This window comes from Musca autumnalis, unplaced genomic scaffold, assembly GCF_047663935.1.
Source record: "Musca autumnalis isolate F117 unplaced genomic scaffold, ASM4766393v1 scaffold_3, whole genome shotgun sequence".
Lineage (NCBI taxonomy): Eukaryota > Metazoa > Arthropoda > Insecta > Diptera > Muscidae > Musca > Musca autumnalis.
The window spans coordinates 184892127-184964215 of NW_027411866.1; the positions used below are offsets into that span (position 1 = coordinate 184892127).

Below are 72089 nucleotides of genomic sequence, written 5' to 3' on the forward strand. Positions count from 1 at the left end.
GGATGTATTACCGCCTATTGCGATATCTCCGTTATTTGGATACCTACGCCAACCTGCTTTACATCATTGTAATGATGGGATTTTTTACTTTCATTGTCAGACTTTGCTTTTGGAAGGTCCCGAACCAAAGCTGTGATATTCGTCATTATTATTCAAATCGCAAAAATGAAAAGTTGTGTTCTATTAGCGGCTTTTGCGATATATTCGTTGTTTGACCACCTACGACAACCTACGTAACATCGTTGCAAAGGTGATATTTTCTACTTTCATCAGCTTTGACTTTTTCTCCAAATAAGTTTTTTTGATATTATTAAAATCGCAAATGTAAAAAGTTGGATTCTATTAGCGTCTATTGCGATATATTCGTTGTTTGATCACCTACGAGAACCCACTTTACATCATTAGAAAGCCGATATTTTCTACTTTCATGGCCAGGTTCTGCTTTTGGTATACCCCATATTGAAGCTGAGATATTCGCTTAGGAAAAAAACGTTGTCTTTTTCTCCAAATAAGTTTTTTGCCCATTACGACCCCTAAATATTATCCGACCATCACCAAAATCAATAGGCTTCTTCATCTGTGTGACCCCCATTAACTCTCAAAATTTCGTGACGATCCGATCAAAACTGAGACCTGTAGCGTGATTTCCAAAAAAAGTGGAAAAATGGGATGGATTAACTACTATTGAGATATCTCCGTTATTTGGTCACCTACGCCGACCTAGTTTACATCATTGTAAAGATGGGATCTTCTACTTTCGTAGCCAGGTTTTGCTTTCGGAAAGTCCCCAACCAAAGCTGTGATATTTGTCATTATAATTAAAATCCCAAAAATTAAAATTTGGGTTTTATTTGCGACTATTGTGATATCTTCGTTGTTTGATCACCTACGTGAACCTACTTTACATCATTAGAAAGGTGATATTTTCTACTTTTATCGTCAGGTTTTGCTTTTGGTATACCCCGTATAGAAGCTGAGATATTCGCTTTGGAAGAAAACGTTGTCTTTTTATCCACATAAGTTTTTTCGCCCATTCCGACCGCTAAATATTATCCGACCATCGCCAAAATCAATAGGCTTCTTCCCCTCCGGGACCCAAACCAACTTATAATACCCTCCTCACATAGTGGTGTAGGGTATAAATATTACTATTTTTTGAAACCGGTTAACCGACACAATTAATCGGTTTTTTCGGTTAACCGAAAATGACGTATTTGGCGAAAACCGGTTTCGGTTTTGTAACTCAAAACCGGGTAACCGGTTTCGGTTTTGGACACCCTAATTGTGCCACTTCTTTTGACGTTTGCCTCTCGTATAACATTTTCCAGCAGGATGTTAAAGAGATCACACGAAAGGCTGTCTCCTTGTCTGAAACCTCTTTTGGTACTAAACTCTTCGGAGAGGTTCTTTCCTATTTTAACTGAGGACCTCGTGTCAGTTAAAGTAATTTTACAAAGCCGGATGAGCTTTGCGTGGATACCAAATTCAGACATGGCTTGGAATACCTTTGAACGCAGCGGGCTGTCGAAGGCTGCTTTATACCGACGAATTTCATATGGAAAGTTCTATATGCCAAATATTGGGGCCACAATACGAAGGGGTGGCCTATACCGACAAAATTCGGGAAGCCATCGTTCTATGGGGGCTATATGGAGGCGTGGAACCATTCTGATAAACTTCATACGGAAAGTTTAATACCCTAAATGAAGACTAAATACCAAAAATCCAAGCATTTCGGTGAAATATTGAGACCACAACCTTCAAAATACCGAAAATCGGTAGGTTCCGTTCAATGGGGGCAATATGAAGGTGGGGACCTTACTTACTTAATTAGTTGGCCCATTACAGAACATTTGTTCCATAGACCGTACTACTCACCTGTATACTTATGCCGTTATTTTGTTCATTAAACTGACTGATGATCGAGTGCAGATTTAGGGTTATAAATTTGATCTAAAAAAGGAAACAAGAAGAACATTTTAGAAATGTAGAAAGATAAAGTACTCAAATATCTTATTCTCACCACATGCATGCAATTTTTCGAAATAATAAGAAATGCTGGAATTTGTATAAGCGAAGGTATAAGCATAACAGATACTAAAATAAAAACAATCGACAATTTAAGATATGATCCCAGGAACCCATTTTACAACCAAATCTCTTACCAAACACATAACGATTCACATAAATATTATAATAACTAAAATACGAATCGATCACGATGCGAACGTAAACCATTAGCAGAACACCAAAAATCGAAAATCCAAATGAATTTTGAAAATCTTCATACATTTGATAGATTAATTGAAAATGTATTTGTTTTTTTACAATCTGAGAACGAAGATACTCTTGAAATCCCCTAAAGCCCGTGCCATAAGCTTGATAACGTGAATAGTCCACCAAGAGGCCTAAATCATCCCGAAGTCTTTGCAACTCCTGTCGTATTAATTCAATGTGAAATATAAATTGCATATTTCTCATGTGAACGCTTATGGAAAAGGGCAAAAAGATGCCCCAAAAGAGTATTAAATGGTGGTCCAGGGATTGCAACTTAAAGAACAGTATGGTGGCTAGAATTTCGACAACCGCATTTACATAAAATATCCAAATAAATCGACGATTTATTAATAAGTCCTTCAGAGGTCCTTTGGGTTCATTGCAATTTTCCGTCTTCGTCGTGGTGTTGTGAAACTCTTGTAGTTTTGAATATGTTATCCAAAAATTTTGAAAATTCGTATGTCGAAAAAAATCTTCCAAGTATGAACATGTCATGGAAAAATCGGCACTGACAATTTTTAAGACATCATTGAAATAACCAAACTTATCATCTTTATGGAGATATGCATCATGACCAAACAGAGCTGTAAAAGCAGCCGTGTTAAAAGCCACCAAAAGTAGAAAAGACCACAACTGAAGATATCGTTTTGTAATAAGAGCTTCCTCGTTGTTTTCCTTAAAGGTTAAGACACCAAAGCCAAACACTTGAAATATTTTAATATGTACTTGTAGTAGAGGAGATATTTGCCACTTCATGGTTGAACGCAAACTAATAAAATATTGAGCGCATTAATTACTGCGTTGAATTTAGAAGATAATGTGATTAATTGCTCACAGACTTCGTAGTAATATTAATGAATTGCATAAGGTGAACTTAATAATGACAATCCAATAAAGCGTGGCATAAGTTTTCGCACAAGATAACTGAAGGAAGGACATATTTTATTGGAAGTCAATATAAACAATTGAGACAGTCAGTTTTGCCTTCAGCTAAATACGCTCAGCCTGTGACAGTAAAAACAAATAATAATAACTCCACTTCCGGTATGTCAATTTCGAATCGACGGCTTTACTTTTTCACTTGCAAAAAATCTTCGGTCATTAAGCTCAACTCGAACGAGAAAATTCATAAAAACAGGTAAGAACCGCATTGAGTTCGGCCAGGCCGAACTTGTTATACTCTCCACCACGAGTTATATTGAAGTAAAATGGAACAATTAGTTTCCTTTCGTTTATGAAGAAAACTAAATACCAAATTTCAGCAAGTTCAATAAAACAATGTGGCTAACCTTCAAAATACCGAAATTGGGGACTATATCAAAACATCGTTTTACACTCAAAGAAGACTAAATACGAAATTTCCGATATTTGGATAAAACCTTCAAAATACCGAAAATCAAGAGGTACGCTTCTATGGGGTATATAGGAACCCGCGGACCTATACTGATAATTCTCTTTTTATAAACCCATGGAAGACTAAATAAAAAAAAATTAGTCTTTCAGTGGGATATTGACGTCACAACCTTCAGAATTACGAAAATCGGGAGGTACCGCCGCTCTATGGGGGCTATACCGACGAATTTCAGTCAGAGGAAAACGTTCAAAATACCGAAAACCTTGAGGTATCGTTCTATGGGGGCTACATAAAGGCGTGGACCTAAACCGACAAATTTCATATGAAAAGTTCTATACCCCAAATGAAGACTATATACCAAATTTCAGCAATTTCGGTGGCAAATACCGAAAATTGGGAGATACCGTTCCATGGATATATGAAGGAGTCGACCTATACCGACGAATTTCATAGGGAACGTTCTATACCCCAAATGAAGATTAAATACTAAATTTCAACAATTTTGATGGAATATTGAGGGAGGTACCATTTTATGGGGGCTATACGAAGGCGTGGGCCTATACCGACAAAATTGGGGAAGGAATCGTTCTATGGGGGCTATATGAAGGCGTGGACCTATACCGACAAATACCAAATACCAAATTTCGGTCGTTTCGGTGAGATATTGAGGCCAAAACCTTCATGGAAAGTTTTACAGCCCCCACGAAAACTAAATGCCAAATTTCAGGCATTTTGGTTGGATATGAAGGCACAACCTTCAAAATCAAGAGATATCGTTCTATGGAGGCTATATAGAGACGTGGGCCTGTACTAACAAATTTCAGGTGGAAAATTGTATACCCCCAACGAAAACTTAAGACTTCGGAGAGAGAATGTGACCAAAGCCTTTAAAATACAGAACATCGGGCGGTACCTTTCTATGGGGGCTATATAAAATCGTGTATCTGTACTGACAAAGTTCTTTGGGTGGTGTTTTTAGCCTCAAAGAAGACTAAATTCCAAATATCAGACAATTGGCTAAATATCGAAAATATCGAAAATTGGGAAGTACGATTCAAATTGCGGGTACATCAAAACATGGACTTATATAACTCATTTTCAATACCAAATATCGTAGAAGTAATAGAAACTTCTATCTTCATTATTGCAAGTGGATGGACAGACGCACACGGTTATATCGAATTGGAATTTTATGCTGATCAAAAAAATATATATGCTTTATAGCGTCTCCGACGAATATGTCGATGTGTTACAAACGATATGAGAAAAAAAAATGTTGTGTGGCCTAAAACATGTACCCACAACTTATAAGGGTTACAAAGTAGATTTCGAGTGTTTAAATGCTAAATATCGAATTAAAGACGACGATTTTTCTACTGTGCTTATACCCCGGTTACACTTAACCGGATTAACCCAGTGGGTTTTGATTTCATATGTCAATTCCATAGTTAGGTTAGGTTGAAAAGAGGGGTGAATATAAGAATCGCCATATGCCCGTATGGACATACACTTAAGCCAGTATAGGCCTGTTGTGCGCTCTAATTGCGGAAGCCTAAGGGGAATAAATTTTTTATTGCTTAATTTATTAAAAGAAAATCAATTTATCAGTTAAGAAATTCTGTGCCATTGACATAATCTCTTAAGTTTTTGAACTCGCTTGCCCTAATTTGGTGGAGTTCTAGTATAGTATTATTTCCTAGAAATTGGTTTCTTAGCGTCGCAAAGAGTGGGCAATGACAGGGATAGTGTTCCAACGTTTCGCCGTCCTCTCCGCATGCTCTGCATTCGCTGCTTTCTGCACAACCAATTTTGTGCAGGTGTGCTTGTGGCCCTAGGTGTCCTATAAGGATGCTACTAGTGTCCTTTTTACTCATTCGAAGGAGTTCCTTTGTTTTATTCTCGTCTGGGTTTCCCCAGAGGATTTTTTGTATTTTTCCCTTTCTCTTCAGTATTCCAGAGGGATGTATGGGCGTTTTATGCCCATGCCTTTAACGCTAGACGCGCTGCTTTTAAAGGCTAAGCATTATCTAGGCTTATCGTAGTTTGCTCTCTGGCTTGCCTTGCCAGGGAGTTAGCTGTCTCGTTACCCCTAATCCCTTTATGTCCTGGTACCCATATAATGTTAACAGAACCATGGTGGGAGTAGTCGTTGATTGATTTTTTACACTGCAGGACAGTTTTTGATTTCACCGTCTTGCTTGTTATTGCTTTATTGTCCGTTAGGATGTTTACAGTGATTGGCCTTGTGTTAGCTTTAAACCAGTTCAGACACTCTGTGATCGCTCGGATTTCGGCCTGTAGGATCGTATTATGATCCGGCAGTCGAAGGGAGATTCTAGTTTCCTGGTCTTCGATATATAGACCCAGACCCGTTCTCCCCCCTAGAACGGCCCCATCTGTGAAACCACAGCTTCCAGTTGGCATCCGTTCCAGGCGGATTCAATTGTTTCAGGTATACGGTCTGATACAATATGATCTATTGACTAACCCGTTGTAACCTGTAATATGCTTTGGTGGTATGTTTGGTGGTCTCTTACGATCCACTCGCTCATCGACTTGAGTCTTATAGCTGTGATGGCTGCCTCATAACTTACCTGAATTTCTATTGGGTGGACAAATAAAATTGTCTCTAAAGCCCTAGTTGGTGTAGTCCACATTGCCCCGCTAATACTTAAGCATCACGTTCTTTGGACTTTTTGCAGTACTTTTACGTTGCATTTCTTGTCCGTAGCTGTCCACCATACCACAGAAGCGTAAGTTAGAATCGGTCTAATTACGCTTCTGTATAACCAGTGTGTCATCCTAGGATTGAAACCCCATTTTGAGCCTATAGCCCTTCTGCAGGTTGACCAACATCTGCGGGCTTTATTAGCCCTTTCCTGAATATGGTCTCTCCATTTAAGTTTCCTGTCTAGAATTACTCCCAGGTACTTAATTGTTGGAGAAATGTTTATCATCTTATCTAGGAAAACGGGTTCTTCGTAAGTTCCTATTTTCGTTTTCCTAGTGAATAGACATAATTCTGTTTTTTTTTACGTATGCATGTTGTTTGTACTTGAGCATATCGTTAGAGATGTTACTCTATATCATCCATTCCATTGTTTTCAGTAAGAATGAAGTTAAACTTACGATACGATAAGATTTTGGTATTGCATAACTTGACTTGCCGGGCTTGGGAATGAATACTACCCTTGCCTCTTGCCAGGCCAATGGAGTATACGCAAAGTTTCCGTTTGGCGTTTCTTGTCATTTTGTTGTATTCCTTTAGTTTTGTTTGGTAGTTGTCCCAGAATACAGCTGCTTTTTTACGTTATGCCCTATTTTAAAGTCTTCGGACCTCTTTGCCTTTGTTACGAATTTCCCCTGTCATCCAGGGTTTTTCATAGGCAGATTTCCTCTCTCGAAGTGGACAACTTTCTTCGAAAAACCTTACTAGAGCCTCTGTTAGTTTATTGACATTTCTATCTATATCTTCATTGCTTAGGCAAACCACAACTTCTTGCCCTAGTCTATCTTTAACTTGTTTTCCGAATTTAGTCCAATTAGTTTTGGATTTATTTCGGAAAGTTATCGGATTCGGCGGTGGCCTTGATATTTTAAACCTAATATACCTATGGTCAGAGACGGAGTGTTCCTTTGGAACCCTCCACTCATGTACCTCGTGTATTAGATTTTCTGAACATACATATTGTTACATCTAATACTTCCTCCCTAACTCTGTTAACAAAGGTTGGTGTATTTCCTATGTTAAGGGTTATCAGGTCGTTAGTATTAAAAAATTCTAGAAGGGCTTGACCCCTCTTGTTAGTATTAGTACTACCCCACGAAATGTGGTGAGAGTTAGCAACGCTACCTACTAGTACTTCGTTACCTGTTTGCTTGATTTTCCTAACCAGTTGCTACAGCTCCGACGAAGGTGGTAATGTCGGCGAGTCGAACGGGAGGTAAATTGATTCTAGGTATATATTACCATTCCCTTGCTTCAACACTGTGGCGTCCGAGGTTGACAAATCTGGGGAGAAAAGAAAGCATAAGTTTTTATGGCATATAATACAGGTCCTCGGTCGGTTTCCTGTATTAGCGTAAAAGAGTTGGTAATTAATGTGGTTTAGTCCGGAGACTTTGTTCTTTACGGTCCAAGGTTCCTGGATTAAACCGATGTGTATATTACCTTTGTTTATTTTATCCATCAGGGTTTGAGTTGCCGTTTCGCTCCGATGGAGGTTTATCTGGATGACCTCAATCATGAGTCATCCAGTAAGCGGGCTTCTTGAGAGTCGCTGATGGCTTCGACCCCCTCTTCGGTATTGCTCGGTGGTTTGTCCTCCTTGCTGGATTGGTGGGCACCCTCTTCTTCTTCCCCGACTCGTGCCCTTCCAACTTTAAAGGTGACTGCATTACAGATGTAATACGCCTTGCCCTTTGTCTTTCTAAGACTGGCTAGTGAGAGGTCGTCAATTCCAACCACAAGGAGAGTGCCATTCCTGTGGAAGACTTCGCACCTCTTCACTTCCTAGGTCTCATTTTGCTTGCCAAAGACCTCAAGCATGCGTTCGGTCTCGAACTTGCAGCCATACCCTTTGACGTAAACCGTCACTTTAGTCAGATGAGGTATATCGTCCTTCCTCACCAGCTTCAATTTGCCGCCTTCACAAGGAGTTGCCACACTGTTGATCACTTCCTCGAGAGCGGCCGGGTTCGCGTGCGGTCCCAAGTGGTATACTAAGAAGTCCCCATTGAGCTCGCTGCTGACAATTTTTATTGGCCCACTCTTTAGAATGCCGGACCCTCTACTGGTATCGATCACTGCATAGCACCTCTCGTCCCTGTAGTTCTTCCTGGCCACCTTGGCGTAATTAGATGGCGGCTCCGAACCAGTCTCTGCGCCCATCTTCCTCTTCTGGAAGGCCCTGGGCTTCTTATCAGAGCCCTTGGAACTTCCAGAGGATTCCGCGGTCGCGCTCACCTTCTTCGTGCCCGAGCACTCATTTTCGCCCTCCGTCGAAGGGTTCTTTGGGCAGTCTCCTTCGCGTGGGTTTTGAGAGGAATTGCTAAGGGCATTTGATGGTGGGAAGCTCATTTTCTTCTTACTTGGTTTGGCGGTATTTTCTTCCTCTGGAGATCTGATCCTCTTCGCCGCTTCCGAAGAAGTGGAGGGATTGTTGATCTCTTTTGGGGCGGCCCGCTGTTCTTTATTTAGCTGTACCTGGATCCTCCTGTACCTACGTCTCTGGGCTCCAGTCCACCGAACTTTTTTCTCCGTTGTAAGTTTAGATATGCTTTCGCTTACCTCTTCTACCATCTTGTGGACCTCCTCGTTAACGGGCCTCTCCACAACGGTGGTGTTGATTTTGCAACTGCTGTCTGATTCGGAGTCAGGGTCGCTCCCATCCTCGGATGACTGGGTCCAGATTAAACTCTCCCTTCGCTTCCCCGTCACCTCATCTTTTTTACCTTTCGGTTGCGTGCTTGTAGCAGTACCGTCGACCACAAGGCACCCACATCTGTGGGAGATGTTTGCTCACGATCGCTTGATGACGACGAGGTGTGACTCGCAGGCAGATCACTATTCCCCGCCGGTACTGGGTTATTTAGGCCCTGCACCGTAACTTTTATTCCTTCTTTGTCCTCCACTCGTGCCACTCCACCCTAGACGGGTCATGTCACAAGTGATTTCCCTCGTAATTGATAGAGTAGCACGACCATCCACCTACCCCTATCCGCCGGTGGGGACGCGCCTGGTAGGAGAATTGACAAACACCCTCGGGTGTCAATTCCATAGCGCAAACGTCAAATAAATCCTCTCGAAGTGGGTTAACCCGGCAAAAAACTGTAGTGTAACCGTACTATAAGAAAGTAAACTATTAAGTCCGTCTATACCTTCAAATATTTTGAACTAATTTTTTACGTTACCTTAGTATTGGTGCTTCCTACTGATATCTATTATTAAACATAAGTTTTGTCGTCATTGCAGGTGTAAGTTTTGCTCGGCAGATGTTAAAAAATGTATAAAAGTTGCCTTCCAAATTTGAGTGCCCAACATTTTTTGAAACTTTCTTGAGGTTTTTAATTTGAATTTATCGCATTTTTAATTCTTTTGTAAAGTATGACCTAAAAAATATTTAAAGCTATTATTGTCGAAATAAAGAGTTCCCGAAATGCGGTTTTTAATTTTTTTAGACAAACCACTGTGATTGGTGATGTTTCGATAGCAACATAACAAGCTTTATCATAGACAGATAACATGTGTGCAAGAACACAACATTCTCCAAAATATAAACAAAGGTCAGCAACAATTAACAAAAAAATCAAAATTTTCTCATGTAATCTTTATATTAGCGTGACAAGTTAAATTAAAGATAAACGGTACCATGTTGAATTTTTGTGGGACAGCGATATAAACCGACCTTTTTAGGAAGTTTTGATAAATATTCCGATTACAAAGTATGGACAAAATCGTGCACTCACTTCAACAGTCTGTAGGGTTATTGGTGAATTTCGGGCAAATTTCTTAGAAAGCGTGAAATTCTGCACAACAAAAATTATATTTATTGTACTGTTTACCTACAGTACAATTAAAAAATGATGTGCGATTAAACTTAAAAATATATTTAGGTAAAATGGTTTAACATTTGTAGAGGAGACAACAGAATTAACCCACCAATATTGTCACCACCGAATTCAAACCATGTTTGGAAAAAAAAAATAAAGTTGGGCAATCTCGTTCAATTGAACGATCCGGATCTCTGTTTTCGTTCAAAGACGAATGAGTAACATCATAAAAACCAACGTGTGAAATTAAGTATACGCAGTTTTGTCAAAGAAATTACCGGTGTCCATTGAACGAGATAGTGATCCGGATCGTTCAATTGAACGAGATTGCCCAACTCTAGAAAAAATATTAGGTTTTACAAAGTTTGGACGATATGATAGGCGGACGGACAAGGTTGATTTGATCTTAATATATGTGCAGGTCTAAAACCATTATGTTCTGAAGACACGGTTTGGATCCATTAATGTTGCAAAACAAACATATTAATACAAAATATTTCAAAACAAAATAAGATGTTCCGGACACGTGGCAGAAGGAAACACTGCCAAAATGAACCTTTTGATTCTTAAATTAAAACTACATGGTAGATAGATACTTAGATGTCCGACACAACAGAAAGCATTATTCAAGAGAACAATCTTTTTGGCACGAACACCCTTAGCACCCCGGACAACATTGAAATCCGTTGAAATAATTGAAATTTATTTAATTTATCTATTTTCCTTTGTTCATTTAAATCATTATATTGTTATGTCAGACATTTGACAATTGTAATTGTTTTAAGTCTATGTAGAATAATACTGTGATTTGAGATTTTAATATGAAACTCTTTGGCGTTTGGCTTATCAACAACTTGTCAACGTCGTCTGTTCCACGACAACAAACAACATAAACCACAAACCAACTGGGTCGATATGTATCTAAGCACTTAAAATTGTTTTATTAACACTTGTCTTGAGGTCAAACTTTGTATCTTTTTTGTTACACAATGCTTTCTTGGTGGAATTTAAGCACTGTGCCATATCGTTTAAATATTTTTTATTTTGTTTTTATTCTTATTACTTTTTATTTATTTTTTCAAAAACAGGAGAGGTCATGAATTTGAATTTTAAATAATATTTTTTTACTCTTTTGTTTTGTTTTTTTTTTTTAATGTTTGCGGATTTTAAGGCGTGATGTGAACATGACTAACAATGAATTAATTATTTTTACCTTAGCTTAGTAATGAGTGAGTGAGTGACTGACAGATCATAGCCAAGGCGAACCCGCTGAAGCTAAAATCTTAAAATTTTTGGTGTGTGTTGCTGTTTGTGTGTAGGGGTCAGATAAGGCTGTTTTTTTTTGGAAATACGACCTAGAAGGGTACGAAAAGTACTAAAAGGTACTAAATATTAAATTAAATTGTATTAGGCAAACGGGAAGAGCTAGAATTCTGAAATTTGGAATGAGGGTAACAGATGGAGAGTTAGAAAGATGTACCAAAGAATTTTTGGAAATTCGAAAAGTACTAAAAGTTACTTAATTTGCTACCAATTGTATATTTTGAACGGATATGGCTAGAAAATTGCACATAAGGAAATGGTTTTGGAAATTCGTACTTATGTGTACGAGAATTTCTAAATGATACTAAATTTAGTACAACTTGGATTTGGGGGTACGGATAGAGCTGAAATTTGGAATTAAGATTACTTTTGGAGTGTAGGATTGAGTTATGGAGGTGGTTTTGGAAATTCGTACTTATATGTACAATTTGGATTTGGGTGAACGGATAGAGCTGAAAACCTGAAATTTGGAATTATGATTACCTTTGAAGTAAAGGATTGACATGGGTTTGGAAATTCGTATTTCTATGAACGAAAAATACTAAATGGTACAAGATTTAGTACAACTTCGATTTGGGTGAACAGATAGTGCTGAAATCCTGAAATTTTAAATTAAAATTCTTTTGGAGTGTAAGATTGAGATATGCATGTAGTTTTGGTACTAAATGGTACTAAAATTGGGTTAACGGATATAGATCAAATATTGAAATCTTAAATTAATATTAAACAAACAAAACAACACAATTTAATCAATTTTTAATCAAGTATTCCCTGGAAATATCGCACAGGCAGCCGTCTGTCGATAGCTAAAGTGAGAAGGCGACCCGGCCTAGAGGGTTTGATGGCAGCCCCAACACTAGGATCGGATGCTGTGGCCCAATCAGCCGCACATCTTAAAAAAAAACTTGATTACAGAAACGCTGGAGTATAGGAATAGGACAGTTTTGGAAATGCGTACTTATGTAAATTGTACTAAATTTTATACAATTTGGATTTGGGTGAAAGGATAGAGATGAAATCCTGAAATCTGGAATTACGATTACTGCTGGAGAATAGGATTGAGGTTGTGTTGGAAATTCGTACTTATGTGTACCAAAAGTACTAAATTTGGTACAATTTGCAGGTTGGAGAACGGATATAGCTGGAATCTTGAAATTCGTACAATATTACTAAAGTTATTACGGCTTTGATTTGGGCGAACGGATAGAGCTGAACATCTGAAATTTGAAATTAAGGTTAATGTTGGATTATACGATTGAGAAATATTTGGAAATTCGTACATAGGAATACGAAAAGTACTAAATGGTACTAAATTTGGTACAATTTAGATATGGGTGAAGGGACAGAGCTCGAATCCTGAAATTTGGAATTAACATAACTGTTGGAGCGTAGGATTGAGTTTTGGAAATTCGTACTTTTGGGTGCGAAAAGTACTAAATTTGACACAAATTGCATTTGAGCGAACGGATAGAGCGGGAAACCTGAAATTTTGAATTAAGATTACTGTTAAAGTGTATGATGGTGGTTTTGGAGATTCGTACTTATGGTTACGAAAAGTACTAAATTCAGTACAACTTGGATATGGGTGAACGGAAAGAGGTGGAATCCTTAAATTCGGAATTATTGTTGGAGATATTGAAACTCGTACTTCCGTATGAAAAGTATTAATGGTACTATGAATAGAGGAATTCGGAAATTTGTTTTATAGCCGCTGTTGGTGTGTAGTGTTGAAAAATAGATGTGGTTGTGGATACACGTTGCATGAAGAGATATAGCCCGAATTTCAAATTTTTGTATGATGGTCTGTGTCGATAAGGATTTTTGGAAGTTAAGCTGAGGGCTGATTTATTGAGGTGGTGTTTGAAATACGAAAAGTACATAATAGTATTAAATTTGACGTAGATTTTAGATTTCAAGGGTGAATTCCGTAAAATTGTTCATGTTTTTTTTTCAGAAATATTGATACTTATATTTTAATGATATATTTAATGTAAATAGGGACTTCATAACTTTGGTGACCTATAGTGAAATTTGACGAAGAATATTTTCGTCTTTGACGTCATAATTTTATGTTTTGTGGGACCATTTTGAATAAACTCGGATGAAGTCCGAAATTAACCCAAAAACGTGTTTTCCAGTTTTAGAGATTGATAGATTTGGTGTATTCTGAGACCTATAGTAAAATTTTATGACGAACAATTTTGTAGAATATTTAGATCATATTCATATTTTAAAGGGGTCACATTTTAAAGGGGTTTTCACCATTATCAAAAAAGGATCCAAAAAGGGCCTTTGATGTATCGCATGAGGGCTAACATTTTTAAAAGAAATTTTTCCCACATCCTCCTCAGTGAAGTCGCCAAAGACACTATATACCTAAAATGCACGGATTCCAAGATATCTTAACTTGAATATTTTGAAAAAAACTGGAAATGGGTGGAACTTGCCGCGCCTACTTTGGTTACTTTTGGATGTACACTTTAAAAACGCCGATACACGTGCCTGATATTTTTAGCTCTACTTTCATGATCTGTAGTGCGATTCTCTAACTCATTTTTGGAGTTACCGACAAAAAACGGTAACTTTAAAACGCAAAATTATGAATGAAAAGTTAAAATAAAAGTTGACAGCTCTGTTGTTATCGGTAGAACTTTACAAGTACATTTTATTGGTCGCTAACTTACCGAATAATATCGTTAATTACCGAAATTGTAAGCATTTTAATTTCACCGATTTTTCTCGGTAACTCAAACAAGTGAGCAAAGGCTATAGTTGGGACGGGCACGACCATGTGATACCCTACACCACTACCCCTGTACATAAGCTTTTCACAGGTAAACATTTCTTTTAGGGAATATAATCCGACTACCACCAAAAATAATATGCCTCTATCTCTCTGGGACCCCCATAAGCAACCAAAATTTCGTGACCATCCGATCAAAATTACGACCTGTAGCTTGATTGCAAGAAATGGAAGAATTGGATGCATTACCGACTATTGTGGTATCTCCCTTGTTTGACCACCTTCGCCAACCTGCTTTACACCAATGTAAAGGTAATATTTTCTTCTTCCATTGACAGGCTTTGCCGTTGGAATACCACTACTAGAAGCCGATATATTCACAAAGATTACATTTTTTAGATTAGATTTATTTTGTTTTCTTTGTTTAAATTACAATTCAGGATTATTACAATTTCAATTATAAAGTGTAACAAAATGATATGTATTTTTGACAATAACCTAAGGTAGTTGCTGTCAATTAATAGTACGGAAATTCTGTTAAAACGTTATTATATAATTATCCTCAATTCCTGATAATAAAATGGAGTTTCTATACATTAATGCAGTTCGAACATAATTATATAAATTTTCCCATCCATTATCTATACAACCATTTAGAACATTTATTAACTGTGTATTATCTAGATATGAACTTTCTAAGAACTGTGCACGAATTTCAGATAAAATTGGGCATTTGGCAATGAAATGTTGCATATTTTCGACTTCATTTGTATTGCATAGAGTACATTCTTTTCTATCATCGTAACTGCTTCCATTTATCGGAAGAACATCTGCTCGAGTTTTCATTATTATAGATATTTTATCCAAGTTCCATATGTTTGACATATACTCTACTCCAACATCTGGATTCAGAAAACGGTAAAACCTCGTTTCACCATTATAATGGGAAGAGTATTGATATGGTTGGCGCAAGACCTGCCAGTACGAAACCCTGCTTGTTCGCATCGCAGTATTGACTATACAGCTGGGCGTATTCAGTTTAGCAGTAGGGAAGCCATAAGTTTCGCAACAGAGTTAAGTAATGTTATGCCTCGCCAATTCTTACATTCCTTCAGGTCACCTTTTTTGGGAATTGTAATTATTACTCCTTCTTTCCATGCGTCTTGGATACTGATGTTGTCCATGATGTACGTATAATAGGCGTCAGAGCATCGACTAACGATGGGACACCATATTTAAGCAATTCAGCTGGTATGTTATCAGGACCACTGGATTTACCATTTCATCTGGAGTTGGAGGGTGTGTTGGTATGTCTCATCTTTGGTTTCGCCTTGATATAGTTTGGAGTGGCTGATAGTTCTGTGAGTTTGTGGAATTTTCCGAAAAAAATTCACGCCATCGATTAAGTTGTTCGACTGGTGTTGTGAGTTCGGTTCCGTTTTTGTCTCTAATCGATGCAGTACTTCTTATGTTGCTGCCACTTAGTTTTTAATTGCTGCGTAAACTTGCCGCATGTTCCCAACATTCGATGCTTGTTCAGCTTCGTCGGCTATGTTGTTGTAGTACATTTCTCGGTCTATGCGCGCAAGTGTTTTAACATTGTTTGCTGTTATTCTGTATTCTAGCTTGGCAACGTTCTTTTCCTCGCTAGTCTTGGCTGTTTCCATGCGGTGTTTTGCCTCTTCCGTTTTTTTTATTTCGGCCCATGTTACGTCAGTTATCCACGGCTTTCTTCTGTTTACAGCATGTCCAAGAAAGGTCTGTGCACTACGGTTGCACGCATCAACTATCGTTTGCCATGAGTCATCACTTCGGGCCCTGTTGTTTAGTTGAATATTTAGTGCGGTGTTGTATGCTTCGACAGTACTCTGATTTTGTAGACGGTTTATATTGTATTTGTAACCCTTCTTTGTCTTTTTAATAGCAGCTGGTCGAAGACGAAAGACACCTACCAAGAGTTGATGGTCGCTATCGATGTCTACGCCACGCCTGGTCTTTACATCCATTAAAGATCCCACAAATAGCTTGCTTACTATAATATGGTCAATTTGGTTTCTTATCCTTCTTATCAGACGCATCCTTCACATATATTGGCCCAATGTAATAACAACAAACGAGCTGCTCACTATGACGAATAATATTCCAGTCGACATAGAAATAAAGAAACGAAAATGGACTTGGATTGGGCACATTCTAAGACGACCCAATGGTGACATTACGAAGTCGGCACTGCAGTGGAATCCACAGGGTCACCGAAGACCAGGTCGGCCCCGAACGACATGGATTAGATGTGTTGAAAGAGAACACGAAGCCCTCAACAAAACATGGAACCAGGTCAAATGTTTAGCTAACGACAGAAGAAGATGGAAATAATTTGTTACCGCCCTATGTTCAACACGAACTTTGTTTGTTGAGATGTTTTCATATCATTTTGCATCACATTTCTTTATCAAATAAAAAATGACATATATAACTCAAAAAATGAGTTAGAGAATCGCACTACTGATCAGTTTTCCCTTGCCATTTTTTTGTCGCACAGTGTCATTGTGCATTCTCGATATATATTAAGATCGATGTATTTAAATGACTAATATTTCGATGTATTATTTTACTTCTGACCAAAACCAAAGGGAACCCTTTGGAAGAGAAATTGAGCACACAAACCAAAAAATGAAGATTCTTACTCATACACATATTAGGCAGTAGTTCCGGGTACTTAACCGATACATTTTTATAATTTACACCAGGGGAATGGTCAAGAGATATTTTTCCATATATAAGGTACATTGCCGAAATGTGTCCGGCATAAATTAAAATATGTACCAAAAATTAAATTTGTCTATTTTCCACACAAACGATATGATAAATTTCATCCGCAAAATCGTGCAAAATTTATCAGAATTTGTCAGAAAATTTGTCAAAATTTAACTATATATAACTGCGTGATTATGGTTACACTACCAACAATTAAAACTGTGGGATAGATGTATAGTTTAGGATGTATTCTCCGATAAATATTATCTGATCATCTTTATAAATTACATACTCAGACCTTATGACCTACAGAGCAGCTTTAAAGTCGGGTAAAAATTATGTTTTAGATAAAATTTACCCACCAATTTACCAACACCTCCATACAAAATTTCCTGACGATAGGTCCATAATCGCGTTATCTCGTCGAGATAATGGTATAACACAAGGGAATTTACGACAAACATTTCGCGGTGTTACATAAATTTGAGTCAGAGGTATAACAAGCAAAAAAGTATCAGTCGGCTTTGCCGACAGAGATATACCCTCAGCTTATGTCTGGGGTATTTTCAGAATTTTGTGGCCAGGAAGCATGGACTCTCATGTAGCCCCACATACCGAAAATCGGGAGATACCATTCTATGAGGGCTATATCAAAACGTGAACCGATATAGCCCATTTTCAATACCAATCATCCTTGTAATGATAGAAACTTCGATACCAAATCACAATCCTCTATCTTAAAAATTGCGAGTTTTATCTTGATTGCAACACACAGACGGACAGACGGGCATGGTTATATCGACATAGAATTTTAGCCTGAACAAGAATTTATATGGTAAAAACCAAAAATGTTTTACAATCGATGAATCTGAGTTTCACCCATTCAGAATTCGCGAACTGTTAACATATTCTGTATAGTATGACTGAAATTTTTTAAAATGAAGTGTTTTAGGAGGGATCCCATAATGTCGACTATAAAATTTATTTTCGTGGAAGCTGTGTTGGCATTAATGTAGAAAAATGGGTTGAAGCCAACACGTTTCTTTATGTTCCCTTCCGATTTCTGGCTTAACCTTACATTTCATAGACCTATGCCCAAAGAAAGACTCAAAGAATACTCCATGGTCAACATGATACTAGTGTATGATTTTTCGATATATCCACTGTATCCACCTAAAATTGATGCTGACATTTTGAAGCCGGACGCGCAGCAACATAATATTCAAAACTCATAATTGGATTCCCGTGGGGGATTGCTAGATCCTCTATCGGGACCCTCCCATTGGCGAATTGGGGACGTTCGACTCGCTAAATAAACGAGTCGGATACCAGGGAAATAAAATACCTGGGGGTGACCAAAAACTAGCCTAAGGCACTGCTGCCTGTGCCTTAGTATCACTGGAAGGCGGAGGTTGAGTGAACCGGAACGGCTATCATTGAAATACTATCGGGGCAGTGGCATCCACATAAACGGCGATTAAACGGCAGCTATTATCCCAAGCGTCTGTCCTCCATGTTGGGAGCGGCTTACATATCACTGCTAGTCTGGAAGCTTAGTTGGCAGCCCCATCCCAGAATCGAGTGCATCAGGGTAATCGCCTGGTCACTTTAAACCCCATGATTACAGAAACCACAAGAAGATACAACAATCAAAACCCCCCCTCGATGACGACCTTGGGAATGAAAACAAGGACACGATTTGGAACATGGAATATTCGCACAATGTTTGAACCCTCAAAACTTGCCCCGATAACAAAAGAGTTCTGCAGATATAAACTAACACTCCTTGGCCTCTGCGAAACAAGATGGCCGGACAATGGAGAATTTTCAGCAACCGATAATGTAACCTTTTTATACTCGGGCAAACCAGCTGGACAGCCAAGATCTAGTGGAGTTGGGCTTCTCCTTTCCAAAAATGCCAAGGAAGCACTTGCTGAGTGGAAACCCCATACGGCATAGGAAGAATGAACGAAAATGGTACACTTTTGGCAGAAACATGCGCCAACAACGCTCTTGTGATAGGTGGTACACTATTCCCTCACAAGAGAATTCACAAAGCCACATGGATATCTCCGGATTGTTTAACGGAAAATCAGATAGACCACATCGCCATCAGTAAAACATGGAGAGGGTCACTTCTGGATGTGTGTGTAAAAAGAGGAGCAGATGTAAGTAGCGACCACCATCTACTGATAGGAACACTCAGGTTTAAGGTAGCAGTAATTAGAACAGAAAGAACAAAAAACGTAGACCACGATATGATGTTGCCAAACTACAAGAGGAGACCGTGCGGAACAGATACTCAAGGAAACTTGATGCAAAATATGCCGAATTACAAGCCGTCGAAAGTTCTAACGTAAATGATTACTGGGAAAAGGCTAAGTCCACAATTTTAGAAACAGCCGCCGAATATCTAACTGCCACGAGAGCACCCAGGAAATGCTGGATATCAGACGATACGTGGATGCTCATCGAACAGCGGAAAAACATAAAGTCTCAACTAAACGCAGCCAGAACAAGATCGATAAAACTTACCTTAAACAGACACTACAATGAGTTGGATAAGAAAGTTAAAAAAAGTGCCAGAAACGACAAAAGACATTGGGCAGAAAATATGGCAGTACAAGCGGAAACTGCAGCATCATCCAACAAAACAAAAGAAATGTACCAAACAATAAAGAAGCTCAGTGGAAAAAAGACAAAATTTTCAAAAGGTAAACCTTTAGTTGGCCCAGATGGAACATCACACACAAACAGCCAATCTCAACTCAATGTATAGGTACATCACTATACCAACATTCTGTCCATAAACCAAACAGTTTGGAACTCAAATATCTGCAACTGTGAGCATCACGAGACAAGAGACGACATAACCACAGCACCTCCTTCCATAGACGAAATATGTCATGCCATACACTCCGGTTCATCTGAATAGAACCTACCAATATTTGTCGACAAATACCGTTATATCAGAGGAAAGGAGAGGAATTGTAAATTATCATTTTGTGGACATGTAAAGTATATAGTAGCCGATATTTTCAATACCTAACATGTTTCACTTATGCGATATAACGGTACTTTTTACTCGCTTTATGAAAAAATGTCAAAATATTTGCATTTTTAATGGTTCACCAGGATAGAACCACCCTAAGAATTTACATAAATCCTTCGTTAGATGTGGTAAACTTTAACAAAAAACTATTTATAATTATAAATAAATGCCTTTTAGGTTGATTGCCAAAAAATATTGTGCAAAAATTTGTATTAGGGTCTTGAAATTTGATGAAAATCGAGGCTTAGAGCTCCAAAAAATATTTTTATGAAGAAATCGGTACAAACAATTTATAAAGACAAAATTTTATACTGAATTATGTTCAAAATTGTCTATACTACAATAAAATTACAAAAAAGTCACATTTGATAGGTTTATGAGTCCGAAACAGAGGAAATATAGTAAAGCTAATTCAAAATTCTACCTTTCCAATCCAAAATTTGATATTTTATCTCAGGAAAGTGAATGCAAATCGATGGGTTCCACCCAGTTTCGTTGGCTGTGGACATCTACAGGCCCAAACAATAAAGAAAATTCCACCGCCGAACGTTTCATGTCAACATCAAGGGCTTTGATTTAGAAGATATCGCATGACAAGGAAAGCACAGAAACATAGGCGCTATTTTTTGTGTAATAACGGATCAGAAAAATTTTTCGGTACTTATACTATAAGGAAAAGATGTGTGAACATCATAACCATCAAAATTCAACCCTGTCCTATCGAAAAAATTAACGTCAAAATTCAACCCTGTCCTATCGAAAAAATTAACGTCTGCCTTTCCCTATCGCTAAGCTGTTTCTTCACATCAAATGTCTTAGAACCTTTTGAAATTCCAAGGACTTGATGGTGAGATGGAGCGTTCGGCGGTGTAATTTTCTTTATTTTTTGGACCTGTAGATGTCCACAGCCAACGAAACTGGGTGGAACCCATCGATTTGCATTCACTTTCCTGAGATAAAATATCAAATTTTGGATTAGAAAGGTAGAATTTTGAATTATCTTTACCATATTTCCTCTGTTTCGGACTCATAAACCTACCAAATGTGACTTTTTGTAATTTTATTGTAGTATAGAAAATTTTGAACATAATTCAGTACAGAATTTTGTTTTTATAAATTGTTTCTACCGATTTCTTCATAAAAATATGTTTTGGAGCTCTAAGCCTAGATTTTCATCAAATTTCAAGACCCTAATACAAATTTTTGCACAATATTTGTTGTCAATCAACACTAAAGGCATTTATTTATAATTATAAATAGTCTTTTGTTAAAGTTTGCCACAACTAACAAAGGATTTGTGTAAATTCTTTGGGTGGTTCTGTCCTGGTGAACCATTAAAAAATGCTAATATTTTGGCATTTTTTCATAAAGCGAGTAAAAAGTAACGTTATAACGCATATGTGAATCATGTTAGGTATTGAAAATATCAGGTACCATATACTCTACATGTCCACAAAAATATAATTTTCAATTCCTCTCCTATCGTCAGATATAACGGTATTTGTAGACAAATATTGGCTGGTTCTATTCAGATGAACCGGAGTGTATCATCTTTAAACCAGTAAGGAAAGGATCAAAGTCGGGCGGGGCCAACTATATAATACCCTACACCACTGTGAATATGTAAAATATAAATCGGAGCTATATCCAGATCTTAACCGATTTTGATATAATTTGGCACATTTATTTCCAGACCGAATTCAGTCACACATTCCAAATATCATTGAAATCGGACTTATATATCGTGTTTGGAGCTGAAAATACACGAAATCGGCCGAAAATATATATGGGTGCTATATCCAAATCTGAACCGATTTCGATATAATTTGGCACATTTATTTCTAGACTGAATTCGGTCACACATTCCAAATTTCATCGAAATCGGAAATATATAGCGTGTTTGGTACAGAAAATACGTGAAATCGGCCGAAAATATATATGGGAGCTATATCCAAATCGGAACCGATTTCGATATAATTTGGCACACTTATTTCTAGACCGAATTCAGTCAAACATTCCAAATTTCATCAAAATCGGACGTATATAGCGTGTTTGGTGCAGCAAATACGTGAAATCGGGCGAACATATATATGAGAGCTATATCCAAATCTGAACCGATTTCGATATAATTTGGCTCAATTTAAGTGGCGAAATTTCGTGGCCACTGGGAACAACATATGTAAAATGTCAGCTAGTTCAAGCAAAAAATGTGGCTAAGATTCCTAAAATACCTTAAATCGGGAGGTATCGTTATATGGGGACTATACCGAACCGTGGACCTATCTTGACAATTTTTAGTGGAGCAATTTCGCGGCCATTGAGAACCTCAAATGTAAAATTTCAGCTAGTTTGGGCAAAAAATGTGGCTAAGATCCATAAAATACCTTAAATCGGGAGGTATCGTTATATGGGGACTATACCGAACCGTGGACCTATCTTGACAATTTTTAGTGGAGCAATTTCGCGGCCATTGGGAACCTCAAATGTAAAATTTCAGCTGGTTTGGGCAACAAATGCGGCTAAGATCCTTAAAATACCTTAAATCGGGAGGTACCGTTATATGGGGGCTATACCAAAACTTGGACCGATATAGCCCATCTTCGAACTTGATCTTCCGACGGCTAAAAAATGGTATTCCCCAATTTTCAGCGAAATCGGTCAACAAACGCGACCTGTATGTTGCAAACGGACGGACGGACATGCATAAATCGACTCAGAAAGTGATTCTATGTATATCCCTAGAAGGAACTATGGGTCTATCTCGCTTCCTTTTGTATGTTACATACAAATGCACTAACACATAATACCCCTTACCTTATAGTGGTGTAGGGTATAAAAATAGTAAATCAGCAGGCATTGACGAAATCGCACCTGAAATGTTAAAAGTAAACCCACTCACAAGTGCATTGATCTTATGTCCAGTCGTCAACAACTTTTGGAGTACTGGGAAATTGTCATCCGACCTAAAGGAAGGACTGGTAATGAATTTGCCAAAAAAAGCAATCTTTCTCAATGCTCAAACTACAGGGGCATAACTCTTTTGAGCATGGCAAATAAAACAATTACATATATTTTAAACGACCGAATTTCATCAGCAATTGCACCCGAACTAAGAAAGCAGCAAGCTGGCTTTCGACAAAACTATTCCTGTGTGGATCACATAAATACTCTAAGAATCATCATAGAGCAATCTATAGAACTAAGATCATCATTGTATCTAACGTTCATAGACTTTCAAAAAGCATTCGACACTATATCCCACAATGCCATATGGGCGTCCCTAGTATGCAAGGGTGTTCCAACAAAAATAATCGACCTTATTAAAGCTCTCTATGATGACTCACACTGCAGAATTTTGCACGACGGCTTAACTAGCCAGAGAATTAAAATATGTGCAGGAGTAAGACAAGGATGCGTATTATCGCCGCTCCTTTTTAACATTGTTCTAGATACGGTGATGGCTGCTGCGACGCGGGAGCTTGGCGGCATCATTTGGGGTTTAAACGGCAGATTGACTGATTTAGACTACGCTGATGATATATGCCTCTTGTCGCATCAGAACTCAAACATGCAACATCAAATCAACCAAGTTCAGGAGTATGCGCAAAGAGCTGGCCTTCATATAAATGTATCCAAGACTAAATGCATGCGCATCAATGCTGGAAACGCAACACCATTAACCTTGGACAACACCCCTTTGGAAGAAGTAGAAGAATTTATCTATTTCGGCAGTATGTTAACGTCGACATGGGTGTATCTGAAGTAGATATAAATAGCCGCATGCGAAAGGCAAAACAAGCATTCGGAGCACTCAACAATATATGGAGATCCTCGCAAATCAGACGTAGTACAAAAATACGTTTATTCAACTCAAATGTAAAATCTGTCCTATTGTACGGATGCGAAACATGGAACATGTCCTCAAGAATAGCGAACTCACTCCAGGCATTCGTCAATAGATGCTTGAGAAGAATTTTGAGAATACATTGGCCTAATGTGATTACAAACCAATCTCTTTATGAAAGGTGCAACCAAAATCCAATAGTCAAGGAAATCAGACTAAGAAAATGGAGATGGATCGGTCATACACTAAGGAAACAAGAAGGAAATATTGCCAAAGAAGCCCTTGAGTGGAACCCGCAAGGTAGCCGCCGTAGAGGTAGACCTTTGCTAACGTGGAGACGGCAAGTTTTAGAAGAACTGAGGAAGGCGAATAAATCATGGAATGAAATTAAAATTTTAGCTTTAAATAGAAATAATTGGAAAAATTTTGTTGTGGCCCTATGTTCCACCTAGGAACCTGGATATTAATAATAAAATAAATAATAATAATTGGATTATAGAACTCGTGATTTTACATGTATATCTCATGAGTGTGCTCCATACAGCATCCTAGTAATTGAAGTCTGAAGACCAAAATTTTATGCGTGAATATTAATAAAAAAAACCTTTTTTCCAATTTTTTGCTAAATAAATTTTTTGTAAAATTTACAAGTTTCATTGAATTTCCTTTGAACACCGCGTGAATTTAGTTTTTTTACGCGACGGATCTAATGAGCCCTTCCGCGATCAAAAACATCCACTAAAACCGCGGATATAGATACCTTGAAAATAGGTAAATCAGTAAAAATATATTTTGACAAATTTGACAAAATAAAACCGCGATTTTCTTTAAAATATTTTACGTAAATGGAATCTTTTATACGTGAATATATTTGCAAAAATGCGTGTCATAAATTGCAGAGATGCGCAAGTAATATGAGTCTTTTACACAAAATAGAAAGTGGAAGCACATCCGTGGTTCTTGAAGAATCTATTTGAAATAGGTGTATATTGACGTATTTCTGATGGGCGCTAATGAAACCGGATGCGCATCAAAATCATATGCACATTGCGCGACTTTTACCCACTGTTTTTCGCATTGTGAGATGCAACTGACGGCGCAGTACCAACATTGATCGCCACGAGAATTCATGTTACAATCTTGTGGACAGATTGGAGTTGGTTCGAGGGTTGCACGAAAACTATCTGGCTGGCCTAGGCAACATCGCGTCATTTGAAATTTTTGTTGGACAGTTTGACAGTTTTCAGCCTATATGTACTCAGGATAGTTTGTTATACGACCTTGTGTTGTGGTGTTTACAGTCACTTCAAAAAATCACATTGCAAAAAAAAAAACATTTTCGTCCGATCATTTTTCAAAAATTTCGACGTGAATAATCACGGCAAGAGCGCATCCATCAAATTAAATCTTTATATGTTTATAAAGGGTCATCCTATAGCACTACGAAAAACTGGTTTAATGAATTCAATCGTGGCCGACACTAGCCAAAAAACGAAGGTCGTCCAAAATCGGTCGTTGTGCCAGAAAAAAATTAAGCCGTACCGTGAGATAGAGGCATCCTTGGGCATTTCTTCCACCAAATAACATTTGATATTGCATGAACAACTCGCCGCAAAAATAGATTTTTCTCGTTAGATCCAGCAAAATTGGACAATCGCACAAAAAAAGGCTCTTGTGTTTATAAGATCGTCACAGACGACGAATCATGGATCTATGCTTAGGAGCCCGAAACAAAACAGGAATCGACCGTTTAGGTCTTCGAAAGCCGGCCAAATCCAACGAAAGTTGTTTATGTAAGAAGCACTTCGAAGCAGATGGCTGACTGTTTCTTCGGCAAAACTTAGGTTAATTCTGTGTGGTACACTACAATATGTTTGCCAGAAGTCTCCTGAGAAATTCGAGAAACGAACGAGAGAAGACAAATCATTCTGCATTATGACAATGCAAGCTCTCACACATCAATTCAAACCAGCACCTGGTTGACCGGACAAAACGTGGAATTGATGGGTCATCCGCCATACAGCCCTGACTGGGGATCCAATGACTTTATTTGATGGCAGCAATTCAAGAAAAAGGCGTGGCCAACGATTTTCGTAGCCAGAAGATGCTGTAAAAACGTTCAAAAACCATGTTTTGGTGGTATCTAAAGCATGAAAACGCGTAAAAATTATGCTGGAGACTACTTATGAAAACAATAAAACTATTTTTGGTGGTATATATTCGTGATTTCATTGTTAGGCCAGATAGTTATCGTATATAATGTAAATATCGTACCTGAAGACCAACCCTATCCATCGCAGTGGAATAACGCCTGCAGATACCAAGGCAAACTCGAATGCTTTTAGCCCAACTAAGATCCCGACTATGCATCTGTCTCAATTCGTCCCGTATTTATTTTATTAATAATATTTAATATTTATTTAAATTAATTTAAAATTACTACATCTTTATATATTTACAAATAAATTAAATATAGTTATTGTTTGTACTATTTAATAAAATATTTACGTTTATATATCAGGGATAACCATCATTATATTCATCACTGTCCAAGCCCTGAACATGTCCAGCAGTGTAGCTATCATGACCGGTATATGTTTCTATGGTGGGAGTTTTGGCGAACATTTCTGGCCAATCAATAGTTGGACTTTTTTTCGGAACCGGAGGAACAACATTTGGCAACTCATCGAGGAGTGTATTGTGATGTACCTGAGATGCAGAAGTTACCACTTCATGGGAGGTATCTTTGGGATATCGTGTAGGTTTTTGATAAATGTAGGTGCTAGGTGATAGTGGTTGCTTCTCGTAGCCAACATTATGTTCAATATTTGAATTATCTGCATAGTGACTATTTCCTCGATAATGTTCTGCATATGGTTTCTTATATTCTTCAACATGATCATTATATTCAGCATGTTTTGGGTGGTACTGTGGTTGGGGTGCATAATAAATTGATTCCTCACTACTCGAATGTTCTTCATGATGTGGTTGGGAATATGTCGCCGGATGATGATACGGATTTTCTTTAATTGGAGGCTTATACAAGGGTTTAGGATGATATTGAGTTTGCCCTCTAATTTCATGCTTGGGTATGTTATAAATTGATTCTTCATTCGGTTCCCTAGAAATATAATTTTGGTGAGATGATGTGGGTATGTATTCATAATGATTCTCCGGTCTCTCATGATATGAAGAGGCTTTATACTTTTGTGGAATATATGGTTGTTGAATGCTATTGCTTTCTTCTATATATTTTACTCCGTCCTCGGGTACTCTCGGCCCGTGTTCAATATATTCATGAGAATCAGGAGAAGTATTATATTCATGATGTTCCGGTGTGCCATTATATTGTTGAATTTCATAATCTGGTCGGCTGAAATGAGAACTTAAAGCCGTATGTTTGGAATATGGTTGATATGTGTGGACATCTTCGACGATTTTAGGCTTCTCGTAAACATAATAATCTTCTGATTGTATATAAGAGACAGGCTTAGAAACATGTTCTTCATAATCATAATGTGCACTTTTAAGAGCATTATAATCTTCTAAAGACCCACTATGGCTTGGTGGTGTTATAACTTTATAAATCTCTTCCCTTAGTTTGGGTTGCTCATAGATCGAAACAGGTTTATGATATTGCGGTTCATGTTCTGATATTATTTTTATTGTTTCTTTATGGGTTTGTGTTCGATAGCCTGAGTTTTGTGGATAATAATGCAATGGTTCTGTTGTTACCAATTTCACAGTTTTTGCTGGTGATGGCTTTTTCTCAATTATACGCAATGTTTCTACATGCTGTGATGGTGGTGGATGCAGAGGTTTCTTAACAGTTTCCTCAATAACGGTATATGTATCGACTTTGGGGACTTTTGCCTCTTCATCTTCTACTGTGGCCTCCGATGTATCTGTTTCAGGTTTATTATCCAATTCCGAGAGAATTATATTTTCAAATAAGGGTTCCTGAAGATGTGTCGGTTTCTTATGCGGTTTTCGTCTATGATGAAAATGATGTATATGCTTGTGTACTATATTCTTTGGTACGTGTAGCTTTATATGAACATATTCATCGACAAAGGTAGGGTCACTTGTGCTTAAACCTATTTGGATTATACACCAAATACTTAGCTGCAAAAAGGAAATAAAAGAAATGATGATTTAAATTAATATTTGATTTTCTTTTTCATAAAATACGCATTCAATCTAACCACATCCATTGAAAACATGACATGATCGAAAGTATAATACGATATAACTATTGTGACCATATTTGGGAAGAATAACATTATAAATATATGGTTAAATTTTTATCAAGTAAAAAAGAATCTGTTGGCTCCTAATTACCTTAACCTATGACTGTACTAACAAAAACGGACAGCAGTGGTGGATCTAAATGTCCTATGAACATATCCCTAATTTGAAATGTACATAAATGCTATTTATTTCGTAGGTGACAAAAGATGTTTTAGAAGCTTCCAGCGTAAATTTGCAATTTTTTTTCTCACAAGGACTACATTCGATGGCAATTTTAAAGCAATCCTCGAACAGTCCTTAATGGGTGACCCCCACTTGTAAATTGCAGAAAATGGAAAAAAATTATCGGCTTATTTTAAAATAGAAGTAGCATAGAATATATGGCAAAACTTTCATGACGATCGGGACAATATTGTCTGAGATATGAGCTTTGGAAGGGAAAATTTTATTGTGTTTTGTATGCAACATAAAAACTTGGAACGTGATTTTTTCGAAATGGCATTTTGAAAACGGTGCCAACTCGAAAACTAATGAACCGATTTCGTATAATTTTGTGGGGTTATCAAGGACATCATAATCTAGTCCTTGATTTATTGATTTTATTTTTAAAAAAATTGTTTGCCTGTTTTATGACCAGAAAACTTAAATTTTTGTAATATCTAATATTTTAAAAAAAAATTGATCGATGAAGGACTAGATTTTTATGTTCTAAATAAGCCCAAAAAATATAACGATCGGTTACTTAGTTTTGGAGCTTTGGAGGTCATTTGCCAAAAAACAATATAATATTTGCCAACAAAAAAATCAGACACTGTATAGATGTGCTCTTTCAGATGAAAAATAAATCTGCGAAAAAAAATTGTTAATTTTCTTAAAAAAAAAAAAATCATGTCAAATGGCCTTTTTTGGGCTTTACAAGTGGAGATCGTCCCTAAATTGCACATAATCGAAAATGTTGAGTTTTTATGAGAGAGAAGTTACCCGATATAGTCCATCTTGGAATTTGAATTAAGATTGAGAGAAATATTACGATGTGCTAAGGCTGTGTCACTCCACTCCTCCATCCATTTAGTTGGTCTACATTGATATGGGGACTATGTGAAGACGTTGACCTATACCGACTAATTTCATTTGGAATGTTTTAAATACCAAATTCCAGCCATTTCAGTGGTATATTGAGACTAAAACCTTGAAAATACCGAAAATCGGGAGGTACCGTTTTATGAGGTCCATACCCACTTTGTATCCCCAACGAAGACTAAGTACCAAATTTCAGCCATTTCGGTGTGATAATGAGGCCACAACATTCGAAATACCACAAATCGGGACTTACCGTTCTACGGGGGTTATATCAAAACCTGGGCTCTGCGAATAGAGGCCCCAAAACAAAATCAACCCAAACGTGAAGTTCAAAATTGCCCCAAAATTGGGGTATACGTGCATTATGAAGTTTGACCCCATTATGTTGTGTGCATTTTTGGCCCCAAAATAATGCAAAATTAGCCCAATATCAAAAAAGAAAAATTAACCCAAAATTGGGACAATTTTTCATTGGGCATTTTTACCCCAAATCAAAAAAATCAAATTCACTCCAAAAACAGTATTTTTTAGGCTAACAGGCTGTTCATGTATGTCGACCGAAAGGTTTTTTGCGCTTCGAAAGTGGAAAAAAATCGTTTTCTGTTCATGTAAACGCCTTCCAAACGAAAATCGATGCGACCGACAAGCCATACGAAATAACACGTAAACGTACACTTTTCCATTAAATTTGGGTTTATGTATTTCGAAAGGACTGTCTCTTATAGAAAGAGAATGTCAAAATCACTCACTTGCTTTGTAGCTGCCGAGTAGAACGTAAACTCGCGAATAACACCGAAAATCTTAAAACAAATTTATGCAACACAATCTTGAAACAAAATAAAAATGTTATAGACACCTTTTAATGGTGGTTTCATTCATTATTTTGAAGAAATCAATAAAATAAAATAATTGAAAATACCGACACATTTTATTTTTCAAACAAAACAAATCACACATATTCCAATGTTTGTATGTATATGTGGATATTCTTTTCATTTCTCATTTGGCTCTCATTTATGGAACATAGTTGTACAAATGTACATTCAAATTAGTAGTATTTCGCATAGGATACGTAACGGCAGTCGCACTATAGTTTGCGAAATACATGAACGCATTTTTAGACGGATGTGAGTGACTGCTTTCCTTTCGTACAGGTTTCCGTGCGACATACATGAACAGGAGGTAAAACTATTATTGTGTCTTACTGGTTCCCTGCAATAAGGACGAAAGGATGAATGTTGAATTTAAAAGTTATATACATCGCGCAATTTTTTCATTACCCCTACCGATCCCTTCAACCATCCTGACGCTATCCTACAAGCTGTCACTATAGCAAAACAATCCAAAGGTAAAACAATTATTTTTACTGACAGTTTAGCTTCGTTCCCGAACTTTTTAATAGTAAAACTCGTAAAAGAGAGAACTGTAAACAAATTATTCTCACATAAAAGTTTTTTGAAATAGTTCGGGAACGGAAAAATGGAAAATACGTCAAAAAAACTGAAACAAATGTCAAAGTCAGCGTATGAGCCAATCAGACGCCGGCAACCACTTTACTATTTTTTACACGAGTAGAAAGTTTTTAAAGAGAGCGTAATTTAGCGCCGTTTTTGTTTAAAGAGAAGTAAACATTTTACAACTTTTTTATGTACGGGAACGGTTTTTCGGGTAAAATGTGTAAAAGTCGTAAAAATTGTAAAAACTTTTTAGTTCTGTAACAATGCTCTTGTCTGCTATAAAATCAATTTTGAATATATCAAACACCAAATGGGCTGGCATCAAAAAAAATAAGGGACCACCGTAATTTTTCAGGAGATTCCTCTATCTTTCCTCTAAGTCCTTGGTTTTGACTGGCTTAAGCTACCTCGCCTACTTACCTTGCTTGCTTCTGATAAAAGAATAAAAAAGAAAAGGGCAACCTAGTTCGAAATTTGCTCGGCCTTCTTTATTCTTTTATTTTTATTATGTCAGAAATCAAGCAGAAAAGCAAGGCAACCAGGCAGCTTATGTAGCCAGGCCTTTATGTCTTTACCTTAGAATACAACTCTGATTTACTAACACATACATACATTTGTCGTTTGTCTCCCAGCTGTCCACCATTTTTCACATACAGTGGGGATAACAAATTTTTGACATTTTTGTTAAAAAGAAGTGAGATGATAATTGAAATGGGTTGAAAACAAAATAATATGAACAAAAACAAAATATGTGAACGGAAAAGCAAAAGAAATCGACGATTTTCATTCATAATTTTACAACTGTTTTTGCAGTTGTCGGGACGCCTACGTCACACAGGCAAGTTTTGGGGTTTTTGACAATCAATACATGAACTCAACTGTCCTATCACGTGTAAACGCAGGGTTATTGGGTACGGGCTTCTAAACAACTGAAGTGTTATTATTAGTAAAATTGAAACCGAATATTTTTGACACTCACTGTACATATTTTCTGAATGTGTTTAATAAAACGACACTTTGAATACGGAAAAATCGTTTTTAGAGTGTTTTATTTAACTTGTTTTGGTGTCCGTTTAGTTCAAATCTGTTAACACATTTTTAACACAGTAGCAGTTGACCAATCGACTTTGCACGCTTTTGAGATTTGGATGACAATACATGAATATGAAATCAAAACCAATATTGGTCCTTTTTTACAGTGTTTTTACATTGTTTCATTTATCTTGCTTTTCAAATCTGGAAACTCATTATACCCTCAGCATTTATGCTGCCTCCTCGAAATAATGGTTTTAGACCACAAGTATGTTTGGACGAAATGTGTTTCAGACAATTTGGAGTTGATTTAGCCATGTCCGTCCGTCTGTCTGGCTGGAGCGCACGATAACTCTCGAACGGATCAACCAATTAGGTCCAAAATTTGTCTTTCGTAATATTTTGTTTAAAATTAGTTTAAGTTCGAAAATTTTCGGAAAATTTGTGCGCACGATAACTCTTGAAGGGCGTAACGGATTTGATCCATACTTTGTACATCATGAAATTTCTACCAGACTTGGATGAGGTTCCAATATAGACTCAGTCGATCCACTCCTTCGGGTACCTCCCACACAAAATTTCGGAAAAGTTCAGTTTAGGACCTTCTCTCGAATCGCTTCGATTTTTGCTGTAACAACTTGCATTCACTGCCCCCCATACGACGGTACAAGTTTCATCAGCGGCAAGTCGATACTTCCTGAGAAAATAGCATGGAAGTTTCAAAAAACCCCTAGGACACCGTGTGTAGTGGTTGGAGCGCAATATACCTCTCGAACGGATCTGCCGACTTGGGCCAAAATAAGGGATTCGTAATATTTTATCAAAACTTAGATTAAGTTTGAAGATAAGCCATAGCAGTCCACTCCTTCAGGTACTTCCCTCACAAAAGTTCCAAATTGTTCGGAAAAAATGTGCGCACGATAATTCTTGAAGGGAGTGACCGATTTAGTCCATACTTAACACGTCCTAATAAATCTACCAGATATAGATATATCTACCTCCCACACAAAATTTCGGATAAATTCACTTTATGACCTGCTCTCGAGAAACTTTGATTTTTGTTGAAGCAACTTGCATTCGCTACCTCAATTACGACAGTAAAAGTTTTTTTTCCAGGTGCAAGTCCATACTTGTCCATACAGCCCAAAAGGCGTTCAAACTTAGTTTCAGTTCGAAGATTGGCAACAACGTCCTGTACTTCCCTCCAATATTTAAAAATTGTCACTAAAATGATATGCACGATATCCCTTGAACGGGGCAACCAAATTGGTCCAAACGTTGGATCTCATAATATTTTGTCCAAATTTAGTTTAACTCCACCACAAAAGTTCAACAGTTGTTTCAATCTGTTCGTAGATGAAAGTTTCAATTCACATAGACTGAGGGTATATCTCTGTCGGCAAAGCCAAGTCAAGCAAAGCCGACTGATACTTTTTACTTGTTATACCATACACTACTATGTGGGAAAGGTATTCTAAGTTGATTTTGGCCAAAAAGTTTGTAACGCATCGAAATAATGGTCGTAGAGCCATACTTATATATACCAAAATGAATGTCTCGACGAGCTGAGTCGATCTGGGTATGTGTGTCCGTCCGTCCTTGTAATCACGCTACATGTCGCAATTTTGATCGGATCGTCACTAAAGTTTGGGAGTTGATGGGGGGGGGGGGGGGGGGTTGAATGTTATGGCCACTATAATCCATCGAAATGGCTGACATTTTGGTATTAAATCTTCGTTGGGGATTTTTAACTTTCCCCTCTTAATTTGTCGGCATTGGTGTACGCCTTTATATAGCTCCAATAGAACGGTTCATCCCAAGATTGGTTATTTTGAAGGTTGTGGCCACAACAACCCACCGCAATGGCTGAAATTTAGTATTTTGAAGCTTGTGGCCTCAATATTCCACCATTTCGGTGTACAAAACTTTCCACCTTAAGTTTGTAGATATAGGTCAACGCCTTCATATAGCCCCCATAGAACGATACCTCCCAAGATTGGTTATTTTGAAGGTTGTGGCTACAACCACCGCAATGACTGAAATTTGGTATTTTGTCTACGTTGGAGGCTAAAACCTTTCCGACTGAAATTCGTCGGTATAGCACGCATAGAATGGTACCTCCCAATTTTCGTAATTCTGAACGTCAATATCCCACCGAAATTACTGAAATTTGTATTTAGTCTTCCATGGTGTTATAAGACATTCCAGAAGAGAGTTATGAGAATTTGTTTAAGTTTTAGACATATTATCGTATCGAAATTTCGGAAGCATGGTATTTAGTCTTCTAAATTTTCCGCCTAAAAATTTATTTAGTCTTCTAAATTTGAGTCTAAAAATTTCCCGCCAGAAATTTATCGGTATAGATCGACGTTTTGATATAATAGAACGGTACCTCCCGAATTTCGATATTTTGAACTTTAGCCACATTATTTACCGAAATTGCTGACATTTGGTATTCAGTCTTCTTCATAAACGGAAGGAAACTAATTGTTCCATTTTACTTCAATACAACTCGTGGTGGAGGGTATAACAAATTCGGCCCCGTCGAACCTAACGCCTTCTTATTTACAGTTAAGCACAAGTCTTTTACAATATTTTACAAAGATTTTATTTCGGAATTATACTTTTACGGTTTTCTATAATTGATATACTATTTCACAAACGACTTTCTCTTCACGTATGTACGAAAATATTTAGTTCCAACTATTTTTAATGTTTTCATTTGAAGATTCATTAATTCCAATGTAAACTTTCTCTATTTTGATTTTATTTTTTATTACATTTGTTAGTTTTTCGTAATGGGAGTTTGATTATATGTTGATGTCATATTTTCAACAGAATGTGGTCCATATACATATAGCACAGATTTAATGTTCTTGTTAATTCTGTCAATATTTTCCTTTCATTTAATTTGTCACTTTTCTTCCATACTAACTGTTATAATTTTAAAGATTTCCATTTTGTTTTCTATTATTCCAGAAATTCACACGTTAAGACAGCACCATAACTTGTTAATAGCTCCACGTCTAAAATTTGTTTAAACCTCTAAAGAAGTTTTGTTCAAAGATTTTATAGATTTCGGAAGAAGAAATTTCCATAACAGATACCCCCCACACACACAAGCATCCCACAACTGAACTGACCTATGAAAACAGACTTGAAGCATTTTCGAATATTAATTACGTTTTGAAAAATTAATAACGGAATTTGGGAACCTACCTTCTACAACTAACCGGCAACCAAAATATTATTGTTGTTGCTTTTAAGTTAATATAATGAATTTACAAGCATTTAAAAAATAAAGTTGCTTGCGGCAAGGTGGTGAAAATTTATTGAAACAAAATGCTTTTGTTTCAATTTGAAATATGACCACTTACAAGCACTCAGCCAGCCACTCAGCCATTGAAACAAAAGCGTGTGAGTGTGGTAATATTTTAGACGTTTTGAAAAGAAGATAGATATACTTAACAGACATTGTTTCGTCACTTCAGGCATTTGAATTTTTTCTATTGTCTATAACGAGAGTTCCATTTGTTGTGATAATTAGCCAGCTGCTAACTAACATTGACTTTGATTTTTATTTATGCTTTTTGGTATTGGAGTGCAAAAAAAGAAATGTGTTGTTTTCTGTTTTTGCAATTAAATCGGATATAAATCAAAAAAACTATAAATATTTGCTCATTAGGTAGCTATAGATTTAAATATGTATGAACAGCCGAACTTCTCTGTGGCGAAATTACCTATAACGATTTTTTATAAACGGAATATCTTTCAAATAAATAACCTATAAGAAAATAAATGTCCATAATTAAAACTCTATATAATTTACTAGCTGATCCAGGTCCGCGTTGCTGGCCCATTGTTTGGGTTCTCTGTTTAATGTCAAACACCGTGACAGGACAATTTTATATATATAGATGTTCCATCACTTGCAATTTTAAAACTACGTTCACGGAGGTTTCTAAGTATTTGTTCAATATTTTAGTTTCTCATTTCTCACAATTCCTAAATGGAATTAAAAATCATGTATGTAAATATAATACAACATATGGGAATTTTTGAGTGAAATAGGACACTTTTTCAAAAATTGTTTTTTGATTTTCTTTATTTTTTACTGTGTTGATGCTGATGATAAGCAAAACATTTTCAGTTTTTTTTATTAATTTTCTCGTTTAGAGTTAAGCTTGATGATCGGAAATTTTTTGCAAGTGAAAAAGGAAAGCCAAGGACTCGAACCCACACAGTCACCAAATTACGTTACCTGGTTTCGCTGTTGGTTAAGCAGCTCTTCAGACGTATCGACTGTCGAATGGCTTCTCTGTCCTAGAACCTTTCGTTTTTCAAATGCAAATGTGTTTTTATACATTAACGGATATTTTGTGCTGAAGGAGATATGTACCCTCGAGAAAGCGAATACAAGTTGGTATAACAAAAACCAAAGGGATTCGAAGTCCAAATTTTTAACCGATTCGGTTGATCCCTTCGAGAGTCAATCGTGCGCTCCAGCGACTGCACATGGTGACATTGCATTGTGGTATTTTAAACTTTTCGGATTATTTTCTCCGGAAGTATGCACTTTCCCCTGCCTTAAACTGCACTCTTTACAAATTTTGTGTGGTAAGTCCTCGAAAGGGTGGACCTATATAGTCCATATTCGAAACTGATCTATGTCCCGTAGAATTATCGTGCGCACAATTTTTCCGAACATGTTCTTTTTTTGTGGGGGATGTACCTGAAGGATTGGACCGATATGGTCTATCTTCGAAATAAAATTAAGTTTGGACAAAATATTACGAACGCCAAATTTTAGAACGAATCGGCTGATCAATTCGTGAGTTATCGTGCGCTCCAACCACTACACATGGTGTCATAGGGGGTTTTAAACCTTTCGTACTATTTTCTCAGGAAGTATGGATTTGCCCCTGATAAAGCTTATACCGTTGTAATGGGGGCAGCGAATACAAGCTGTTACAACAAAAGCAAATCGATTCGAGAGAATGACCTAAACTGAACTTTTCCGAAATTTTGTGTGGGAGGTACCTGAAGGAGTGGACCTGGTAGAAATTTCACAATGTGTAAAGTATGGACCAAATCGGTTAATAACTTTAAGAGTTATCGTTCGGAAAATTTTTCCGAAAATTTTCGAACTTTTGTGGGGGAGGTACCTGAAGGAGTGGACCGATATGGCCTATCTTCGAACTTAAACTAAGTTTGGACAAAATATTACAAAGGCCACCTGCCAGACAGACGAACGACATGGCTAAATCGACTCCATCTTGTCTGAAACGAATTTCGTCAAACACACTTGGGGTCTAAAACCACAATTTCGATGGGGCACATTTTGCCCGAATGAAAGTGTATATCACCGATATTTTTTGAAAAATTAACATAGCTGAAGCCAAGGTTTACCCTTTTAGAACGCGCGACTTGTGATTGTATATTATACAAATTAAATATTTTTGGATAATATGAAATGTTTTTGGACGTGGCAAAAAAATAGCGTTAAAAAATAATTTGCGTGGAAGCTGTGGCTATATTTATGTTCAAAAATGGGTAAAAATGGGTTGAAGCCAACTTACCTTTTTTATACCCTCCACCATAGTATGGAGGGTATATTAAGTTTGTTTTTCCGTTTGTAACGCATTGAAATACTCATTTGCGACCCTATAAAGTATATATTCTTAATCAGGGTAAAATTCTGAGTCGATCTGTGCACGTCCGTCCGTCCGTCCGTCTGTGGTAATCACTCTAGCATCCACAAAAATGGAGATAGAACGCTGAAATTTTGGGAAAATGCGTCTTTTGTTTGCAGGCAGGTCAAGTTCGATGACGGGCTATATCGGTCCACGTTTTGGTATAGCCCCCATATATCGGTACCCCCCGATTTACGGTATTTTGCCGTTTTTAGCTACATTTTCAGACCGATTTAGCTATAATTTGACATTTAGGGTTCTTAAGCGTCACTAAACTTATATAACAAAACTTGTGGACATAGGTCCATGTTTTGATTTAGCCCCAATATAACGGTACCCCCCGATTTACGGTATTTTGACGTTTTTAGCTACATTTTCAGATCCATTTATCTATAATGTGACATTTAGGGTTCTTAAGTGTCAATAAACTTATATAACAAAAGTTGTGGATATAGGTCCACGTTTTGGTATAGCCCCTATATAACGGTACCCCCGATTTACGGTATTTTGAAGTTTTTAGCTACATTTTCAGACCGATTTAGCTATAAATTGACATTTAGGGTTCTTAAGGGTTCTTAACTTATATAACAAAACTAGTGGACGTAGATCAATGTTTTGGAATAGCCCAAATATAACGTTACCGCCCGATTTCAGGCATTTTGACGATTTAAGTCGCATTTCTAGACCGAATTAGCTATAATTTGATATTTAGAGTTCTTAGTGACCAAAAAACTTATATTCGAAAAAATTATGAACATAGGTCCATATTTTGGTATAGCCCCATATAACGGTGCCTCCTGATTTTCGGTATTTTGAGATTTTTACCTACAAGTTTTTACCGAATTAGCTGTAATTTGAACACGCCTTTGTTTAGTGGTCACCACACCTCTCCACCAAAAATTGTCAAGAAAGGTCGATGTATTGATAAAGCCTCCAAATAAAAGTACCTCCCGATTTTCACTAATTTGATGATTTTAGCTACAATATTAAACCGAACTAGCAGTAATTTGACGTTTGAAGTTCTTAGTGGTCACAACACCCCTCTATCAAAAATTATCAACATAGGTCCATGTTCGGATATAGCTCCCATATAACGGTACCTCCCAATTTTCAGTAATTTGGCAATTTTAGCTACAATTTTTAAACGAACTAACTGTAATTTGACACATCTGCATCAACAATTTTCAATATAGCCCCAATATAACGATACCTCCCGAATTTCGGTACTTTGAGGATTTTACTTAAAATGTTTAACCGAACGTAGGTCCATGTTTTGGTATAGCCCCAAAACAAACCTCCCGATTTTCCGTACCTTAGCTTTATTTTTTGGACTTTCTGTAATTTGAATTAAAAAGCCAACAAAAATTCTGCAACAAAAATTTTTCATTTAAGTTCATATTTTCGTATAGCCCACATACCTCCGAACTAGCTGTTAATGAAATTTGAAGTTCTCACGTTATGTACCGATTTTCGGTATTTTGAGGATTCTAGCTACAATTTTTAACCGAATAGGAGTTATTTGACATTAAAGGCTCCCATCAAAAACTGTCAACATAGGTCCATGTTTTATTATAACCCCTATATAACGGTACCTCCAAATATCTAGCCCACCAAAAATTGTCAACATACGTAGTTAGATATAAGCACCATAAAAAAGGGCCTCCAGAATGAAGCATTTTATGTACATTATCTGACATTTTAACGTACCCACTTAAAGTTGGGGACAGGAATGAAAACTAATTATTCCATTTTAGTTCAGAATATTTTATGGTGGAAGGGTATGAAAAGTTCGGCCCGGCCGAACTTAACGCTTTTTTACTTGTTTGTTTTCTCTCGATTTTTGAGTAAACCACACTTCCCACAATTTTCCTGTCAAAGTAAAAGTAGAAGCCAACTAAATAAGGATAATATCACTAATGTACTTCTTTTCAAAATTTGATCTGTTTCTACCATTAAATGGTCAACGTTTTATTTCAAAGCCAATAGCTCTGTTTCTTTAAGAGGTATATCAAAAGCAAAGGCAAGGAAAGCAGAAAATATCACCTTTACAACGATGTAAAGTAGGCTGTCGTAGGTGGTCAAATAACAGAGATATCGCAATAGTCGGTAATGCATCCCATTTTTCGATTTTTTTGTAACCAAGCTACAGGTCTCAATTTTTATCGGATCGTCACGAATTTTTTGGGAGTTGATGCGGATCCCACGTAGGATGAAGCCTATTTAGTTTGGTGATGGTCAGATAATATTCAGGAGTCGAAATAAGCAAAAAGCTTTTGTGGAAAAAAGTCAAAGTTTTTTCTTATGCGAATATCTCCGCATCTGGTAGGAGTATTCCAAAAAGAAAGCCCGTCAATGGTAGAAGAAAAGACCACCTTTATATTGATGCAAAGTATGTTAGCGTAAGTGGGCAAACAACAGAGATATCGCAAAAGTCACTATTATATCCAATTTTTCCATTTTTTAATCACGCTACAGGTTGCAATTTTTATCGGATAGTCACGAAATTTTGGGGGTTGATGGGGGTCCCACAGAGGAAGAAGCCTATTGATGTTGGTGATAGTCGGATAATATTTAGGGGTCGGAATGGGGAAAAACTCATGTGGAGACAAATTCAAAGTTTTATTCTTTGTGAATATATCGGATTCTAGTAGGGGTATTTCAACGGCAAAGCCTTTCAATGGAAGAAGAAAATATTACCTTTACATCGGTGTAAAGTAGGTTGGCGAAGGTGGTCAAACCACCACAATAGTCGGTAATGCAACCAATTCTTCCATTTTTTGCAATCACGCTACAGGTCGCAATTTTGATCGGATGGTCACGAAATTTTGTTTGCTTATGGGGGTCCCAGAGAGAAAAAGGCATATTATGTTTGGTGCTAGTCGGATTATGTTCCCTAAAAGAAATGTTTACCAGTGGAAAGCTTATGCACAGAGGTAGTGGTGTAGGGTATCACATGGGCGGCCCTGTCCCGGCTATAGCCTTTGCTAACTTATATTAATAAATACAATATTTCTCAGAGACACACATTTCTGTTCAATTAGGGAAAATTCTCATAAAATTACTGATAAATAATATTAAAAATTCAAATTAAAAAGCAAACCGCAAGAAACACACATCATTAACGTTATGTGCCTAATAATTGCTATTGATTATTATTCATCATTCAACAAATTAAACAGTCATATCCGTAGGCTTACATATCTATTTTTTGGTTTATCCCAAAGAAATATTCCTTTTTTAATACAAAACTTCAACACTTTAATTATATGCAGTGTTCAACTATTGAATTGAACACGAAATAACAATTGTAACTCATTTCATTGTTTAAAAGATATTCTCGTGCGACAAAAATTAATTGCACTTTCTAAGTACTGTAGAGTTGTTTTGTACACAGCACTCTGGGCATTGACCCAATCGAATAATCTCTATTAATAACACGTTTTGTTTGCAACACTGAAAATGCAAACAACTTCCAGTCTGCATTTTCTGAAAGTACATATTTAGACTACAAAACCCTAGTAGGGTTTTGTCCTGTCAGATCCGGTTCGGATTTTATGGCCTCATGTAAACCGGACTAAATCTACACTTTTTTGCATTTATCAGGCCTTTATCTCAGAAACGAATAGGAATTTGGCCTTGCTGTCTTTAGCAATATTGTAGGCCTAAACTAGTAGATCTTATATTTTGAAAAAACTCCATCTAGGGCATCAAAATCTATAAAATATAGAAAATTTTACATAATTGCTGAAATTCTGGTCAGTATCGTCTAAACTATTAGGAGTTGAACCAAGTAACCTTTTGCAAAAATCTTCCAAATAAAGTTCTCAACAATTCTTTAGAACATTCAGAAACTCTATAATGATTACTTCATGTTGTTTCAGCGGTATTTTGCATTATATCTTTTACAACACGTATTTCAAACACAGTTCATACCAACAGTTTGTTCTCGCATTTCGGACTTCACTACATTTTCGACATTTTTATTAAATCGTCGTTGAACAATGTACTGAAAACAACGGCATGTTCTGAAGAGCTGCGTATTACAGTCCAGGGAATATTTTTCCAAAAGAAAATATTCAGAAAAAATGAACGGCAAAATGTATAAAAATTGTGGAATTTTTGCATATATTTTGAAATTTGAGTTTTTCGAGTTCATTGTTTCTCTAAATATTTTATTTTTGTCCTTCTCTACAAATTTGCTTCAGAGGTCAGAAGAAGATTCGCATTAGTTTCAGTGATATAGCCCCGAATTTCTTTAAAAACTCAATATTTAACCATGTTTAGATTGGGCCATAAAATCCGAGCTGGATCTGACACAACAAAACCCAACTAGGGTTTCTTGTCGTTTTGGACTGTACTTTCAAAAAAACCTCAGTTGGAATTGTTTGCACAAGATAACATTAAAAATGTTGCACAGTGTAATTATATTTATGCCATGCACAGAGGGGAAACATAGGCCTAAAGTTGATCAAAACTCAAAATGTGAAAATCCTTTTTTTATGAAAAAATGTTGATTAACGGCAACCAGACTCTTTTCTACATTTGCTATAACCATCCTCGACTTTGTAAGATTAACCAATCCAATGCAGCAGTCGGTTGAACTCAGCCATAATGAAAACAAAAAGTAAATTTTCGAAAACTAAGAAATTAGCTGAACATTAAAATGACATTATTTTCGCGAAAATTTATATTTTTCAAGATTTATTGTTTTTGTATAATCTCCGAACAAGATTAGCATTTAAAATTTTCAGATTAATTTTACATCTTTGCTCTTTAATAATGGTGATACATATCCTCTTTATGAAATTTTTTTATGATAATTTTTAAGATTACTACAATTTCAATAGTGAAAAAGTCTATTTCCCCGTAGTTTCCCGACCATAGTTTCTTCTAATGTTTTATGCGCTTGAGTCTCAAATATCAGATTCAATCATAAAAAATTGCGCATATTTGCGCCATTCCGAAAAAATCTAATTTTTCTCAACTAAAATATGAAATATTTTTATATAGAATTGCAAGGTTTACTCACACTAAATTTTGCTCCGCCTTATAACCTGGGCTCTTATTTATCAGACTAAACTAACACCTATCAAATATGTTTGCATTATTCAGAAACATTCACGGTTTTTCTCATGTGAATTGAGAAAAAGTTAATTTAAGTAAGTTTCAAAAAATAAAATTTGGAATGAAATATATCGAGCCCTTCCCGCGAAAAAGGTGTAAGCGACAAAAAGCTAATTTTACAGGAGACGGTTTTTATTGAATAACTTTTGATATAACCAAAATTGTTTATTCAAATTTGGTACAGTTCTGTTATTAAATCCTATTTACTGAAAAAATAAAAAAAATGTGGAATATCTTCAATATAACGGTAGTTTGTGTCGCTTACATCTTTTTCGCTGTCACGCAATCAGGCTTTTACTTTGAGAAGTGGCGGTTACATCAAAAAAAATTATTTGAAACAAATCATTTTTAAAGTAATTCTTATCTACAATTTAAAAACAAAGCACGCTAATTTTATAGCAAGTATTTATTCGAAGAATTATAAGATTAAAACGTATTTCTTGTAATATAGTTGAATAACGACATGGTATGTAAATGTGCAATTTGATGTAAGCGACAATTCGCTGTCACAAACAAATGTACACAAAAAGCAAAAATGGCGCTTACATCAAAATTGTTTTTGCTCTAATTTCGTAACGGTACATGGCTGAGTTCTAAAAATTTGGGAGATGGGGAACAAATCTAGTTTAGTAAAAACTCTCCGATTTTTTTGAAATTTTTTCCAGAGGTAGGTATTTTTACGCTGATTACGGGAATGTAAAATTTTCTTGGGGGACGGACCCGGTTACCCGGTTATTCGACCCGAAAATCCGGGTACCCGGTACCCGATAGACCCGGTTCTACTGAACCGATTCTTACAAAATGGGTATCGTTGGAAAGCTTATGAAACTAGCTATCCAACAAGTGGTCATATGATGGGGTTATCTCCAGGGGTTCAGAAGTTATAACCAAAATACCTCTTTTTGGACCCGGGTTTTTCCATAAAACCCTCAAAAAGTCGAAAAAGGGCCCATTATGGGTGCTCAATTTATTCACGTAATTTTATAGCTCATACTTCAACCTTTCCAAAATGGTGCCATTTGTTATAATACCTTCACTGGGTCCAGAGTTTTTCTAAATTCATCACTTTTTTTAAGTAAATTTTTTTCTAAGTAGCCGGCCTTCGGCCGGGGATTTAAGACTTTCTCCTATGGACAGGTTCAAATCTAGGGAATGGGAACAACATTTTCTTTTAAATTATAAATTTTCTCTAAGTAGCCGGCCTTCGGCCGGGGATTTAAGACTTTCTCCTATGGACAGGTTCAAATCTAGAGAATGGGAACAACATTTTCTTTTAAATTATAAATTTTCTCTAAGTAGGACAGGTTCAAATCTAGAGAATGGGAACAACATTTTCTTTTAAATTATAAATTTTCTCTAAGTAGCCGGCCTTCGGCCGGGGATTTAAGACTTTCTCCTATGGACAGGTTCAAATCTAGGGAAATGGGAACAACATTTTCTTTTAAATTATAAATTTTCTCTAAGTAGCCGGCCTTCGGCCGGGGATTTAAGACTTTCTCCTATGGACAGGTTCAAATCTAGAGAATGGGAACAACATTTTCTTTTAAATTATAAATTTTCTCTAAGTAGGACAGGTTCAAATCTAGAGAATGGGAACAACATTTTCTTTTAAATTATAAATTTTCTCTAAGTAGCCGGCCTTCGGCCGGGGATTTAAGACTTTCTCCTATGGACAGGTTCAAATCTAGGGAATGGGAACAACATTTTCTTTTAAAGTATAAATTTTCTCTAAGTAGCCGGCCTTCGGCCGGGGATTTAAGACTTTCTCCTATGGACAGGTTCAAATCTAGGGAATGGGAACAACATTTTCTTCTAAATTTTAAATTTTTCTCTCATTCTAAGGTCAATATCTCTGGACCCAGTGAAGGTATTATAACAAATGGCACCATTTTGGAAAGGTTGAAGTATGAGCTATAAAATTACGTGAATTAATTGAGCACCCATAATGGGCCCTTTTTCGACTTTTTGAGGGTTTTATGGAAAAACCCGGGTCCAAAAAGAGGCATTTTGGTTATAACTTCTGAACCCCAGGAGATAACCCCATCATATGACCACTTGTTGGATAGGTAGTTTCATAAGCTTTCCAACGATACCCATTTTGTAAGAATCGGTTCAGTAGAACCGGGTCTATCGGGTACCGGGTACCCGGACTTTCGGGTCGAATAACCGGGTAACCGGGTCCGTCCCCCAAGAAAATTTTACATTCCCGTAATCAGCGTAAAAATATCTACCTATGGAAAAAATTTCGAAAAAATCGGAGAGTTTTTACTAAACTAGATTTAAGCCGGAGATGGTGTGTTGGAATATTCTTCATAGATTTACGTAAAAAAACGAAAATCGAAAAAATGTCGCTTACATCATTTTCGCGGTAAGGGCTCGATATGTATATGGGGCTACATATGCATCTGTACCGATTTGTTTGAAAATTGGCTCAATGTTTTTTAGGCTAGTTTAGGTTGCATGTGTAAAATTTCAGTGATTTTGGTGCATTTTTATCTCATATCAGATGCGAATATATATGGAAGCTGCATCCAAATCTGGACCGATTTCCATTATTTTCTATAGGATTAATCATTGTACAGAAGATATGCTTTGTGCAAAATGTTATATCAATCGCACTATAAATGAGCTTTCTAGGGCTTTTGATCAACTTTTAACACAAATTTCCCCTCTGTGCCATGTTCAGACTAGCGGTAATTCGCTCTCTATTCGTTGTTCGACCCCAAATTACGATACAATTATTTCATTTCCCATACAAAATTTTGAGAACGAACAACGATTTTTGTACATTGTTCAATTTAAATTACTCTCAGAACGACGATAAAATATGTGCCATCTCTAACAAATGAGAGAATTTATCGAAATAAATAAAATAAAAAATTAAAAATCCAAAACTTTTAGGAAAAACTGCAAAATATGAATGAAAAGTAAACGGTTTAACGACTAGTATACATACATACTTGGGGCCTAAAACCATTATTTCGTCACATTCGATGAGATTTATGACACAATGTTGTCATAAACCAAAGATAATAGGCTTCTTATATCGATTTTTCAGCAGAACAACGGCCCAAAGCACGCATTCCCATGTGTCAAGGATTGGTGCCAGGGCAATAGAATGAAGGCAGTAATCGGTCTTGAATCAAATATAACCGTTGCGGGTATTTAAAACAGCGCAATAATTCCAAAATAAAGATCAAAGATAAAAGTTGTTCAGGATCGTTGTCACCGATTGTTATTTTTTAAATGGGATTCGATAGTAAACATATTGAAACCAAGGAAACCAACAAATTAGGTCAAAATAATAGAAAGTGTGGGCGTGGCGAGCTCCTAAAGACTACTATTTTTTTTTCGCAATTTTGGAAAATACGTCATTTTTGCAAATTTCTGAGGAAAGGAATAACTATTTCTCTGAAACTATTACAGATAGTGTGTTCATTGTTTTTTGTTAGGTAGCTAGAACTGTTGTCTTCGAAAATCGTTTCAATACATTACCGTAGCGTTTATACAAAGCGACCTAGTTTATTTGTGCTCAGGTACTAAATTTTTGTGAAATTCCAACTTTAGTGGACTAGAAATTTTAGGGAACAACTTGGAACAGTTCCGTTTTCACAGAATGATACCCGAGAATGTCATCTTTCAGTCATATATACTTTTGTTCCCATAGGTTTCGACCGTTTAACACTTTTTTTGAATTTTTTGGAAATTACATAGGGAAACATGTTTGTTTTTTCCATACCGTTTTTGTGCGTTCTTTGCCAAAATTTTCCACCAGAAATTTGTCAGTATAGGTCCAAGCCTTCATAAAGCCCCCATAGAACGTACCCCCCGATTTTCGGTTTTTGAAGGTTGTCGCCTCAATATTCCTCAGAAGTGGCTGAAAATTGGTATATAGTCTTCGCTTAGGGTATAAAAGTTTTCTCCAGAAACGTGTCGGTACAGGCCCGCGCCTTGGTATATCCCCCATAGAACGGTACCTCCCTATTTCCGGTATTTTGAAGGTTGTGGCCTCAATATTCAAGCGAAATGGCTGAAATTTGGTATTTGGTCTTCATTTGGGGTATTAAAAGTTCCATATTAAATTTGTCGCTACAGATCCTCTACGTAGCCCCCATAAAACGTAACCTTCCCTATATCCGGTATTTTGAAGGTTGTGGCCTCAATATTCCACCGAAATGGCTGAAATTTGGTATTTGTTCTTCATTTGAGGTAGTAAATGTTCCTTATGAAATTTGTCGGTATAGGTCCGCACCTTCGTATAGCCCTATATAACAGTACCTCCCGATTTTCGGTATTTTAAAGGTTTTAGCCTCATTATCAAACCGAAATGGCTGAAATTTGGTATTTGGTCTTCATATGGGGTATTAATCGTTCCATATGAAAATGGCTGAAAATTGGTACTTATACAACGTTTTGGGTATACTACTTTCTCCCAGAACTTTGTCGGAAAAGCCCACGCCTTCATATAGCCCCCATAAAACAGTACCTCTCGAATTTCGTAATTCCGAAAGACTAAAATTTTTTATTTACCTACCTGCCTCTTGCTTACCGGTATTTTGAAGGTTTTTCCAAAATATGTATCGGAAATTTGGTATTTAGTCTTCTTTGAGTCTAAAAACTTTCCTCCAGAAATTTGTAGGTATAAATCGACGTTTTGATATAGCCACGAATTTCGGTAATTTGAAAGTTAGCCACATTGTTTTACTGAACTTGCTGAAATTTGTTATTTAATTTTCTTCATAAACGAAAGGAAACTAATTCCCAGCCAGCATTTTTTGAAAATTATAATCAAATTCGAGTCTTTTTTGATCCGACTGCACGATTAAAAAGCTGGAATATGAGCTCATTTTCTGATCATAAATGACTCCTTTGTCGGGAGGAAAACGTAACCTCAGGCGACTCCTCTAAACAAATCACAAATGAGTCTTCCTCTGCATTAGTTTCGAGTCATTTTATAATCATGTTAATAATCGTTTATGAATCTTTAGGGAGTCATTTATGAGTCTTTTTATTAAACGAAATAAATTAAAAGAAAATTCTTTTTATTATTTTTTGTTTTTTTGTTTCTTTCCTTTGTTTTCTTTTCTTTTCTGCTTTGTTATTTCTTTTAATTATCCTTTATGTTGCGCGGTGGTTAGTATACTGCTTCTTCATTTCACTTGGCAAAACCTGAACATGCGTTGTGTTTGTCTATACTCTTAATATTATACGTTACATTTATATGCAAGTTTTGTAGAAAGTGTATATGAGAATTATTTAAACCAAACAAAAATAAAACAAAAAAAAACAGTTTTTAATCACCTATCTGTTCAAAATGTGATCAGAAGATACATAATTATAATCACTTTTCAAACACCTGCATGACCCTTTTTTGATTAAGCATTTTTCAATCTTCATGAAGATCAAAATGTGACAATAAATAACGAAAAAGTAGTCACATTTTAAACGCCTCAATGATTTATTTGTGATTTCTACGCATTTGTTGTTGTATTTTCAATTGAACTCTTTTTAATCATTACAGGGAGTCACTTTCGAGTCCCTTTCTGATCATACAAGCGACTTAATCAGTTCTTGATCACCTAAGGGACTCTAAAAAGACTCCGCAATCTTCCAAATGCTAGCTGGGTTGTTCCATTTTACTTCAATATACATAACTCTGACGGAGGGTATAACAAGTTCGGCCTGGCCGAACTTAACGTCGTTTTTACTTGTTTATAGGTTTTTTATGCTAAAATGCAGTCGATGCTACATCTTAGCCTCCAAATTAAATTTTGAAAAATATTTACCAACTAAAAGATATGGTCTTGCTGTGCAAGAAAATCACATGCGGACAAAATGATTTTGATAATTACGCGATATTTTAAAATGCGTATACATAAATTAAAATGGGTTATTTGACCTATATTTCCATTTCAGAAGCCTTCAGATATATCCTCATCAACCCAATTATCTTCCCCAATGGGAAAGCTATAATATGAATGTCTAAATAGCAAAATCTGTCTATTTTATTATACCCTCCACCATAGTATGGAGGGTATATTAAGTTTGTTTTTCCGTTTGTAACGCATTGAAATATTCATTTGCGACCCTATAAAGTATATATATTCTTGATCAGGGTAAAATTCTGAGTCGATCTGTACACGTCCGTCCGTCCGTCCGTCTGTGGTAATCACTCTAGCATCCACAAAAATGGAGATAGAACGCTGAAATTTTGGGAAAATGCGTATTTTGTTTGCAGGCAGGTCAAGTTCGATGATGGGCTATATCGGTCCACGTTTTGGTATAGCCCCCATATAACGGTACCCCCCGATTTACGGTATTTTGCCGTTTTTAGCTACATTTTGAGACCGATTTAGCTATAATTTGACATTTAGGGTTCCTAAGTATCAATAAATTTATATAACAAAAGTTGTGGACATAGGTCCACGTTTTGGTATAGCCCCCATATAACGGTACCCCCCGATTTACGGTATTTTGCCCTTTTTAGCTACATTTTCAGACCGATTTAGCTAATATTTGACATTTCGGGTTTTTAAGTGTCAATAAACTTATATAACAAAAGTTGTGGACATAGGTCCACGTTTTGGTATAGCCCCCATATAACGGTACCCCCCGATTTACAGTATTTTGCCGTTTTTAGCTACATTTTCAGTCCGATTTAGCTATAATTTGACATTTCGGGTTTTTAAGTGTCAATAAACTTATATAACAAAAGTTGTGGTCATAGGTCCATCTTTTGGTATAGTCCCCATAAAACGGTACCCCCGATTTACGGTATTTTGACGTTTTTAGCTACATTTTCAGACCGATTTAGCTATAAATTGACATTTAGGGTTCTTAAGTGTCAATAGACTTATATAACAAAACTAGTGGACGTAGATCAATGTTTTGGAATAGCCCCCATATAACGTTACCGCCCGATTTCAGGTATTTTGACGATTTAAGTCGCATTTCTAGACCGAATTCGGCCCGGCCGAACTTAACGCTTTTTTACTTGTTTTTATTTTAATAAAGGAAGTGTTCATATATGTAGATTTTTCCAATATTTTCTACTACATAATGCATGTGAAAAAATATTTTTATGTAATTTTATGACCGATAAATGGACCTTATTTTGAACAAAGTTGACTTGTATTCAATAATTTATCGATTTTATGAACATTCCTCGAATTCTGAGTAAAATTTTGCATGTATTATGCAATCTACTCGCTGAAGTCACTTCGAGAGAACTTTTTAGTGACAATTGTGCTCATTAAAATAGCGTTTTTATATTTTCTTTCTTAAAAGCCGAAATAGAACCGCCATAACTTTTGTCCGCAACAAACAAAGATTGGCTCGCGAGCAGATTCGTACTGGGGCATTTCTTCTTAACCTATAAACCAAAAATCGTTGATGTAGCGTGAAAAATGTATCCTTTTTTGAAATGGAATATGAAACAATTGACAATATTTGTGATATACCCTTTTCTAGCCTAAAGGCTGAGTGTATAAAATAGGAAAATCAAAGAGTACAATCATAGATTAAAATTGATTTTAAATATTAAAACGCGAAAAATGCATCCAAGCCCACTGTGTATTTATTTCTATTTTTTATTAGATATCTGATAAAAAAAAAACACAAAATACAAAAAATAAGATTTTATCTGAAACCTTTAGTAAAAAATCTCAAAATATACTTAAATGTTTTGCTGATGTGCTCAGCTCAAAACCCAATTTTTGAAAAAGTGTCTGATTTCACTCGGAAATCCCCATATATGTACATACATTCATAAAACGAAAGCGCCAGTCTAGACAATATGACGTCGTAATTTGTAGTGTAAGAACAGCTAAAGCGGTATACCCACCATTAGCATATTCTCACAGAATGTAGCAGTCTTGTATAACCGGTATGTGTATGGCATGCGTACTGCTGCTGTCATGGTTATGTGGTTTAAATCAATAATAATTTACATAAATTTAAAAACGGATTGATAAATACAGTAGAACCATGATAATTCGTAGCCCTATAAGTAAAATACCTCAACAACTAGCATTAACATTTTTGTAAAACGGTTTCCTTTATATATTGACAGAGATAAAAGTTAAATTAAATAAAAATTTCCGGTCCATTGGATTACGAATTATCGAGATTCTACTGTATATGTATATTTATTGATTTACTTTAACTCAAGTTGAAATAATTAGCTTTCGTTTTCAAATGAGAGTCACTTACTGTAGGAAGTGTTTTGTATTCCGTTAATTTCAAACTCGAAATATTTTGGGAAATAACAATGTTTACACAATGCAAATGTTATTTATATCTCCCAAGATCTAAAAAAAACTTTTCTTCCGCTTTTCGCCAATGCATGTAACATTTAAAAGGGCTTAAATATTACCATAACAAGCGAACATTTATTGATTTCTGTTCGGCAGTGTGACAGAAAATGTTGAGAAATTCAATACAAAGAAAAAGACTAAAACAAGTAAAAAATCAATCGGCTTAGCCGACAGCTAAATATTTTCAACCAACAGTACAAAACAACAACAATAGCATGATTGATGGATCTAGACGTACTCTGGACAGATTCGACCTGACCAAGACATAATATATAAACAATTTTAATTTTGCATTGTACATTTTATATTTTATATTTCATATTTTATATTTTACTAACTGAACCCGGTGCGCTTTGCAACCCCAACTAAGATAAAATATAAAGGAATGACAATAATTATATTAACTTAAAGGTTAAGATTAATTAAATATTTAAATACATAAATACAGGATATACGTATGCGTTCAGTGCTTTGAAGAAGTTTATAAGGTATATTGCAGGAGATATAGCTCCTCTTATATCCTTTCCGACTGTAAGCACTCCTACGTAGCTCACATTTAAAAAATGTATATACTCTTACACTCCTGAGTTTACTCTCCCCTTTAAAGGAGAGAATTAAATTAGGAACAACACTAAGTTTCGGCAGAGGAATTCTGTAATGAATGTAAAGGTCTTGAGGCTTTAAACTCATTATGTATTTAAAAAATTGCGAGTATAGTATTGTGCGGATTGGAAGTGCATGAAAGGACATGTTTACTGGACAAAATGTACGATATATCAAGTGGTTTCCATGGAGTATATCTCTAAAACCAATTACAAAATTGTTTTGCTACGTTAATTGTTTTATTATTTATTTAATGGATTTATGCATCATAATTTGTAATTTCGGCCTTTAGGCTAACGATAAAAATGTACCTCATCGAAATAATGGTCTTTGACTTCTCATATGTTTCGGCAAAATCCGGTTCAAATAATTTGGCGTCGATTTAGCCCAGTTCGTCCGTCTGTCTGGCTTGAGCGCATGAGAACTCTCGAACGGATCAACCGAACTTAAAGTCTTATCGGTCCATTTCTTTTTTTTCCCACATGACTACAAAATATTTCGCTAAAATGGTGAGCACAATAACTCTCGAAGGTCCAAATCGATTTCTTCGAGATATAGATTAGGTTCGAATATGGATTATATCGGTTCACTCCTTCAGGTACCTCCCACACAAAATTTCAATATCCGATTTCACCAAAACTTTGAACATCCTAATTTTTTATTTATTAACAATTATATTTATAAGTAAATTACAAATATAAATATAAAATTACTTCCGGAGAATTGCCTTGTCCATTAATTCAATTTGAGTTAAATAAACAAATCTTAAGCGCTAGATATGGATTCAGGTGGTCTCATTTAGTAGTAACTCCCTGCTAAAAAAAAAAATTCATAAATTGTACTGATTTTCAAGTATTGACCGAAAATATGGGGTATATTGGAACCTCCATTACATTTCGAAAACATTTATTTGACAACTTGCATTACATGTAGTTATTGGTTTTCGCTATTTTTTGTTGGACTTCGTAGGTTAATTTTTTATTTATACATCCTATCCTGTCTTACATAAGACGTCCAACTAATTTTTGCAAAAAACCCGACATTTTTATCAAAATTATCAGTAATTTTTTCATAAATTAATACAGAAAATTTTAGTTTTCTTGGTTCGAAAACAATTACTTGACAAACTGTATGTATATCAAGTACCAAGAGGGTCTATATGCGACAACATCTTCGGATGCCTCCCTAACAAAATTTCAACATAAGTGCAATTTATGGGCTATTCGAGAATTCATTGGACATTTTGACCAATGCTACTGCTTGCGGTCTTGCTTTCTGACATAACGGTTCAAAAGCTATAAATCTTACCATGACCAACTAAAATAAGCGCCTGACACCATAACTATCAAAAGGAATGACTTCCAAAATTAGGTCCACTTCCAAAATAGACCATTCTTTCAAGTGTCTTTGAGTTCAACAGAAGCATTTATTCTCCACGCCCACAATCGTGACGTTTTATACCCAAATGTTTCGATATTTTTGTCGGAAAGCTTATACGTCCAAAAAAGGCAACGAAGTTCTGAAACTCCCTCACTACACAATTTGTAGGACAAAGATTTTGGTTATGAAGCCAGTATTCGATCTGTCTATCGATAAAAGTTTCAACTCACACAGGCTGATATACCATGTCGTCAAACCCGACTGATACTTTTTTACTTTGAGTTACCGACAATTGTCGATAAAATTAAAATGCTCATACTTTCGGTAATTACCGATTTTTCGGTAAGATAGCGACAAATAAAAAGCAGTCGTAAAGTTCTACCGATAGTAAGACTGTTGTCAACTTTTATTGAACTTTTCATTCATAATTTTGCGTTTAAATTTTACCGATTTTTGTCGGTAACTCAAAACATGTGTTAGACAATCGCACTACTGATTCGACTTAACCTATTTTGTCAGAACTTAGCTAAAATTTTGCCGAGACCGAATGCGGATTTCATAGTCTCAAACAGTACTGCGAGTAGAATTCGGAGTCTGTGGGTCGTAGTTGGTATCGCCCGACTCCTGATAAAAATGTTTTCTCTCTTTTCTAAATGCCTGTTCCAGAACCTGCAAGAATAAGGCAAAACTTTTTTAATGGGACTGAAGTTAATGTGTGATATAAAATCAACTAAAAACTCTTTAAAATAGTTTTATGTAACGCTACACAACATTTTTTATTTCATAATTTTTGGTCAAGGTCATTAAAAACATAAAATCGGTCGAAAATATATATGGGAGCTATATCCAAATCTTAACCGATAATTTGGCACATCTATTTCTAGGCCAATATCTGTCACACATTCCAAATTTCATTGAAATTGGACATATATAGCGTGTTTGGTGCATCAAATACATGAAATCGGCCGAAAATATATATGAGGGCTATATCTAAATCTGAATCGACTTCGATATAATTTGGCACATCCATTTCGAAGCCAAATTCCGTTACACATTTCAAATTTCATTGAAATAGGACATATATAGCATGTTTGGTGCATCAAATACATGAAATCGGCTAAAAAAATATATATGTGCGCTATATCCAAATCTTAACCGATTTCTATGCATTTTCTATGCATGGCCCATGCATTTCTGGACTTATATCTGTTACACATTCCAAATTTCATTGAAATTGGACATACATAGCGCGTTTGGTGCATCAAATACATGAAATCGGCTAAAAATATTTATATGGGAGCTATATCAAAATCTCTCCCCCTGACCTCACCCCCGTGTACTTACTTCCCGCTTATTTTGACAAAATTTGGTGGCCATCTTTTTACCGTTCTATAGATATACGCATATAAAATCTAAATTTTCTGGAGGTCCCTCCGATTGTGATGTTATATATCCAGATCACCGCGGAATTTCAAAAAGTGTTATAGCCTATTTTACTTTCAGGTGATGTTGTATTCTCATAATTTCGGGAAAATCCGTTCAGCGGTATTATTACTTTCTATTTTATATATAGATATTTTATACATATTTTATATTTTACTAGCTGAACCCGGTGCGCTTTGCTGCCCCGACTACGATTAAATATAATGGAATGCCATAATTATTTTAACGTTTTTAATATTTTAAATACAGGAGATATGAAGGCGTTATATACCTATTCAGGGTTGTTATGGAGCTACTATGGTATTTTTGTATGTTTCATGAGGTAACACTCCTCCGAAAGCCTTTCCGCCTATAAGTATTCCTAATGATTTAGATATATCATAATAAACCATAAATCTTAAGAAATCTCTCAAAGACATGATACTTTATAGCTGTAGCCTTGGTCAATTCCTTCCAGACTATAAGTACTTCTGTAAATAATGATGACTTTTACTGACTGCTAAGTCTTCAAAATTTCATTGAAATTGAACATACATAACAAAAACATGCAATCGACCGAAAATATATTGGTAGCTATATTCCTATATGAACCGCTCTCGATTTTATTCGTCAAATTTATTTTTAGACCAAATCCCGTCTCACATTCACATTTTGTGCATAAAATACAGAAAATCAACCGAAAATATATATGGGAGCTATATTCTAATCTGAACCGAGTTCGGTATAATTTGTCCCACCTATTTCTAGAACGAATTGCGTCACGCTTTCCAAATTTCAGTGAAATTGGACATATGTAGTGTGTGACGGAACAAATTCCGTCAGACATCCCAAATTTCAGCGACATTGGACACATATAGCGTGTTTAGAGCATCAAATACAGAAAATCGGCCTAAAATATAGATAGGAGCAATATCCAAATCTGAACCGATTTCGATATGATTTGGCACATTTATATCTAGACAAAATCCCGTTACGCATTCCAAATTTCACCGAAATTGGACATAAATAGCGAGTTTGGTTCATAAAATACAGGAAATCGGCCGAAAATATACACAGGAGCTATATTCAAATCTGAACCGATTATTTCTAGACCAAGTTCTGTAACACATTCCAAATTTCAGCGAAATTGGACATATATAGCGTGCTTGGTGCATAAAATAGGAAATCGGCCGAAAATATATATGGGAGCTATATTAAAATCTGAACCGATCTCCATATAAGTTAGCACATTTATTTCTGGAACAAATTCCGTCAGACCCTCCAAATTTCAGAGAAATTGAATATATACAGCGTGTTTGGTGCATAAAATGTGGAAAATCGGCCGAAAATATATATTGGAGTTAAATCCAAATCTGAACCGTTTTCGATATAGTTCGGCACATTTATGCCTAGACCAAATTCCGTTACACATTCCAAATTTCAGCGAAATTGGACATATATAGCGTGTTTGGTGCATCAAATGCGGCAAATCGGCCGAAAATATATATGGGAGCTATATCCAAGTCTGAACCGATTTCGACATAATTCGGCACATTTATGTCTAGACCAAATTCCGTTACACATTTCAAATTTCTGCGAAATTGGACATATATAGCGTGCTTGGTGCATAAAATAAGGAAATCGGCCGAAATATATGTGTATGGGAGCTATATCCAAATCTGAACCAATCTCAATATAATCTGGCACATTTATTTCTAGAACAAATTCCGTGAGAAATACAAAATTTCAGCGAAATTGGACATATATAGCGTGTTTGGTGCATAAAATAAGAAAGTCGGCCGAAAATATATGTATGTGGGAGCTACATATATCCAAATCTCAACGATTTGAATATAATTTGGTAAATTTATTTCTACATCAAATTCCGTCACGCATACAAAATTTGGAGATTGTAACTGTAACAGTTCTAAAGATATTTGCATACAAAATCTAAATTTTTTGGAGGTACCTCCGGTTTTGATGCTATATCTCCAGATCGACGCGAAATTTCAAAAAATGATATAGCCTATTTTCATTCCAGGCCATGTAGCAATGTACCCTAAACATTTCAGTAAGATCTGTTCAGGGGTTTTCGAGTCTATAAGGCACAAACAAACGAACAAACAGACAAACAAATTTCAATTTTATATATATAGATCAGGCCTGCTCAGACACATACAAACACATTTTGTAATTGTGTTGGTTTTGAAATACACAAATTTCAATTTTCCTTTGTCTCTCTGTATACCAGTGTTCACCAGCAACAACAAGTTCAACCGCTGCGTTTGTGTGGGGCACACACACGAGATTATCCCCTGCAAACATTTGCTATCTGTTTCTTGTCCAATGAGTCACTTCAATTAGATTGCACAAACGAATGCGATAGTCGCATTCTTATCCAATAAGATCATGCTCTCGGGAGGAACTGTTCCACTCATTAGATACTTTTTTGAGTGTCTCATTGGACACTGCAGAAAGTTATTAAAACGATAATATGGGTGGTGCAATGGTAAGCATGCTTGCTTTGCAATCTGAATGCCCGGGTTCGATTCCCAGGCCAGTCGACATTTTTTTTTTTTTTTTTTGAATGACAAAATTATTATAAACTATAAAGCATTAATATAATTGATAAAAATAATAATAAATAAAAAGAAAAAATTATTTTTTCTTTCTTTTTTGATTTGCTTTAATTTTTTTTTTTTTATTTTATGTGTTGTTATTATTGTTGACCCATTGGTTCTTAATCCTTTGTTTGATTTATTTTTGGCTTTTTGGTTTTTTATTTATAATTCATTATATTTTATATTTTATGCGAGTATGTTTTTAGAATTTTTGTTGCTCATATTAATTTTTTCATTTGAAAAATGTGATGTCGCCTGACCTGGTAATCGAACCCCGGACATTCAGATTGCAAAGCGTGCATGCCTACCATTGCACAACCGGCTCATATAATCATCTGTATACAAACGTCTTATTTGTTCAAATTACAACAGTTCTAAAAATAAATGCAAGCTATCTCATTTGTATCCAAATAAACGATGGAAAATAGATAGACATCACAATGATACAGAATTGTTATTGTTATTTGCCTATCGTATTTTTATCTAAATTTTGACTGAATACGATGCAAATTGGATAACAATGTAATTGTTGTTGTATATTAGACAAATGTCGCATTTTTACAGAAAATTAGACACCAAAAAGATTCTCATTTATAAAATTAGATAAAACTCACTTCCAATTGCTGGCAGGGTCTATCCCTCTCTAGATAAACATTGTGTGCGTTAATTCATTGCTAAAACCCTGCAAACATTTGCTATCTGTTTCTTGTCCAATGAGTCACTTCAATTAGATTGCACAAACGAATGCGATAGTCGCATTCTTATCCAATAAGATCATGCTCTCGGGAGGAACTGTTCCACTCATTAGATACTTTTTTGAGTGTCTCATTGGACACTGCAGAAAGTTATTAAAACGATAATATGGGTGGTGCAATGGTAAGCATGCTTGCTTTGCAATCTGAATGCCCGGGTTCGATTCCCAGGCCAGTCGACATTTTTTTTTTTTTTTTTTTGAATGACAAAATTATTATAAACTATAAAGCATTAATATAATTGATAAAAATAATAATAAATAAAAAGAAAAAATTATTTTTTCTTTCTTTTTTGATTTGCTTTAATTTTTTTTTTTTATTTTATGTGTTGTTATTATTGTTGACCCATTGGTTCTTAATCCTTTGTTTGATTTATTTTTGGCTTTTTGGTTTTTTATTTATAATTCATTATATTTTATATTTTATGCGAGTATGTTTTTAGAATTTTTGTTGCTCATATTAATTTTTTCATTTGAAAAATGTGATGTCGCCTGACCTGGTAATCGAACCCCGGACATTCAGATTGCAAAGCGAGCATGCCTACCATTGCACAACCGGCTCATATAATCATCTGTATACAAACGTCTTATTTGTTCAAATTACAACAGTTCTAAAAATAAATGCAAGCTATCTCATTTGTATCCAAATAAACGATGGAAAATAGATAGACATCACAATGATACAGAATTGTTATTGTTATTTGCCTATCGTATTTTTATCTAAATTTTGACTGAATACGATGCAAATTGGATAACAATGTAATTGTTGTTGTATATTAGACAAATGTCGCATTTTTACAGAAAATTAGACACCAAAAAGATTCTCATTTATAAAATTAGATAAAACTCACTTCCAATTGCTGGCAGGGAACAAAGAAGATGATCGGTGGTGAGAGTAACGTTCAAACTCACCACAATTGAGATTGTGTGTGTTCACACAGACACGGCTCGCGAGTCCAGTGGTGATTACCACTGCTGTATACTGTGAGAAATATCGTAACAGTTTTTTTTTTTTATTTTATATTTCAAAATATATTCTACTCTATATATATATATATCTATATATATATATCTATATATATATATCTATATCTTTGACTTCTGAACGAAGACTGAGAGGTGGTTGTTCTGTTGTTATTCTCATCAAGGGCACGTGTGCCCCTTTTTGCCGTACATTGGAGTAGAATAATTATTTTATTTTGACCAAATGTGACTGTTGATGTTATAATTTGTTGCAAATCAAGTTCGTGACAAACCAAAGTGCGTTGACAAACCAAACACTCTAATTTGCCGTAAAAATTTTAGGCAAATAAAAATTCGTATTCAGTATCTTCATTCATTTTTTCAGTGTACGCATATAAATTCATAGACAAATTCGAAAACAGAACCTTCCTCATTGAATGTTCAATAGAGACTGATTTTTAATTTTGAAAAATATTCAAAACAAAAACAAAAGCTCTCTTTTTAAATTGTGTGTGTGAGAAAATTGACACACACCGACAGCTCAGGTGCGCACCTTGAGCAGGCCTGATATAGATATATCATATTCTATATTTTATATTTTATGTTGTATGGTTATAGTTAGCCTTTGGACTGAAGATTTTCTAAGTTTTAGTTTGGCTTTAGGTCAGTTAATTAAAAACATTTTATTTTGTTTTTAATAGTATTTTATTTTCCGACATTTCGGTCGTCTCCGACAACCATTATCAGGGATTTAATATTTGTTTTATTTTGCAGTCACTAGAAATAACTTCCTCATCTTTTCACATATAGTTGAAGAATATTTACAAATTTAATACAATCGTTAAATTAAAAAGAATAATAACCACAATTTACTTGGCGTGTTATGGATAGAACACTTACTGAGTTCTAGTTATTTTGTTATTAACAACTAAAAAACGTTAAGTTGTTAACAACTGTGGTGGTTCCTCCTCGGCAGAAAGAGATCTGATGCGACGTAATACTCTTCTCTTCGCCCCGTCACTCTCGGGGTGCTCGACCAACTGTCGATTGAAATAACTTGCGCACCTTTTCGGGTCAGTCAACGTAGCGTCGCCAAACGTAACTGAGGTCCTATCTTCCCTTCTTCCAGGGTTCGAGAGTGACGGCTCCAATGTTGCAACTCTTCAGATGATTTAACCACTTGTTCCGCTTATGCTCGCCGACCAGCCTGTTAACTTCCAGTGTCAGCTCCGAACATCAGACGGATTGGGTAGTTCTCTGAAGCGGTGATTGGTGAACTCTCTGAAACCCGGCCAATCAGCTTTCTTATGATTGACGAATATGCGGCGTTCAGAGGTAATCAAATCAGGCGGTCTGCTAATGGAGACAATTATGGGGAATGGTTTGATCCAAGGGAAATGACGGGTATATATTGCCAGGTAACGTCATTTGTCAGACCAGGTGACACGATGGTTATGTCTGGCGAGCTGTGAGACTCTCCTCTAATTCTGGTAGGGGCGTCCTCATTGACCGTGCAAAACGTAGAGCTCTGCTCAGCCAGCACTGTACCTCTCTGACCATTGAGAATTTCAAATACCTCAAATTTTAACTAATTCGGTCATCTTAAATCTTGAAAATACCTGAAATCGGGGGAATTGCTATAATCTATATATATAAAAGAGCTTAGTGATGAGTGAGTGAGTGAGTGAGTGAGTGACTGAGTGACTGACAGATCATCGCCCAGACGAAACGGCTGAAGCTAGAAGCTTGAAATTTTGACTGTGGGTTGGTGTCGGTGTGTAGGGGTGAGATAAGGCTGGGTTTTTGGAAATTCGAACTGGAAGGGTACGAAAAGTACTAAAAGGTACTAAATATGGTACGCTTTGTATTAGGCAAACGGGAAGAGCTAGAATTCTGAAATTTGGAATGAGGGTCACTGATGGAAAGTTAGAAACATGTACCAAAGGGTTTTTGGAAATTCGCCCCATAAGTGTACGAAAAGTACTAAAAGTTACTAAATTTTGTATCAATTGTATATTTTTAACGGATATAGCTAGAATCTTGAAATTTGGTATGGGAATCAAGGTTGGGAAGCAGTTTTGATGTAAGGAAATGGTTTTGGAAAGTTGTACTTATGTGTACGAAAAGTACTAAATGGTACTAAATTTAGTACAATTTGGATTTGGTCAAATGGATAGAGCTAGAAACATGAAATTTAAAATTAAGATTACAGTTGATGTGTAGGATTGAGATATGAGGGTGGTTTTGGAAATTCGTACTTATGTGTACGAAAAGTTCTAAATGGTACTAAGTTTGGTACAATTTGGATTTGGGTGTACGGATAGAGCTGGAAACCGGAAATATGGAATTTAGACTACTGTTGGAGTGGAGGAAAGAGTTAGGGAGGTGGTTTTGGATTATGGTACTTATATGTACGAAAAGTACTAAAATTGGTACAATTTGGATTTGAGTGAACGGATAGAGCTGGAAACCTGAAATGTGGATTTAAGAGTAGGATTTAAAGTGTAGGATTGAGATATGGAGGTAGTTATGGAAATTTGTAGTTATGTGTACTAAATTGTACTAAATTTGCTAAAATTTGAAATTGTCTGAACGGACTCTTGAAATTTGCAATAAATATTCGTACTTATGGGTACGAAAAGTACTAAAAGGTACTAAATATGGTACAATTTGAATTTGTATGAACGGATAAGGCCGGGATCCTGAAACTAGGAATTAAAATTACTGTTGGAGATAAAATTGAGGTAGTTTTGGAAATTTGTACTGATTTCTACGAAAAGCACTAAATGGCATTAAATTTGATACTCGAATAGAACTGAAATTTGAAATTAAGATTACTAAATTTGGTACAAATTGATCTCGGATGAACGTAAATAATAGATAAAAAATTGTATATAATAAGTACTAAATAATAAATAATACCTTACAAATAATAAATAATACCTAAAAAATAATAAATAAATAACAAATAACAAATAATAATAAATAATAAATAATAATAAATAATAAATAATCTATATATATAAAAGAGCTTAGTGATGAGTGAGTGAGTGAGTGAGTGAGTGACTGACTGACATATCATCGCCCAGACGAAACCGCTGAAGCTAGAAAGCTGAAATTTTGACTGTGGGTTGCTGTCGGTGTGTAGGGGTGAGATAAGGCTGGGTTTTTGGAAATTCGACCTAGAAGGGTACGAAAAGTACTAAAAGGTACTAAATATGGTACCCTTTGCATTAGGCAAACGAGAAGAGCTAGAATTCTGAAATTTGGAATGAGGGTAACTGATGGAGAGTTAGAAAGATCTACCAAAGGGTTTTTGGAAATTCGACCTATAAGTGTACGAAAAGTTACTAAATTTGGTACCAATTGTATATTTTGAGCGGATATAGCTACAATATTCATATTTGGTATGGAAATCAAGGTTGGAAAGTGGTGTTGATATAAGGAAATGATTTTGGAAGTTCGTACTTATGTGTACGAGTAGTACTAAATGGTACTAAATTTGGTACAATTTGGATTTGGGTGAACGGATAGAGCTGAAAACCTGAAATTTGGAATTTAGATTACCGTTGAAGCGTACGATTGAGATATGGGTGTACTTTTGGAAATTCATACTTATGTGTACGAAAAGTACTAAATGGTACCAAATTTGGTACAATTGGGATTTAGATAGACATGGAAACCTGAAATTTGGAATTAAGATTACTGATGGAGTGTAGGATTGAGGTAGTTTTGGAAATTCTTACTTATGGGTGCGAAAAGTAGTAAACGGTACTAAATTTGGTACAAATTGGATTTGGGTGAACGGATAGAGCTGGAATCCTGAAATTTGGAATTTAATTACTTTTGGAGTGTAGGATTGAGTTAGTCTTGGAAATTTATACTTATGGGTACGGAAAGTACTAAATGGTACTAAATTTGGTACAATTTAAATTTAGTTGAACGGATAGAGTTGGAATCCTGAAATTTCGGTACCAAATTTGGTACAATTTGGATTTAGATAGACATGGAAACCTGAAATTTCGAATTAAGGTTACTGATGGAGTGTAGGATTGAGGTAGTTTTGGAAATTCATACTTATGGGAACGGAAAGTACTAAAGGTACTAAATTTGGTACAATTTATATTTGGGTGAACGGATAGAGTTGGAATCCTGAAATTTCGAATTAAGGTTACTGTTGGAGTGTAGGATTGAGGAAGTTTTGGAAATTCGTACTTATGGGTACGAAAACTGAAATTTGGAATTAAAACTACTTTTGAAGTGTAGGATTGAGGTCATTCTGAAATTCGAACTTATAAGTACGGAAAATACTAAATTTGGTATAAATTGCATTTGTATGTAATGTAATAAATAATAAATAATAAATAATAAATAATAAATAATAAATAATAAATAATCTATATATATAAAAGAGCTTAGTGATGAGTGAGTGAGTGAGTGACTGACTGACATATCATCGCCCAGACGAAACCGCTGAAGCTAGAAAGCTGAAATTTTGACTGTGGGTTGCTGTCGGTGTGTAGGGGTGAGATAAGGCTGGGTTTTTGGAAATTCGACCTAGAAGGGTACGAAAAGTACTAAAAGGTACTAAATATGGTACCCTTTGCATTAGGCAAACGAGAAGAGCTAGAATTCTGAAATTTGGAATGAGGGTAACTGATGGAGAGTTAGAAAGATCTACCAAAGGGTTTTTGGAAATTCGACCTATAAGTGTACGAAAAGTTACTAAATTTGGTACCAATTGTATATTTTGAGCGGATATAGCTACAATATTCATATTTGGTATGGAAATCAAGGTTGGAAAGTGGTGTTGATATAAGGAAATGATTTTGGAAGTTCGTACTTATGTGTACGAGTAGTACTAAATGGTACTAAATTTGGTACAATTTGGATTTGGGTGAACGGATAGAGCTGAAAACCTGAAATTTGGAATTTAGATTACCGTTGAAGCGTACGATTGAGATATGGGTGTACTTTTGGAAATTCATACTTATGTGTACGAAAAGTACTAAATGGTACCAAATTTGGTACAATTGGGATTTAGATAGACATGGAAACCTGAAATTTGGAATTAAGATTACTGATGGAGTGTAGGATTGAGGTAGTTTTGGAAATTCTTACTTATGGGTGCGAAAAGTAGTAAACGGTACTAAATTTGGTACAAATTGGATTTGGGTGAACGGATAGAGCTGGAATCCTGAAATTTGGAATTTAATTACTTTTGGAGTGTAGGATTGAGTTAGTCTTGGAAATGTATACTTATGGGTACGGAAAGTACTAAATGGTACTAAATTTGGTACAATTTAAATTTAGTTGAACGGATAGAGTTGGAATCCTGAAATTTCGGTACCAAATTTGGTACAATTTGGATTTAGATAGACATGGAAACCTGAAATTTCGAATTAAGGTTACTGATGGAGTGTAGGATTGAGGTAGTTTTGGAAATTCATACTTATGGGAACGGAAAGTACTAAAGGTACTAAATTTGGTACAATTTATATTTGGGTGAACGGATAGAGTTGGAATCCTGAAATTTCGAATTAAGGTTACTGTTGGAGTGTAGGATTGAGGAAGTTTTGGAAATTCGTACTTATGGGTACGAAAACTGAAATTTGGAATTAAAACTACTTTTGAAGTGTAGGATTGAGGTCATTCTGAAATTCGAACTTATAAGTACGGAAAATACTAAATTTGGTATAAATTGCATTTGTATGTAATGTAATAAATAATAAATAATAAATAATAAATAATAAATAATAAATAATAAATAATAAATAATAAATAATAAATAATAAATAATAAATAATAAATAATAAATAATAAATAATAAATAATAAATAATAAATAATAAATAATAAATAATAAATAATAAATAATAAATAATAAATAATAAATAATAAATAATAAATAATAAATAATAAATAATAAATAATAAATAATAAATAATAAATAATAAATAATAAATAATAAATAATAAATAATAAATAATAAATAATAAATAATAAATAATAAATAATCTATATATATAAAAGAGCTTAGTGATGAGTGAGTGAGTGAGTGAGTGAGTGAGTGACTGAGTGACTGACAGATCATCGCCCAGACGAAACGGCTGAAGCTAGAAGCTTGAAATTTTGGCTGTGGGTTGGTGTCGGTGTGTAGGGGTGAGATAAGGCTGGGTTTTTGGAAATTCGAACTGGAAGGGTACGAAAAGTACTAAAAGGTACTAAATATGGTACGCTTTGTATTAGGCAAACGGGAAGAGCTAGAATTCTGAAATTTGGAATGAGGGTCACTGATGGAAAGTTAGAAACATGTACCAAAGGGTTTTTGGAAATTCGCCCCATAAGTGTACGAAAAGTACTAAAAGTTACTAAATTTTGTATCAATTGTATATTTTTAACGGATATAGCTAGAATCTTGAAATTTGGTATGGGAATCAAGGTTGGGAAGCAGTTTTGATGTAAGGAAATGGTTTTGGAAAGTTGTACTTATGTGTACGAAAAGTACTAAATGGTACTAAATTTAGTACAATTTGGATTTGGTCAAATGGATAGAGCTAGAAACATGAAATTTAAAATTAAGATTACAGTTGATGTGTAGGATTGAGATATGAGGGTGGTTTTGGAAATTCGTACTTATGTGTACGAAAAGTTCTAAATGGTACTAAGTTTGGTACAATTTGGATTTGGGTGTACGGATAGAGCTGGAAACCGGAAATATGGAATTTAGACTACTGTTGGAGTGGAGGAAAGAGTTAGGGAGGTGGTTTTGGATTATGGTACTTATATGTACGAAAAGTACTAAAATTGGTACAATTTGGATTTGAGTGAACGGATAGAGCTGGAAACCTGAAATGTGGATTTAAGAGTAGGATTTAAAGTGTAGGATTGAGATATGGAGGTAGTTATGGAAATTTGTAGTTATGTGTACTAAATTGTACTAAATTTGCTAAAATTTGAAATTGTCTGAACGGACTCTTGAAATTTGCAATAAATATTCGTACTTATGGGTACGAAAAGTACTAAAAGGTACTAAATATGGTACAATTTGAATTTGTATGAACGGATAAGGCCGGGATCCTGAAACTAGGAATTAAAATTACTGTTGGAGATAAAATTGAGGTAGTTTTGGAAATTTGTACTGATTTCTACGAAAAGCACTAAATGGCATTAAATTTGATACTCGAATAGAACTGAAATTTGAAATTAAGATTACTAAATTTGGTACAAATTGATCTCGGATGAACGTAAATAATAGATAAAAAATTGTATATAATAAGTACTAAATAATAAATAATACCTTACAAATAATAAATAATACCTAAAAAATAATAAATAAATAACAAATAACAAATAATAATAAATAATAAATAATAATAAATAATAAATAATAAATAATAAATAATAAATAATAAATAATAAATAATAAATAATAAATAATAAATAATAAATAATAAATAATAAATAATAAATAATAAATAATAAATAATAAATAATAAATAATAAATAATAAATAATAAATAATAAATAATAAATAATAAATAATAAATAATAAATAATAAATAATAAATAATAAATAATAAATAATAAATAATAAATAATAAATAATAAATAATAAATAATAAATAATAAATAATAAATAATAAATAATAAATAATAAATAATAAATAATAAATAATAAATAATAAATAATAAATAATAAATAATAAATAATAAATAATAAATAATAAATAATAAATAATAAATAATAAATAATAAATAATAAATAATAAATAATAAATAATAAATAATAAATAATAAATAATAAATAATAAATAATAAATAATAAATAATAAATAATAAATAATAAATAATAATAAATAATAAATAATAAATAATAATAAATAATAAATAATAAATAATAAATAATAATAAATAATAAATAATAATAAATAATAAATAATAAATAATAAATAATAAATAATAAATAATAAATAATAAATAATAAATAATAAATAATAAATAATAAATAATAAATAATAAATAATAAATAATAAATAATAAATAATAAATAATAAATAATAAATAATAAATAATAAATAATAAATAATAAATAATAAATAATAAATAATAAATAATAAATAATAAATAATAAATAATAAATAATAAATAATAAATAATAAATAATAAATAATAAATAATAAATAATAAATAATAAATAATAAATAATAAATAATAAATAATAAATAATAAATAATAAATAATAAATAATAAATAATAAATAATAAATAATAAATAATAAATAATAAATAATAAATAATAAATAATAAATAATAAATAATAAATAATAAATAATAAATAATAAATAATAAATAATAAATAATAAATAATAAATAATAAATAATAAATAATAAATAATAAATAATAAATAATAAATAATAAATAATAAATAATAAATAATAAATAATAAATAATAAATAATAAATAATAAATAATAAATAATAAATAATAAATAATAAATAATAAATAATAAATAATAAATAATAAATAATAAATAATAAATAATAAATAATAAATAATAAATAATAAATAATAAATAATAAATAATAAATAATAAATAATAAATAATAAATAATAAATAATAAATAATAAATAATAAATAATAAATAATAAATAATAAATAATAAATAATAAATAATAAATAATAAATAATAAATAATAAATAATAAATAATAAATAATAAATAATAAATAATAAATAATAAATAATAAATAATAAATAATAAATAATAAATAATAAATAATAAATAATAAATAATAAATAATAAATAATAAATAATAAATAATAAATAATAAATAATAAATAATAAATAATAAATAATAAATAATATATAATAAATAATCTATATATATAAAAGAGCTTAGTGATGAGTGAGTGAGTGAGTGAGTGAGTGACTGAGTGACTGACAGATCATCGCCCAGACGAAACGGCTGAAGCTAGAAGCTTGAAATTTTGACTGTGGGTTGGTGTCGGTGTGTAGGGGTGAGATAAGGCTGGGTTTTTGGAAATTCGAACTGGAAGGGTACGAAAAGTACTAAAAGGTACTAAATATGGTACGCTTTGTATTAGGCAAACGGGAAGAGCTAGAATTCTGAAATTTGGAATGAGGGTCACTGATGGAAAGTTAGAAACATGTACCAAAGGGTTTTTGGAAATTCGCCCCATAAGTGTACGAAAAGTACTAAAAGTTACTAAATTTTGTATCAATTGTATATTTTTAACGGATATAGCTAGAATCTTGAAATTTGGTATGGGAATCAAGGTTGGGAAGCAGTTTTGATGTAAGGAAATGGTTTTGGAAAGTTGTACTTATGTGTACGAAAAGTACTAAATGGTACTAAATTTAGTACAATTTGGATTTGGTCAAATGGATAGAGCTAGAAACATGAAATTTAAAATTAAGATTACAGTTGATGTGTAGGATTGAGATATGAGGGTGGTTTTGGAAATTCGTACTTATGTGTACGAAAAGTTCTAAATGGTACTAAGTTTGGTACAATTTGGATTTGGGTGTACGGATAGAGCTGGAAACCGGAAATATGGAATTTAGACTACTGTTGGAGTGGAGGAAAGAGTTAGGGAGGTGGTTTTGGATTATGGTACTTATATGTACGAAAAGTACTAAAATTGGTACAATTTGGATTTGAGTGAACGGATAGAGCTGGAAACCTGAAATGTGGATTTAAGAGTAGGATTTAAAGTGTAGGATTGAGATATGGAGGTAGTTATGGAAATTTGTAGTTATGTGTACTAAATTGTACTAAATTTGCTAAAATTTGAAATTGTCTGAACGGACTCTTGAAATTTGCAATAAATATTCGTACTTATGGGTACGAAAAGTACTAAAAGGTACTAAATATGGTACAATTTGAATTTGTATGAACGGATAAGGCCGGGATCCTGAAACTAGGAATTAAAATTACTGTTGGAGATAAAATTGAGGTAGTTTTGGAAATTTGTACTGATTTCTACGAAAAGCACTAAATGGCATTAAATTTGATACTCGAATAGAACTGAAATTTGAAATTAAGATTACTAAATTTGGTACAAATTGATCTCGGATGAACGTAAATAATAGATAAAAAATTGTATATAATAAGTACTAAATAATAAATAATACCTTACAAATAATAAATAATACCTAAAAAATAATAAATAAATAACAAATAACAAATAATAATAAATAATAAATAATAATAAATAATAAATAATAAATAATAAATAATAAATAATAAATAATAAATAATAAATAATAAATAATAAATAATAAATAATAAATAATAAATAATAAATAATAAATAATAAATAATAAATAATAAATAATAAATAATAAATAATAAATAATAAATAATAAATAATAAATAATAAATAATCTATATATATAAAAGAGCTTAGTGATGAGTGAGTGAGTGAGTGAGTGAGTGACTGAGTGACTGACAGATCATCGCCCAGACGAAACGGCTGAAGCTAGAAGCTTGAAATTTTGACTGTGGGTTGGTGTCGGTGTGTAGGGGTGAGATAAGGCTGGGTTTTTGGAAATTCGAACTGGAAGGGTACGAAAAGTACTAAAAGGTACTAAATATGGTACGCTTTGTATTAGGCAAACGGGAAGAGCTAGAATTCTGAAATTTGGAATGAGGGTCACTGATGGAAAGTTAGAAACATGTACCAAAGGGTTTTTGGAAATTCGCCCCATAAGTGTACGAAAAGTACTAAAAGTTACTAAATTTTGTATCAATTGTATATTTTTAACGGATATAGCTAGAATCTTGAAATTTGGTATGGGAATCAAGGTTGGGAAGCAGTTTTGATGTAAGGAAATGGTTTTGGAAAGTTGTACTTATGTGTACGAAAAGTACTAAATGGTACTAAATTTAGTACAATTTGGATTTGGTCAAATGGATAGAGCTAGAAACATGAAATTTAAAATTAAGATTACAGTTGATGTGTAGGATTGAGATATGAGGGTGGTTTTGGAAATTCGTACTTATGTGTACGAAAAGTTCTAAATGGTACTAAGTTTGGTACAATTTGGATTTGGGTGTACGGATAGAGCTGGAAACCGGAAACCGGAAATATGGAATTTAGACTACTGTTGGAGTGGAGGAAAGAGTTAGGGAGGTGGTTTTGGATTATGGTACTTATATGTACGAAAAGTACTAAAATTGGTACAATTTGGATTTGAGTGAACGGATAGAGCTGGAAACCTGAAATGTGGATTTAAGAGTAGGATTTAAAGTGTAGGATTGAGATATGGAGGTAGTTATGGAAATTTGTAGTTATGTGTACTAAATTGTACTAAATTTGCTAAAATTTGAAATTGTCTGAACGGACTCTTGAAATTTGCAATAAATATTCGTACTTATGGGTACGAAAAGTACTAAAAGGTACTAAATATGGTACAATTTGAATTTGTATGAACGGATAAGGCCGGGATCCTGAAACTAGGAATTAAAATTACTGTTGGAGATAAAATTGAGGTAGTTTTGGAAATTTGTACTGATTTCTACGAAAAGCACTAAATGGCATTAAATTTGATACTCGAATAGAACTGAAATTTGAAATTAAGATTACTAAATTTGGTACAAATTGATCTCGGATGAACGTAAATAATAGATAAAAAATTGTATATAATAAGTACTAAATAATAAATAATACCTTACAAATAATAAATAATACCTAAAAAATAATAAATAAATAACAAATAACAAATAATAATAAATAATAAATAATAATAAATAATAAATAATAAATAATAAATAATAAATAATAAATAATAAATAATAAATAATAAATAATAAATAATAAATAATAAATAATAAATAATAAATAATAAATAATAAATAATAAATAATAAATAATAAATAATAAATAATAAATAATAAATAATAAATAATAAATAATAAATAATAAATAATAAATAATAAATAATAAATAATAAATAATAAATAATAAATAATAAATAATAAATAATAAATAATAAATAATAAATAATAAATAATAAATAATAAATAATAAATAATAAATAATAAATAATAAATAATAAATAATAAATAATAAATAATAAATAATAAATAATAAATAATAAATAATAAATAATAAATAATAAATAATAAATAATAAATAATAAATAATAAATAATCTATATATATAAAAGAGCTTAGTGATGAGTGAGTGAGTGAGTGAGTGAGTGAGTGACTGAGTGACTGACAGATCATCGCCCAGACGAAACGGCTGAAGCTAGAAGCTTGAAATTTTGACTGTGGGTTGGTGTCGGTGTGTAGGGGTGAGATAAGGCTGGGTTTTTGGAAATTCGAACTGGAAGGGTACGAAAAGTACTAAAAGGTACTAAATATGGTACGCTTTGTATTAGGCAAACGGGAAGAGCTAGAATTCTGAAATTTGGAATGAGGGTCACTGATGGAAAGTTAGAAACATGTACCAAAGGGTTTTTGGAAATTCGCCCCATAAGTGTACGAAAAGTACTAAAAGTTACTAAATTTTGTATCAATTGTATATTTTTAACGGATATAGCTAGAATCTTGAAATTTGGTATGGGAATCAAGGTTGGGAAGCAGTTTTGATGTAAGGAAATGGTTTTGGAAAGTTGTACTTATGTGTACGAAAAGTACTAAATGGTACTAAATTTAGTACAATTTGGATTTGGTCAAATGGATAGAGCTAGAAACATGAAATTTAAAATTAAGATTACAGTTGATGTGTAGGATTGAGATATGAGGGTGGTTTTGGAAATTCGTACTTATGTGTACGAAAAGTTCTAAATGGTACTAAGTTTGGTACAATTTGGATTTGGGTGTACGGATAGAGCTGGAAACCGGAAATATGGAATTTAGACTACTGTTGGAGTGGAGGAAAGAGTTAGGGAGGTGGTTTTGGATTATGGTACTTATATGTACGAAAAGTACTAAAATTGGTACAATTTGGATTTGAGTGAACGGATAGAGCTGGAAACCTGAAATGTGGATTTAAGAGTAGGATTTAAAGTGTAGGATTGAGATATGGAGGTAGTTATGGAAATTTGTAGTTATGTGTACTAAATTGTACTAAATTTGCTAAAATTTGAAATTGTCTGAACGGACTCTTGAAATTTGCAATAAATATTCGTACTTATGGGTACGAAGAGTACTAAAAGGTACTAAATATGGTACAATTTGAATTTGTATGAACGGATAAGGCCGGGATCCTGAAACTAGGAATTAAAATTACTGTTGGAGATAAAATTGAGGTAGTTTTGGAAATTTGTACTGATTTCTACGAAAAGCACTAAATGGCATTAAATTTGATACTCGAATAGAACTGAAATTTGAAATTAAGATTACTAAATTTGGTACAAATTGATCTCGGATGAACGTAAATAATAGATAAAAAATTGTATATAATAAGTACTAAATAATAAATAATACCTTACAAATAATAAATAATACCTAAAAAATAATAAA

At 34.5% G+C, this 72089-nt stretch overlaps 2 protein-coding genes and 1 long non-coding RNA gene across 4 annotated transcripts; all 3 read right to left on the bottom strand.

Moving 5' to 3' along the window:
- Nucleotides 1-1901: 1901 nt before the first annotated feature.
- LOC141398068 (uncharacterized) lies at nucleotides 1902-2387 on the bottom strand. Its single transcript, XR_012411610.1, has 3 exons — nucleotides 2166-2387; nucleotides 2024-2097; nucleotides 1902-1953 (listed from the first exon to the last, which is right to left on the bottom strand). It is a non-coding gene; the product is annotated as an uncharacterized lncRNA (long non-coding RNA).
- Nucleotides 2388-15730: 13343 nt separating this feature from the next.
- LOC141398377 (uncharacterized) lies at nucleotides 15731-16255 on the bottom strand. The gene has a single exon (XM_073975663.1). It carries the CDS (start codon nucleotides 16253-16255, stop codon nucleotides 15731-15733), a length of 525 nt encoding a protein of 174 aa, XP_073831764.1.
- Nucleotides 16256-26298: 10043 nt separating this feature from the next.
- Nucleotides 26299-34755, bottom strand: LOC141398577 (uncharacterized). Of its 2 annotated transcripts, XM_073975976.1 has the most exons (3): nucleotides 34655-34755; nucleotides 27105-28024; nucleotides 26299-27020 (listed from the first exon to the last, which is right to left on the bottom strand). In XM_073975976.1, exons 1-3 carry the CDS (start codon nucleotides 34676-34678, stop codon nucleotides 26417-26419), a joined length of 1548 nt encoding a protein of 515 aa, XP_073832077.1. In that variant the 5' UTR covers nucleotides 34679-34755; the 3' UTR covers nucleotides 26299-26416. The 2 variants fall into 2 exon arrangements, with proteins under 2 accessions (XP_073832077.1, XP_073832076.1); XM_073975975.1 differs by having other exon boundaries at nucleotides 26299-28024.
- Nucleotides 34756-72089: the final 37334 nt, after the last annotated feature.

Bases quoted from the DNA above. Each gene is read 5' to 3' on its own strand.
- LOC141398577 (XM_073975975.1), bottom strand. From the start codon at position 34,678: ATGGAAATCTTTAAAATTATAACA. The intron at 28,025-34,654 runs GTTAGTATGGAA...TCCTTTTTGCAG, and splicing joins AAATCTTTAAAATTATAACA to CTAAGTATTTGGTGTATAAT.
- LOC141398377 (XM_073975663.1), bottom strand. From the start codon at position 16,255: ATGGATGTAAAGACCAGGCGTGGCGTAGACATCGATAGCGACCATCAA.